The 72,089-nt window shown below is 38.6% G+C and overlaps 1 long non-coding RNA gene and 1 pseudogene across 1 annotated transcript; both read left to right on the top strand.

Moving 5' to 3' along the window:
* The first annotated feature begins 30,335 nt into the window (after positions 1–30,335).
* On the top strand, positions 30,336–33,102 carry LOC125414082 (uncharacterized). The gene is made up of 2 exons (XR_014997218.2): positions 30,336–30,761; positions 31,260–33,102. It is a non-coding gene; the product is annotated as an uncharacterized LOC125414082 (long non-coding RNA).
* An 11,395-nt stretch (positions 33,103–44,497) lies between these two features.
* Positions 44,498–45,854, top strand: LOC125414047 (tubulin alpha-1B chain-like; annotated as a pseudogene).
* Positions 45,855–72,089: the final 26,235 nt, after the last annotated feature.

The following is a 72,089-nucleotide window of genomic DNA, read 5'->3' on the forward strand; positions in this document are numbered from 1 at the left end:
AAACTTGATGGCTAGGACTTTTTCTTAGGTTGCCAGAGACCTAAGTATTGAACTTCTCTAAGATCTAAGTATCAGGTCTATGAGCTAAGTATTTGACCTTTCTAAGATCTAAGTATTGGGTAGTTGAACTAGGCTTCCCTGAGTTCTCATTGATTCTACCTTTATGTGATTCTTGCTGATGATTTACACCTGTGAAGGTGCTAGGAATACCTGTGCTCCTCATGACTATCACTGCTTCCCACTGCATCAGCCTGAGGGCTCTGTCTCTGCACTGCTTCTGGGACCCTCAGGTCGAGCACAGGTGTGGCTGCAATAGAAGTTGAGAGAGCGGTCTCTGTCTTTTCACTCTCTGGCTCAAGGTGGATGGGTTTTTCCATGCTACATTTTCTTTTGACTAATTGCACTAATGGAAACAGTAAATACACGTAGTAGTAATCTATAACATACTGATGGCAAACACTGGCCAAAGCAAATACTTATTTTCTGAAAGGTAAAACCCAAACACATATTGAGAAAGATGACATCTCTTTAACAAGCAAATCCCATTCCCTTCCTATAGAATCAGCTTTTCTTTGATCATAAATTATATCAAACATAGGGAATTGAAATAGACTATGATGCCTTTTGTTGGTAATTTGGGCTGAGAATATCTGGTAATTTTTTTCTAGGCCTCACCCCATTTCTACTGTCATCTGGTACTTTAAGAGAGGTAGAGGTCAAATTGGTTTTACTCACATGTCTTCAGGTTAACTTATTGTTATCTAGGGGATAGGACTGGGCTACATGCCTTTCTTCACCGAGAACACCTATCTCTATCATCCAGAACATGTGTTTGCATGGCTGTACACATTTCTCAGCAAGCTAGCACTTTTTTGCAGTTTATCTACTTGGCAGCTAACAGTCCCCAGAACATAAAGAAGGCAAGAAAGGCTCTAAGCACAAAACATTTTCAGGTCTATTGTGGTGTCCCATTAACTAAAATACCACTCAGTAGTGAGAAGGACATCACCAACTCAGTTTTAAGGGGTAGGTTCTTCTATGGATTAAAGGATCTAAATCAGAAATTCTCCACTTGTGGGTTGTGACTCCTTTGGAGAGGTCAAATGACCCTTTCACAAAGGTCAAATATCATATATTTACATTATGATTCATAACAGTTGCAAAAATACAGTTATGAAATAACAATGAAAATAGTGTTATGGTTGGGAGTCACCACAACATGAGGAACTGTATAAAAGTCACAGCGTTAGGAAGGGTGAGAACCACTGTTGAAAGAGGTTTCTGTCCCACCAGCTCCCACAGTTGCTCAGTTCCAAAGAAATACACAGAGCTCTACATTAATTACAAACTGATTGACCTAGTAGCTCAGGCTTCTTATTAACTTTTATCATTTATATTAGCCCATAATTCTTTTCTATGTTAGCTAAGTGACTTAGTACCTTTTTCGGTGGGGCAGTCACATCTTGCTTGCTCTGTGTCTGGGTGATGACTGCAGACTGACTTTTTTTCTCATTTCCAGAATTCTCCTGTTCTCCTTGCCCTGCCTCTCTTCATGACTGGTCACCCCATCTATACTTCCTGCCTGACTACTGGCCAATCAGCATTTATTTAAAATACAAGTGACGGGGTACAGACCATTGTCCCACGGCAAACCCCTGCTCTAAATGATCTACAAAATTATTGACAAAGCTGTGGGTGTAGGGAGGGGATGAGTTTGTGACCATTAAAAATTCAGGAAGACCCAGTGCTGCACAGAGTAGAAACTGTTTTGTTTTGCTTTTTTTCTGCTTAGAGATTACCAGAATAAGAAAACAAATGCATTATAATTTAATGGCTAGCCCTTTTTCTAGTTCTGGAAAAAGCCCCAATAGATAGTTTGTTACTTCTCCAAAATTTTCCTTTCAATGAAGGACAGGGAATGAAATTAGGGACAGAAGGGTGACAAACTTGTTTCCAGCCACTTATGCTGACAGAACCAAAGCGGTAGAAATGTTAAGACCAGACAGTGGGAGTGTGTCAGGCTGCACATGGGATGGTTATGTTCATAATCACCTGAGTTAACACTGCAGAGTTGAAGTCATTCAGTAGAAAAGAGTAACTCAGTCTGATAGTGACTCTCTTCTGTCATTTAAAAAATATTTAGGTAAACTACAGACTACATATGTAGAACCCAAACCATCAGTTAACACAGAAAGTTTACACAATTTGAGAGTCTCGGAATGCTTGCATAAGAACTTCCCGCCTAAAACATTTTTTAAAAAGGTAAATGCATGCCTAGAGGGTGAGGATTCAAGAAAAAAAAACCACATAGATTAAAATGCAAACTTGAAAGCATAGAATCCAGTTCTTTGAGGTGTTTATGAAGGATGTAGAGGAAACTAGAGTCCTGGAAGTTGTGAGGTCATAGGAGCTACGGGGGAGTTCTGAGAAAGGAGACAGTAAGCTTCTCACTTCTGCCTGTGGACTCTCATGTCTCTACATTTGCCATTTAGCTTTTATCTTTTAAGAAGAGTTTGTGACAAATACAGGAGTTAAAAATATGTTGCCAAATTGTGCCAGAACATGTAAGCTTCACTAATGAAGCCACACTTTTTTTTAAAAAAAAAATTAAGGTTTTATTTAGAGGAAATTAGGATTTACTGCTTTGAGTTATTTATTTTGAAAATGAAAAATCTATAAGACATACAATAATGATAGACATATAAATATGTCAAACCAAAAGTGCGCTATTAGATAACCCCCCCTTTTTTTTGTCAAAGTCAAAAGATACTATTAGGATATGTGTGTGTGTGTGTTTGTGTGAATGAGCAAAATGAGACTGTGTCCAATACTTTTGTAGTTTATAATTTGCTGATGTCCACATAAATAGAGTTGGTTCAAAGGTGAAGTAGGAAGCAATAAATGGACAGGAACTAACATGTTTTATGGAGCTTTTAGTTGGAAGGTTCAATCCTATAGGCACATCTGGACCACCTGTGTGCAGAACAAACAGCCAGCTTTCTGAAGGAAAGGTTCGTAGAGGAGATGGAATTTCACGATTTCTTTCTGTGAAAGACAGAGCAAGGTTTGGTTCTGACAGAAACTCTGGGGTCTTCTTTCTTCTGATATTGTGGAGAGCAGACTCATCTACGCTCAGGCTTTCTAGTGTCTACACATTGGCATTAAGTTGAAAATGAGTAAGTAGTAGTGCAGTTGGAAAACACAGAGTCACGGCTAAAACCGAGACTGCCGTGCTGTTTCTTTCTTCTGCAGTTGCCTTCCACACAGCTGCAGGACACAGATATGTGCCTTTCCAACTGTGTGAGTATCAGAGGGTCCTTTACAGAAAACTGGCCAGACCACCCTGCTGCTCAGGGAGTCTGTCTTTGAGGATTTGGTTTCCCTACACATCTGTAGGCAGTTCTTGCTTTTTATCTTCTCAGCTAAATTAGTTCCTACATGTTAAAAAAGGCGGGGGGGGGGGAGGAGGAAGTGGTGAACCACCCCCACGGAAGACTTTATTTGGCTTTTAAATATGGGTTTGTTACGATCCTGTTGTGGTTATTATCGGAGACAATCTTAGCACATTGAGCTATGTGTTTTTCAGAGGAAGTGCTTAAAGGCGAATTCTGCAAGACTTGAAGGTTGTACTTAAGCCCTATGCATTGTTGTTAAAGGTCAGGGTACGTTTTTTTTTTTGTGATGAACTGTGAGAGAATTCTTGGGGAATCCAAGTGTCAGGGAATAATAATATAATCAGTGCATGTATGCCCACACTTCCTTGTTCCTACAACTTAACTATCCAATCATCACTGAATGTTTTCTATGCTTCATTTCTTCAACGGAATTCTTGTTAGAAACTACTGAAGGGCTTTCGCAGTTATCAGTGGGTACAAACAATAGCACAGTGTTGTCATAGTGCAAGGGGACTGATAAGTGTCTTCCTACTCCTCCCTAAGTGACAGATTCTGGGGCTTATATTTCCAACACACCAAATTCTTCAGTAAAATAAATATTAGTTTGTCCAGGCCATGCATTATTGGAGTAAACTTATCTCTTAATGTTATATTTTAATTTGAGATCCCATACTGTTTTGAAAAGTCTAAATAGGTCTATTGGTGTTTTGACCATGAGAATGATTTTAGTTGATTGAATTGAAAATTTCCATAATTTGGCTGCAATGATTATTTTTCATTTTAGATTGTTTTTGTTTGTTAGTTTCTAACCCTTACTTTTCATTTTAAATTGTTTTGGTTAGTTTCTCTTCAAAGGACCAGATTTTTTTTTTTAACCAAGTAAAAAAAATCAAGTCATTTAACAACATGACTTCTTTAGCTCCCAGAACTGAGGTAATGTTCTGCTAGGTTGTGGAGAATATTGTAGCCACAAAGCTTATTGTTTTAAAAAAAAAACTACTGATATTAATATTTCCTAAAATGTCAAATTCAAGAGAGTGAAAGAAAGTTGACAACCTGAAATCTCCAGTAACTAACCAGCCTTTACAAAAGCCAGCATCATAGGACTAAACACACAGACCACCAGCAATGCTCTTCAGTGTAGGAAGAAGGCCATTTGTTCTTGCGTAAGCAGGCAGGAAGAACCTCTCCCAATACTGAAACTATATTACACTTAATAAGCTCTTTATTGCCCAGTCAATGTGCTAAGTGACTTACAACTAGAGTCTTAATCAATGGGTCACTGTGGTGGATAATGACATGATCTACACTTCACAAATTAGGCCATTTGGACACAGTGCAATTGACTTTCTTGTCTTTGAAACAATGATTAAACACAGTGCCTACTACCCTGTATATTTGATCTGCCGTATGGTAGTAAAAGTTAATGTGCATACTGTCAACTTTTGTGTAGTTGTACTGCAGTTTCACGGATGTTCTGCAGACCTCTGCTGCACAGCCTAAGCATATAAGCATATGCTTATTCCTCCTACATTCTATGAAGTCACTGTGCTGTTTATAGAGTGGCTTCAAGTTGTTTTACTATCGACGCCTCCTGGTCCGCCCTTCCCAAGCTGCAAAACTGCGAAAGTAGATTTGTGTCTGTTTCAGATTTTTCAAAAAATTTCCCTGTTGTAAAATGTTCTTTAACAACTCAAACACGGGGTATTTTCAAGAATCATTAACTACGATAATTATTATTATCATTCTTAATTTTAAAAAAAAAAAAAAAAAAGAGAACAGAAAGTGCTGATGAGGTCTCTGTCCCTTGGAAGGCAGGAAGGCACTTGGAAAAACAGAGTAATGGTTATGGTAGGGAACCGGGAAGGCTGCCTCTGCTTCCTTACAAGCCTCTGGGTTTGAAAGCTCCACACCTTCCTTAAAGGCAGGCTTCCTCCTGCTGCTTGTGTAGATCTGTGCCCCACACTGCCTCTTCAGCAGCTCAGCGCTCTGGCTATAGCTGACTACATGCTCCCCCCCCCCACATACCATAATTAAAAATTCAGCATCCTGCTTTCTCTTTGTGACATTTTACACCACCACTCCCACTTCCTGTCTTATTTCTTCATTTTCAATCTGTCAGTGATAAAAATAGCATTTAACTTATTTCCTTATTTTATTAATATTTAATTTTATTTATGTTTGTATTTGATTTTGGTTAAATTACCTAAAAAACCCCTTAGGACAAAAATAACATTTCTTATTTGATGGCTATAAAGGACAGATCTGAGTGCCATTAATCAATTACTCCGGATTATAGCAAATAATAGAAGTCCTTTCAGCCTTTCCGTTCTAGGTGGTTTCCCCGCTGTGTTGTCTAGGCCTCCCTATGGAAAAGATTGCTGGGGTTTTGTTTGATATTTTCTTATTGAGATGTCGCATCTTCTTATCTCTGGTTCTTATCTTGACCCCCTTCCAAGAAATGAGTGGGCAGACAGTGAAAAGCAAATCGTGAGAAGTTACTTTCATTGGCAAAACAGGGCAGGACAAAACGGGAAGTAGAAACTCAGAAGACCACCAGTGGAAGCGGAGCGGCCACCAAGAGAAGTGGCGACAGTTGCAGCTCAGGGTCAGCTTGAAGGTGCCAGCTGAGAGACTGCCAGCAAGTGTCACAGCTCTCAAAGCGTCTAGAGAAGCTGACAAGCATCAAAAGTCACCCAAGACAGAACAGATGCGGCAGGTCTCAAAGCGAATGCCCCTGCCTGCAGCTAAAAACCCAAGGCAGGAAAAGCGAGTCTTGAGTCAGGAGCAGTGCCTCCTGGAATAGGAACAGATGGGACTGGAGTGAGCTCCCTTACACGTGGTGTCTTTGCTGCCGGTCTCCAGGGGGTCTCAGTAATATCTACCTTTGAGAGTGTTTGGGAGCCAGTCTCCTTCCCCAGTCAAAGCCAGGAGTTGGCAGAGATGCCTCAGGACCAGATCAGCCCTAATTCTGTGGGTCTGAATGCTTTCAAATGAGATGTGAAATATTATAAATCAGACATCAAACCAGGAAGGGAAAGAGAAAACGCGTCAAAACCTGAGCTGTTCTCAGTCAGGGCCTCTGCTCTGTCCCCTTTCTCCATCCCTAGACAACACAGCTGGAGAGGGAAAGCAGGAGGAGAAAGGGGACAGACTCTGCTGGATTTCCATCAAACAGCCTGTGGAGCCTGGAGGTTCGGGCTGTGTTGTTCTTCCTGGAGCGGGATGCCTTGCCTAAAGGCGGCTAGGATGAAAGCTCTTATCTTGCCCCTCCCAAAGTCCAATCGAAGAATGGGAGGAGTGAGGAAAGTCGTCAAGACCATGATGGGGCCATCCACTGAAACAGTTTACCTGAGCTAATGGGAGCTCACCAACACCAGCCAAACTGGGAAGGAACAAACATAGGATGAAACTAGTCCGTCTGAATGTGGTTGACAGTTGCATGACTGGGGCAGACTGAGGGACCACTGGCAGTGACTCCAGGATTTATCCCCACTGCTTGTACTGGCTTTTTAGGAACCTATTCTCTTTGGATGGATACCTTGCTTAGCCTAGATATAGTAGGGAGGGCCCTTGGACCTTCCACAAAACAGTGTGCCTCACCCTCTCTGAGGAGTAGATGGGATGGAGTGGGAGGGTAAATGGAAGGAATGGGAGGAGGGGAAGGAGTGGGAACTTGGATTGGGTATGTATAATGAAAAAAAGTTTGTTTTCCTTTTATAAAAACAAAAAACAAAAAAGAAAGCTTGAATGCCACAGCAGCCTACGAGGGGATGCCTATGTCGGATCTGAAGATGGGGTTTCTCTCATCGTTGCTGTGAGGGTTGAAGGTCCAGTTACTTTTGCCTCCATGTTTCTGGAGCTTCTGCTCTTCAAATCTTAGATCATTGTTGGAAAGGCTTTGCTGTTGCCCAGGCTAGGATAGTCCTAGGGCCCCTCTAGCCCCTGTCATTCACGGCTGGTTGTCAGGGTCTTTGCGCCCCCTTTATCCATGTCTTATAAATTCGTTCTTGCTTTTCCTTTTCTAGCTTCCATTATTGGTCAGATCCTTATTACAGCCAACCTTAGTCAAGAATTTACACTTCTATTTAATACGTGTGGGTTACGCCATTCTTCCTTCAATCTGACAGGCATAGTTTCGTCAACCCTCCTACCCTGGTGTCACAAAAACTACAAAGTCCCTTCAGCCTACCAAGTCCAAACTGTTTGGACATGTAACACACCTGGGACTACCTGACTCATACACAAAATTTTCATAGCTCTCTCCCAATGCAGTTTACACTTCATTTTATGTATTTCCCTTCATTTTACTCTCTGCCTATTCCAAACTCACCTCTCTCATTTCCTTGACTTGAACTAATTTGGGGATCTGAGACTGTCTTGGTTGCCAGCTTTTCCTGTACTTTAACTACACCTCCCCGTTCCCTTCCTGAATCATCTGGACAGTAAGTGACAATTGATTATCTTTCACAAGTGTGTATAGGATAACTATGCATTCTCTAACTTAACTCTTAATTATTTTAAATTATTGCATTCCTTTGTCCCCTTCAGCATGTAGAGGACAATTACCTAAGTGTTCAGATGGGATGTAATTTATTATGTAGCTCTTATTTGGTGTTCTAGAAGTATGCTGTTTCTCATTTATAGTCTTCCTTCCTATCAAAGTCTTCTGCATTTTGATAGTAGAAAAAAAATGTTTAGTCTCTCAATGCTTCGTTTGACTTTTGATAAGTGAAGAGGAAATTCTGGGCAGAATGCTAAGTCTTTAATTCCCCCTCCTGTTAATTCCTTTCCCCTCAGTTCCTGTCATAAATAAAATTGCTAAGAGTGACTCATAGAATTCTTTGTACATACGGAAATACCTCTCCTCTGGTCAGATAATGCTACTTTATAGAAGAGTACCAGCTAAGTCAAATGCAAAGTTTGCTAGGAGTGTAGAATTCCAGAAACCTGTCCCTAGATTTCTGGAGCACAACTCTGGACAATTAAAATACACCAAAGTGGGTTAAAGGGGCAGAACTCTACTTGAGTTTCCTTCTGATCACCTGCATAGGATATTGTCACCATTGTGGGGTCATTGGCTTGTGGCTTTGTTCTCTGTTTAGTGGAATGACTCTGGGATGGGTTTGGTGTGACTTTGCTCATTTCCCTTTGTCACCTCCAGAAGCCCTGATGTGTTTGTTTTATCTGAAACCGTCTGCTACCTTGCTAAGCCTAGCTTCCTGTTCGCAGTCGACCTCTTGTCTCCTGGACTGAACTCAACTGGAGGAAAGTCAGCTGAGAGCCTAAAAGTCTGCTGAGGTTTTAATGACTTCCTCCAGCATCTCCACTTACTGTTCGATGCTGACATCAGCTGGACCACAGAAGAATGGATGACGAATGTAGGTATGATTAAAATGGTTAGTGTTCTGCGCATGTAAACAAAACTTCAGCTGTTCAGTCTTCAGAGTGACTTTCACGGTCACTCCTGAGGGAATAACTCTTCCTTATTCTCATGAGAATTTTGAAGAGTTTTCTTTCCTACCCATGCCTAAACTTTGTTACAGGTGAGCCTTAAAAATATGTTTTAATTATTTGTCTGAATGTGTGTATACATGTGGGTATGCACACTTAAGTGTGGGTGCTCACAGAAGGCGGAGGCGCAGGATTCCCTGAAGCGAGTTATGGCTATGGCTGCTGGGAGCTGGACTCGGGTTCTCTGTGAGGACTGTACAAGCTCTTAACCTCTGAACCATCTCTTCAGCCCCAAGAGATTGCTTTAGGATGAGTGGTATCTGTTGGAGCATCATGGTGCTTGAAGTACTTTTTGAGGTTTCTCCCACACACTTACATCTCTGAGACATCACAGGCAAACTCAGACACAATGGGCCAGGCTACAGGGATTGGAGGGCGAACCAGTCCCCCAGGAAAACAGTGTGTGCAATGCAAAAGCAAGAAGCACCTTACATACACAGATGCTGCCACACCCCCATCAACCTGAGAATTGCGTCTGAAGTTTGGGTTCATGAAAATTTCAAAACTACCGCTACTGTTGCTGTGACGCTACAGCACACTGACAGTTGAATGTCAAGTTGGTCTACTCATTGTGTGAGGCATTCTTTCCCTATGGGTCAAAACACCTTTGCATCATTCATATGCTTAGTCTAATTTCCTGGTTTCTTTCCAACAGAACTTCACATCAGAGCTCTGGAAATCTGGTTTTTCCCCCGAAAACTAAAGTTCTCTCTCTCTCTCTCTCTCTCTCTCTCTCTCTCTCTCTCTCTCTCTCTCCCTCCCTCCCTCCCTCTCTCTCTCTGTCTGTCTCTCTTTCTCTCTCTCTCATTGCAGAGTCCTTATACTGCTTTTATGGCAAAGCAAAGAACGTACACTTACCTTCCGTATCACTAATGGCTACTTAGCTGTAAGAAATAATGCTGCCTAAATTTATGGCATAAACAACTCTAGCTCTGAAGGTTATTATAGGTGTGTCTGTCCACCCAAGGGGTAAGCCTATGATAACAGCGACTCTTTTTCTATTTTACAGCATTTAAGGCAGAAAATAAATGATGGGGAAATGTTCAGTATAACCTTAGGTAAATACATTGATATAATATGTGGATATTTTAATATGGAGTATATATGCATTAAGAGCTGATGGTCAAAATATGAAAGCATATGCACTTTCTAAAGTGTTGTTTTGCCCTTAGTGACTATTTAATACTAAGCCTAAGTATGCTGAAATAACTTCTTGAGGTCAGGTGCCTTAGAAATAGTGGTGATCCAAGAATTTCTCAAAGAGAAAAGAAAAAGAGCGACTAGAAAGACGTTTACATGCAACGTATAAGCAGCTACAGTGCTAGCAGAGGCCAATTCAGTGCCACGGTTAGTGAAACCATGAAGATTTTAGTGTAGAGGTAAAACAGAAACTTCCGAGCTCAAGGCCCACTTTTTGAAAAGGTGATAAAAAGGTCTTACTTCGAAAGATTAAGGGGGATGAAATGAGGTTGTATATGCAAAGTATATCAAGCAATCCTTGACCTTGAGGGGGTCCTCAAGTAGCAGTTATTACCTGTAAAGTACGTACATTGCAAATTAATTTCCTGTAGTCTGTTTACACTCTCATTCAAACCTTCTAGCATAGAGGGCATTGTTCTTAGCTTCATTTCACACATCCTGTTATAAGGCTCAGTAGGTGAAGGCTTTCTCTGCAAGCCCAGCAACCTGTGTTTAACCCCTGGTCCACAGAAAGGAGGAAGAGAGAATGAGCTCCACACAGTTATCCTCCGAGCTCCACAGACATGCCGTGGCACACTTCCCTCAGTGATAAATAAAATACAGACAAGTAAAATTGCAAAAATATATAGTAATGTCAAAAGAAAAGGTAATAAAAACTAAATATGTGAATTGTATCCAAACGCCTTGGGAATAGGGTCTGTGCTTTTGTTCCCTTTCTTATGTGTCCTTGTAGCTCCTTGAGATCCAACTGTGCCCACAGCCATTTGATTCTGCACATCATCTGAGTGTTCTTGTGAGAACACTCAACAATCCTGACAGATTTTACAACTTTCATCACGAAAGAATGTTCTGGGGAGTCATGGCCCTCTCTCATCTCTCCATCTTCTTACCTTTCCTGCGTTTAAAGCGAGAATTCTTTTCAACTTTTTTTTTTCCTTCTGTAAATAAGGTTCATAAAGCAACAAGTAAAACAGAAACAGAGTCACTGCAGAAGTCCTTTTAGGCTACCAAATTTCCTCACTAAAGAGATATTTTCATTTTCACACCATCACAGATGTTGTTCTAGTCCTCAGTGTCCTGACTCTCTACTGATAAGCTCGTCAGTCTTTGATCTGACATCACTTAATTTGCATGAATGAATAAAACAGATTTCAGGACCCTTTCTTGTCATCTGACACAATAAAAAAAAGGTTCAAAAGTTTGCAGTTACATATGCAGTTACATATGCAACACCTTGATATTAACGTGGTAACAAAATTCTCAAATTGATATAAGTGTACAGTGTGTGTTCTTTATTATATATATTATGAAGTCTTAGGAGAAACAGTATTTTTCTTTAAATTAGTGACAAAATGCCGATCAGCCTTACATGGTTTGTGAGCTTAAGGCTTAGTTCAGAAATGTGTCCCAGTGTCATGCATTACATTATAGATCTGGAAGGCATTCTTTATGGGTCTTCTGAACCATAAGAAATAAATGTGCTAATGAAACTTTGTGGATTCTGGAATGTTCTGCTTCAAGTTGTGTATTGATCATCTAATGCTAAGGAGATCCATGTTTTATGAGATCTTCCAACTGACTTAGAGGTTGACATTGCTGTCTTGCATGGGATATTTTACTGCTTCAGTACCCTGTGAACTTTTTCACTCCTCAGTCTCCTTTGAAGTTTTTTTTTTTAATTTCAAAGTTCTGTTCTGAAATATTTCAGGAACCATACTCCATTTAGACATTTAAAAATGGCATCACACTAGAGCCTCAGTCAGAAGGTCGTATCCCAGGACATCTGCAGAGTGTGGCCTTTAGATAAGACTGATTGGAAAACAGCTGAAAATCCCGAATATTGCTTGTATTAAAAAATAATTAATATGCATTTCAGTTTTTTTTTTAATAAATTGAGTTTTCTGGTATAGGGAAATGATTTCCCAGCCAGTAAGGTACTTACTTTGAAAACACAAAGACCCAAATTCCATTCCCAGCAACCTTGTGGAACGCAGGGTGTGAGAACAGTGCGCTGTCGTCCCTGCTCCAGACAGATAAGTGAAGAGGACCCTCAAGGCTCTCCTCCTCTGCCCTAACTAGAGATAGGGCCCAGCGAGAGGCCCTCCAGGACAGCTCCTGAAGAAGGATACCAATGGACGATATCTAGTTTCCACATGCATGCACACGTTTGTGTAGCTTTGTGTGTGTGTGTGTGTGTGTGTGTGTGTGTGCATGTGCGCATGTGCACACAACAAAATTTTGGTTGTTTCCACATCTTCGTTATTGTGAATAATTATACATCATAGAAAATAGCACTAAAACCACTGTATTGTACACTTGAGGTTTATAAAGAGAGAAAATATTCACTGATCTTACAATACACGATAACTTATGCATATACAGGCATAGGTAGTCATATGAAACTATGGACACATTAGACAGCTTAACCCTAGTAATCAGCTCACTGTGCATACATGTCAAAATTTTATGCTGTTTACTTTAGAAACATATGATTTCTATTAAAGTATATTCCTGCAGAACAATGATATATCTTGCTGCTATTTTTAGTATTTGTGAAACCTTCTACTTTTTAGCCGGGCTATGGTGGCATATGCCTTTAATCCCAACACTCGAGAGGCAGAGGCAGATGGAACTCTGGGAGTTTGAGGCCAGCCTGGTCTACAAGAGCTAGTTCCAGGACAGGCTCCAAAGCTGCAGAGAAACCCTGTCTTGATAAACCAAACCAAACCAAAACAAGACAAAACCCTTCTATTTTTAATGACTGTATAGTATTCCACTGCATAGAAGTAGTAGACTTTTCTCACCCTGTTGATAGTTTAGAAAATTCTAGTATTTTGAGCTTACAGTGCGTCTGAGAATAAACACAGTTTATAACACACAAATGAGCATAAGTTCAGTTTATCACACACAAATTAGCATAAATCCTCAGAAGTAGAATTTCTGAGCAAAAATTACCTAAAAAACAAACAAACAAACAAAAATTCCCAGTTGTATTTTTCAGCCTGACGTCTTGTTATCATACAGACTCAACACCAGTGAGCAGTATTTTCTTATCTTTCACACAGACTATTTTCTGAGGCTTAGTGGTTTTCTTAATTTACTAGGTGAGAAGCTGATTTTCCTTGTTTTAAGTTGCTCTTCCTGTCATACATTTAAGGGTCTTTTGCATTTATTTTAGATTACCATTTATTAGTATATCCTGGTAACTGTCTATGAGGTCACTGTATTTTATTTTAGATCACCATTTTTTAGTATATCCTGGTAACTGTCTATCAGACACTGTATTTTATTTAGATCATCATTTATTAGTTTATCCTGGTAACTGTGTCAGGTCACCATATCTTCTGACTGTCTTTTAGAATGTTCATGCTATGGATATTGATCTTTGATATATGTTGCAAAGTATTATTTTGTCATTTGTTTTGTTTTATTTATAGAATTAAATATTTTTCTTCCTTGTGCACATACTTACCAGTGTTCTCTCTTCCTCTTTTCTTGCATTATTTGCCATTATGTCTTCTTCATAATAAGATAAAGGAAAACGTTTTCCTTACCTAAGATTAGGAAATCTTGCTCAAAAAGAACCAAAATAGAGACCCCCAAAGAAGTGAAGAATGAATTGAATGTCACAATTTAGAGCAGGCACTATGACAAGTTATTCATATATAATCATATGTATATTATACATATATAATAAACATATATATTCCATGCAAGTCTTAAAACTGTGCATAGTTTGGATATTTCATGTAACATTAAAAGATAAAAAGTGGTATAGAAAAAAACTTGCCTCACATGAAGTGAATAATATACTTGTTTGTTAGAAGCTTAAATGAATTTTAAAATAATAAAATATGAACAAGACCACCAAGTTTTGACAAAAGTGCACAAAGATTTGAATAGGGAAGTTCACAAAAGAGGAAATTCAAATGGACAGTTAGAGTAAACATGGGTGAGCCACACTGACCTATAAATGCAAACTTGAGCACATGGGTCAAATTTCCACTCAGTTTGCAAAAATTGAAAGTTTGAAAACATCACACACAGGATGTCTGATATTCTTGTGAACGCCCCCGACAGCAGTGTAAGATTTGCTTCCCTTACCAGCACGTGGGGAAGCGTAAGCCTTTCAATGCATTCCAGGTAGATATTTGCGAGCTATGCGGTTGTGAGTTTCACTGTTTCTATCTGAGGAGCGCTCAGCTGCTCTAACACATTGATTAAGCGATGTTTTTCCACGGAGACATGAGAGGTTATCGTTGGGTATATTTAGCTCTGGTCATGTAATGCAAGCCATACAGTTTTAGATTGTGTGTTAATATTCTGTGTGTTTAGGATAGCTACTGTTGTTGGGTCACGGGGCATTCCTAGGCAGCAGCTGGTTTCTGCTGGTCACGTTCTGGCTAAGCAGAGTGAGTGGCCACCACACAGGATATTCTGGGCTGCTGCAGAGGCAGACTGTCCCTACAAATGTTTCTTCTAGTACCATTCTTCTGTGAGCCCCCTCTCCCATCACCCACCGCTGACGTGACTGTGCCTTGAACTGCAGTTGGCTTGCTGAGCACCGTTCCTCGGCTCCTGTGCACTGTGATTAGGGTTTCTCGGGTTCACGGGGAGTCTCCTCTTCTCTTCAGAAAGCTGTGTCTGGGCTAATGTACTTTGTGAAATGCTCAGCAACCCCTGCTTCTGTGTCTCCTCATTTACTCCTTCAGAATTCTTACCTCGTCTTCTTTTTTTCTCATAATTTAAGATTGTACTTACATGTTTTATTGTTTTTGAAATATAAAAGTGGTACTTGGAAGCTCTGGGTTGGTGAACACTTTGGAAGAGCAGGTGGAGGTGATGAGAGAGCGCTCATTGGGAACATTCTCTGCGCATGTACTTGTTCCAGGTGTCAGGGATTTCAGGTTGGACTGTGGAATGCTTCATTGCGCTGAATGCTGCTTGAGGACTTGCCATGTCTGGTCTCTTTCTGAAAATCTTGTCCTGAGACTTTCTCCCTCTCAAACACGTGTTTAGAGATCTCTGTGAACAGTACTTTTTTTTTTTTTTTTTTTTTTTTTTTTTTTTTTTTTTTTTGTCGATGCTTCTCTGACTCTGCAGCGCCTGACGTTTCCTGTGCCAGCGCTACCCCCGCGGTTCTACTTGAGCTCTCATTGTCTTAGACCACAGCCTGTCTCTAGAGTACAGCAGCGCGCGGAAAAGACCTTTGTGAATAGCGTTGTGCTTGAATGTTTCCCAACGAGCCAAATGGTGAAGGTTTGCTCACCAGGCTGAGGTGCCACTGGGAGGCAGAAGATTTTTTAGAGTTGGTACATGCCTTTATTCCCAGCACTCAGCTTGCAGAGGCAGGTAGATTTCTGGGTTCCAGGACAACCTGGTCTACAGAGTGAGTTCTAGGCTACGCAGAGAAACCCTGCCTCAATAAACAAAACAAAACAAAACAAAACAAAACAAAACAAAACAGAATAGAACAGAAGAAGACTTTGAACCTATTGGGTAGAAGTTAGGTCACTGGCGCTGTATCCTCCAGGGAGAAATTGTGGTCCTGGACATTTGCTTGTCCGTTGTTTCCTGAATGAGATGAGGTGAGCAGGTGGTGTAGAGAGAGGTGGACAAAACCTTATCAGCCGAGCGTTTTCAGCGCCTCCCTTCCCCCCTGAAGTTGATCTCAGGCGTTTTGTCACACTGATAGGAAATGATCATCTTATTCTCCTAAGATGCATACGGCAACTGTGTGATCGACCAAAGTAAGTAGCTGTCACTGAGAGTGCATTTGTCGTTGTCCATCAGAAGGCACAGACGCTCTTGAGAAGAACAGTTCTGCTAACACTGATAGAATCCAGAGTGTGATTTGTGGTAATGTTTGCTTGGAGGTGAGAAGGGAAATGGGGCCCTGCGGTGCTCATGGCAGAGTCTCCAGTCCTTAGCACAGCACCAGGCAGAGCAGCTGCTCCTGTGTGCTGTCAGATGGCTTAGCCGCTCTCCTCACAGCTGTGATGCTCAGTTACTGGGGGACAGGCTATAAAGAAGGTGGATTGGAAGGATTATGATTTTATAGAACGAAAGGCTCTGAAGATCAGCTTCTCATAAACTGGATTCCAAAATCTTCTGTTATTTTCAGGGAAGGGAAACACTTACCAAGCAAACAGCATCTAGAGAGGAGTGACAGGATGTCTAAGAATAGTGGTTCTCAAATTTCCTAATGCTGAGATCTTTTAATACAGTCGCTCATGCTGTGGTGACCCCCCAACAGGATTTTTTTTTCTTATTTCATAACTAACTGTGAATTTTCTACTGTTATGAATTGAAACAGAAATATCCATATTTTCCAATGATCTTAGGCAACCTCTATGAATGGGTTGTTCTACCCACAAAAGGGTTGCAACCCACAGGTTGAGAACCACCACTTTAGAGGACTTGGGGACTTATACAAGAAAGTTGTGGTGAAATATTTCAAATATTTAGTTTAGAGACTAAAATTCTAATTGCAAATAAGAATGAATAACCAAGTGTCTTATTAGTTCCAAGTTCTTCAGTATGGGAAAAGAAATAGATTCTAGAATAATAAGGTCAGCGCCCTACTGAAGTCCTTGGAGTTAGTGTGAAGGATGTGACTGCTTTGGGGTAGGAGTGGGTGTGTGTTGCATGTTGTGTGGTGAGGGACTCTCTCTGGGAGGCAGCATTGGAGCACACAAAGGGATGAGCATGTGCAAAGTGTAGGATTCATATTCCAAAACATTCTGCCTTTGAAGAAAGACTAGGTAAAAGCTAGGAATGGTTCTCTTTGACCACATGCACAGGTACTACACACACACACACACACACACACACACACACACACTATATGTACATGTATACTGTATACACACCCATATATACATAGGTGGTGTGGGAAGTCCTCCTGTATATGTGCTGCTTTTATTGGTCAATGAATTGGTCTTGGCCTGTGATAGGGTAGAGTGGAGCTAGGCAGGGAAAATAAACTAAATTGCTGAGAGAAAGATGGCAGAGTTGGAGCGATGCCATGTAGCCACTGTCAGGGCCAGATGAGGTGGAACCTTGCAGGTAGGCCATTAACCTTGTGGTAAAATATAAAATAATAGTAGTGTGTTAAATTAAGATATAAAAGCTAGCCAATAAGAAGTTAGAGCTAATAGGTCAAGCAGTGATTTAATTAATACAGTTTCTGTATGGCTATTTTGGGGCTGAGCAGCTGGGAACAAATAAGCGATCTCCAACAACAAATTGGCACTCTAATGTGTGCTAGCTAACTCCACATAAAACCTGAGAGGGCTTGGAAAGGAATTCTAGACACTAAGAAACAAAGTTTAGCTGCATTTTTGGGGGGGGGCAGTGGACTCTGCTTGCTGGCCATGTGCCACAGCTCCTTTAAGAGAGGTCTTCCTGATTCAGTGGTAGTAGCAAAAGAAAAAAAAAGTGTGGTTTTTAAAATGGCTTCTTGGGTCATGCTGCCAGCATGAACTCTGGCTCTTTCAGGAGGCCAAGCACTTGAGTGGGGTTTGTGAGTAGCTTATTACAAACTGCTTAAAGGTGTGGCATAGACCTGCTGCATACCTGGAACTGGGGAAGTGTACATGGCTCTCAGAAATGGTGAACATCCCTCTGCCATGTTGAATTGGGCAGAGCCGAAAGGCAAAGCAACATTATTCCTAGTAAGGCTGTTTAACATTTTAAGATGTGTTCCTGGACAAAAAAGAATTTCAGATATACAATAGGACAGATTAAGACATAAAAGTCCTCTAAATGAGACACAATGTGTTTAAAAAATGTATGGAGGATTGGGAGACAGAAAAAAAAGAGTAAAGAGAGAGACAGTAAATGTGATATAAAAGAGTACAGTCATGGACTAAAGGACTAAAGATAATAAAATAAATATTTAGCTTGTGGAAAAAGTAATATAGTAAGAAAAATAAGCCATGTAAAGATAGAATATACACAGAGAGTCTGGATTACGTATATTATTGTGTGTTTTTTTAAATTTTTTTGTCTGTGAAGGAACTAAGTACAGAGAGACATTTCATTGTATGGGCTGTTAAGCTAAACCAACCTATATATTTTAAAGATATTTTGATTCCAAAATTTGTGTCTAAGGATTTGTTGCTTTGGAAAAGAGGTTCTGCTTTTGTTTCCATGAAAGATGAGATCTTGTGGAAATCTCCCAGACTAATGTGGTTTGATGGACCAAGACCCCTGAAAAGGTCACCATGAACATCCCCCAAAATTACTTTGCCCAATAAAAAACAAGAAGCAGTTTGGAGAGAACTATGCCCAAATGCCCAAATATTGTTTATAAATGCTTGTTTACATTTAAAGGGGGATATGCTATAGAGATTTGCATTGGTATGGATCTTGGTCTATTGATACAAATTTAAGATTAATTTATTATATGTATATTTTTGCTCTTAAGGTATTGTGTATGTTCAGCTCATTTAAAAATGTAATGTATAATTAAGAAATACAGGTTAATAGATAATCATTTCTATTAGTCAAGCTTGTAGTTATGTTATGCTTTCTAGATATATAGATGTATGTATATATATGTATACATATATATATATCAGTTAGATAGGTATTCTTCAAATCTTTCAGAGACCTTCAGAGTATGACTTTTAAAATGTTTTAAGAAGTTAGGACTTTTTGTGACAGTGAGACACATCTGCTCCTGGAATCACCAATTACTTCAAGAGGAAGATGGGCATTGAAAAGGCTCCTCATGGAGTTTGTTAGCCATTTGGGCAAGAACCTGCTTTTGCCTGGACTTCTTGATGAACTGGACATGCAGGACCCACAGAGAAATGACTGCTGAAATTGCCTAAAAGTGGGATCATCCTTTGGAGTTCCTGCTTCATGAAAAAGTCTGCCAGACATTCTGCAGGATACAGAAGAAAGTGACTGACAAACTGACAATAGGGGCAGAACTGTCTTTGAAATTTCCTGCTTCATGGGAAAGTCTGACAGATACTGTGGAGCATTAGGCTGAATATGATGCTACAACGATACAGAATAACTTTGGGTGACTATCCAGGCAACAAGATGTCTCTGTCAATTCTAGAGGTTTGGAAGTTTCTTACAATGTCCTTCCTTTTAACTTAGGTAATATTATATCCTTCTGGAGTCTTTGATAGAGTTTAAGAGTAGATAGCTATAGTTATAGTTTTTCTTAGTTATGTTGAATGATAAAATAGATATAAATATTATAACTGTAATTCTTGCTTGACACATGTTTCATGTAATTTTTCTGTGTTAAAGTTAAAACCTTCCTATTTATTTAAACAGAAAAGGGGAGGTAATATGGGATTGCTCTCTGTATGCTGTGAATACCATTGGTTAATAAAGAAATTATCTTGGGCCTGCACAGAGCAGAGTAGAGGTAGGTGGAGAAAACTTACCTGAATGCTGGGAGAAAGTAGGCGGAGTCAGGGAGATACTATGTAGCTGCCAGAGGGAAAAGAAGTGAGCTGCCATCTGGAACCTTGCCAGTAGGCCACAAACCTCATGGTGAAATATAAAATAATGGAAATGGGTTAAGTCTAGATGTAAGAGCTAACTAACAATATGCTTAAGTGATTGGCCAAGCAGTGATTTAAATAATATAGTTTCTGTGTAATTATTTCAGTTCTGGGCAACCGGGAACAAACAAGCAGCCTCCTACTACATATGGGTATATACATATTATAATATATATATTACATAGTATACATCTCACACATATGCATGATACATATGATACATACATACACACAAATATATATATATATATATATATATGTATATATGAAAATAAAGGTAGACTAGCGTTTGCTAAGATGCATTGTGGAAACAGAGTGGGATGACCAAGCAAGTTGAGAAATGCTGTGTATCAAATGCTGTCTTGGAGTGTTGTTGATACACTCAGTAACACACCATTAGAGTAAACTGATTCTCTCTTTGCCAGTGGCATCTTTGCAAATTAGTTAGGGTAAAACTTTGTGGACTCTTTCCTTTCTCAACGCTGCAGTGCTGGGCTTTTATCTTTTGAATCTATGCAGGTCTTGCATGTAAATTCAAACGTGCATCAGTTCTGTTGTATGTGCAAGACTATTTCCTTGTAGTCATCTACCATCTCTGGCTCTTACAATCTTTCTACCTCCTCTTTTGTAGCCTTCAGTGTGTGGGGGGTAGGTGAGTGATGAAGACATCCAATTTGGGATTGAGTGCTCCAAATATTCTCTGTATATTCCAGGTTATCCAGTTGTGGGCTTCTGTGTTAGTTCCCATCTACTACAAGAAGCAACTTCTCTGATGAGGGCTGAGTGATGCTCTGGTCCATGAAATAGCAATATATCATTAGGAGTAATTTTATTGCTGTGTTTATTTAACAGAACAATTGTAGTAGGGTTTCCATAGGCCTCTAACCTAATATCAGGTTCTTGGCTACTTTAGCAGTAGAAACTATTGATTCCATCTCATGGAGTAGGCCTTGAAGTCAATCAAAACTGGCTGATGACTCCCACATTTCTGCCACTATTGTACCAGTGTATCTTACAGAGATCTTGCTGCTGTAGGCTGCAGGGTTCATAGCTGGGTGATACCGACAATTACTTTTCTACTTCAGTAGCATGAAGAATAACTTTCAGCATAATGAATGTTAGTCAGTAGGTATGTTGGCTAATTTTCATGTTAACTTGATACAAATCAAAGTAGTCATAAAGGCACAAACTTCAACTGAGAAGATGTCTGCAAAGGATCTGGTTATAGGCAAGCCTGTAGAACATTTTCTTAAATAGTGATTGGTGTGGGAGGGGCCATTCCATTGTGGGTGGTGCTGCTCCTGGCCTTATCATTGCAGTTGCAATAAGAAACCAGGCTGAGCAAGCAAAGAGGAGCAAGCCAGTAAGGAGCACTCCTCCATGTTTTCTGCATCAGCTTCTGCCTCTAGGTTCTTGCCCTGTTTAAATTCCTGTCCTGACTTCCTTCATTGAAAAACAGTGATGTGGAAGTATAAACAAAATAAACTCTTTCTTTCCAGAATTCCTTTGGTTACAGTGCTTCATCACAAAAATGGCAACCCTAATGAAGACAGTAGGGTTAAAGCTTCTAGTTGGCTACCAGCTTGATTTCTCCACGCTCAGTGGCGTAAGGAAGTGTTGTACTCATTAAGTGTTGTAATTTGGGCCTTCCTTCAGGATGCAAAGAGTGAACAACAGCTTTGGAAATAGCCTATTGTTGTTGTTGGCTTTTTGTTTCATTTTTTTGGTATTTTAAAAATTCTTTTGCTTGTTTGATTCTCAACTTTTGTTTTATTTTTTAAACATGTAGTTATCCTCCTGGATATTGGAAGTAGACAAGATTGCTAGTCAAAAATTGAGAGCCTTGGGGGTGGAGGTGGGGTGGGGGTAAGGGGAGATGGGTAGAGAGAAATGAGAAGAGGAGGATGGGGAGAGCTTGGGGAAATGGAATGATTGGGATGGAGGAAGAGTGGATATGGGAGCAGGGAAGTATGGATCTTAATTAAGGGAGCCATTTTAGGGTTAGCAAGAGACTGGTTTCTAGAGGGGTTCCCAGGTGTCCAAGGAGATGTCCCCAGCTTGTTCCTTGAGCAACTGAGGAGAGGGCACCTGAACTGGCCCTATCCTATAGCCACACTGATCAATATCTTGCATATCACTATAGAACCCTCATTTGGCGATGGATCTCCAATCCATAGATCTCTATCCAATTGATAGAGACAGAGACCCACATTGGAGCACTGGACTGAGCGCCTAAGGTCCTTATGAGGAGCAGAAGGAGACAGAACATGAGCAAGGAAGTCAGGACCGCGAGGGGTGCGCCCACCCACTGTGATGGTGGGGCTGATCTAATGGGAGCTCACTAAGGCCAGCAGGACTGGGACTGATGGAGCATGTGATCAAACCGGTTTCTCTGAACGTGGCTGACAAGGAGGGCTGACAGAGAAGTCAAGGACAATGGCACTGGGTTTTGATTCTAATGCATGGACTGACTTTGTGAGAACCCAGTCTGTTTGGATGCTCACCTTCCTAGACCTGGATGCGGGGGGGGGGGGGGGGGGGGGGGAGGGGGGAGAGGCACCTTGGACTTCCCACAGGGCAGGGAACCTGACTGCTCTCTGGACTGGAGAGGAAGGGGGAGGGGGATTGGAGGGAAGGGGAGGGAAATGGGAGGAGGTAGAAAAATTTTTATTAATAATAATAATAAAAACCTGAAAAAAAGATAAAATAGATATAAATACTGTAAAAAAATTCACTGAGCTGTACAGTTAAAATAGATATATATTATTTTAAATTAAAAAAAGAATTTTAACCGGTAACTTTATTTTATTAATGAATGCAGACTATTTGGATTATTGTTTCATCTTGAATGAATTTATATAATTTGTATATTTAAGGACTTGGTTCATTTATCAAAGCTTCCATTTTTATATGTAGAGAACTCTTGTATATTTCCCATTTAAATATTCTGAGATCAGTTAAAAAAAAAAACGGTGGGGAAAGTATAAGAAAGTGAGGAGGACCCAGGAGGAATTGGGGGAGAGGAAAAAAATCATGACCAAAATATATTGTACAAAAAGTTTTAAATTAAAGGAAAATTTAAAAAGGAAGTCAAAGAATACAATCAAGGCTTGTATGTATGCAATAAAAAATCTCCATACAGACTGGTGGAACATAACCACATTATGTAGTTATCCAAGGTAAGCAGCAAGTTATTAATAGATAAAGAAAATGTGGTAAATCTTCACAAAGGACTGCTACTAATCACAAAATAAATCACAACACTGCAGGACAATAGATAGAAGAAGGAGTCCCAGGTTAAATGAAATAAACTAGCCCACAAATGCAAATGGCATATGTTTTTTCTTGTATATGCAATATATTCACATACATTTATCTGATCTATACTTTATTATTTTAATTTGTTTTTCAATTTCATACATGATATAAATGCATTCTAATTTCTCTCTCCTTCCCTTTCCCTCTCCCTCCCCCCCTTCCGTTGTGAGAGTATTTGAGAAGAAATGCTGTGTGGGGAGAATGGAAGGGACAGGCAATGGTGGATTGGGTGAATGTAATAAATGTGATAACAGCACATTGTATACATGTGTGGACAGGACAAAATGAAACCAACTATGTTGTATGATTAATAAATGATATTAAAAACTTTTATTGAAAAGATGGTTATCTTTCATGTTCAACTATCATGTATAGAGGGAGTTGTTTTTATTACTTATATATTGACAGCCTTTGAGCTGTGGCAGAATGTAGGTTACAATGGCTCAAATGGAGGGTGTTTTTTAAAAACTGTTTTCCTAGATACTTTACTCTTCTATTGCTATGAGGTGACATCTTGTCTAAGGTAAAGAAAGCACTTAATTGGGGGCTTGCTTACAGTTTTAAATGGTTAGTACATGACCATCATTGGGAAGCAAACAAGAATGGCACAGGTACAGGGCCTGAGATCTTTATATCGGTCCTCAGACTGCATACAGAGTGAAACTGGGCCTGGTGTGGACTTTTGGAACCTCAGAATTCACTCCATTGACATACCTTCTCCAGCAAGGCCATAACTTCACCACAAGGCTGTACTTCCCAAAAAGATCCAATTTCTGGGTCCACATGTTCAAATACATGAACCTATGGGTTCCATTCTCCTTCACACCACCACAGTAACACATCACCGAACAATGAACCTATGGGAGCCCGTCTCATTCACACCACCGCAACAATGCATCACTGAACAATGAGCCTATGGGAACCCGTCTCATTCACATCACCAGAAAAATGCATCATTTAACAATGCTTTTTGTTGTTTAGGTTCAGCAGTGACTTACATGGTTCTGTTCGTGATGATCTGTCCTTCCGTGGTGATTTTTTTGAATTTATTTTTATTGAAAATAGATTTTCATGTAATATATTCTTATGATTTCTCTTCCTCCAACTCCCATCCCTCAGATCCTTGTACCTTCTTACCCACCCAAATCTCTCTACTCATTAGGAGATGAAGAGATATCTAAAACAATAATAAAATAAAGTTAATTGAAAACAAGTCAACCTTCATAGGACAAAACAAGCAAATGAATGTAAAAACAAAGAGCCAAAGACAAAGTATAAGAAACACATACAGGCACAGAGACACACATATTGGCAAATGCAGAAAGTTCACTAAAACACAAAATTGTTAACCATAATATATAATCAAAAGACTTGTAGAGTAAGAAAAAGAAACCTCCAAAAATATCATTAAGTTTGTTTTGTGCTGACTTTCTACTGCTTGGCATTGGGTTTGGTCTTAAGAGTGGTTTGTATACCCAAAGAGACTCTTAGAGAAATTTTCATCTGCAGGTGTTTATCAACTGGGGGTGACTTATGGGTTACAGGGGGGTGGGCCTCTTCACTTCACCTCGAAGCACTGAGACCTCATCTGGCTTAGAGCAGTGCAGGCCCTGTGCATGCTGCTACAGACTCTATGACATCATATGTGCATCAGTTCTGCTTTGCTCAGAATTCCCTGTGTCCTTGGTCTTCTACATTTTCTCTGGCTCTCATGATCTTTCTGCCTCCTCTTCTGCAAGGTTCCCTGAGCCGTGAGGAGAAGGACTTTATGAAAATGCTCATTTAGGACAGAATGTTCCAAGGTCTTTCACACTCTGAACAATGTCCTGCTGTGGGTTTCTGTACATATTCCCGTCTACTATAGAAGGAAACTCCTCTGATTCATGTTTGAAGAACACTGATCTATGAGTACAGCAAAATGTCACTAGGAGTCATTTTGTTGCTGTAGTCCTTTAACAGAACAGTAGCATCTGGTTTTCTCCTAGCTCTCTGGCATATACAGTTTCAGGCTCTGTGTCACCTGAGCAGAGTTGAGAATGGATTCCATCTTATGGAGTGGGACTTAACCCAATCATATATTTGGGTTTCTATTGTTGTGAAGAGACACCATGACCATGGCAACTCTTATAAAGGAAAACATTTAACTGGTGACCTCTTACAGTTCAGAGGTTAAGTCCATTGTCATCAAAGTGGGACATAGTGGTGCACAGGCAGAAATGTTGCTGGTGAAGGAGTTGAGAGTTCTACATCTTACAGACAACAAGAAGTATTGTGAGACTCTGGGAAGTATTTTGAGCATATATGAGACCTCAAAGCCCACCTCTACGGTGAAACACTTTCTCTAACAAGACCACATCTACTCCACAAGGCCACACCTCCTAATAGTGCCACTCCCTTTGGGGGCCATTATTTTCCAAACTATCATGGTTGGTTACTCTCGCAAGCCTTGCCCCACTATTGCACCAGCAAATCTTGCATGCAGATCACCAATGCAGTTTGAAGGGTCTGTAGCTGCATTGGTGATTACCTTTCTCCTTTGGTAGGCTGTGGAGCAGCTTCCAGTAACCTGAGATGGGTTTCTGTTTCAAAAGAAGTTGAGAAAAAGTAACAGACACACATACATATGCTTTCTCTATTTAAGGAACTAAATATGATTCTCACATGAACGTTTCCACGAAACACTTCTTGTTCTGTGTGAGGCATCTGTTTTTGTTTTTTTTTTCATTCTGCTTAAGAATCATGCTTACCCTTCAGAGACTTCAGCAAAATGAAATATGAGTGTTTCTGGCTTGTTTTTTTCTCTCTTTATTTTTAAGTATTTTTTTGTTTTTTGAAATTATAATATAATTACATCATGTATGCTTTTCCTTTCCTCTCTCCCATATATTATTTCTTTCAAATTCATGGCCTCCTTAATTGTTATTTGTTGTAACATACAAATATGTATTTGTATATATATTCCTAAATGCATAAAAACAATCTCCTCAGTCTGTAAAATTTTGCTTGTACACGTATGATTTCAAGACTGACCATTTGATACTATAAAATCAATTGATGGTAGAAGAGTTCTCCCATTCTCAGCATTCCTTAGTTTCCTGTTGCTCTTAGTACAGTGTTGTGTATTGATGTTGTCTTTGTTCAGGTTAGGTTTAGGCTGTCATGTTGGTGAGACTTTATGTACTTTTGACAATCTCAGTAGACACAATCACACCCCTCCTCCACACCATCCCTAAGACTCTTTGTTCACCTCAGCAAAGCAAAAAAATGCTACCAGAAATATTTTCTCCATAGTCAAAAAATAAAATCTTGTTTTTTTTAATGTTTTTCTTGCTGTTTTATTTTGTTTAGATTTATTTTTTAAGACAGATTTCTCTGTGTATCCCTGGATATCATGGAACTTGCTCTGGAGACCAGGGAGGCTGGCATCAAACTTGGAGATACACCTACTTTTGCCTCCCAACTGCTAGGATTAAAGGTGTACACCACCACCACCTGGAGATGTAAAATCTTTTTAAGGAATGAAAAGTTCTAACTTTTTGTTACATTATGTGATGTTATTTAAGGCGATGGCTTAGAGGTAAATCCAAGGTGTGTTCTCCATTATGAATGGTTAGAAAGACAGGAAATGTACTTGAGTCATAATAGTATGGACTCCATTTTATTTATTATAATACATCACTTTTTTTCTAGTGTTAGAAACCAGTGAATAAATGCTCAGAAATTGCTTTTTTAAATGATGAGAAATCCTGCCAACTTCAGAAAGGTGCTAGTTCTCATCACAGCATCTTGACTTAAATATAAAGGCACTAAAAATGCATCTTCCTATTCAATTATAGATTTCCAATATATAATATAATTCATAGGGCTAAAATGTATCTACAGCATGCTTCCTTTTATGAGTGGTAATGATTATATTAATGAAAATACAAATTATTTAAATGAGATTTATTAGAAAAAGAAATATTTGATTTTTTGAGTGTGTATGTGTGTGTGTATGTGTGTGTGTGTGTGTGTGTGTGTGAACACATTTGGTGGTCCTTGTTTGTGTATGTGTATGTGTGTACATGTAAGAGGCCAGAGGTCAGCCTTAGGTGTCGTTTCTTAGGATCTATTCATCAGCCTTTGTGAGATAAGGTATTTCATTTGATTGAAGCTTTCTGAGTAGGCAAGGGTAGCCAGCCATCAGGACTGAGTGTTTCTACTGTGCCCATTTCTTCAGCACTGAGAGATACCACCATGCTCAGCTTAAAGAGATATTTCTTTGAGCTCTTGGGATTCAACTCAGGACTGATGTAGGAGGGTCATCTGCCTATTTGTTACTTTCATTGGTTAATAAAGAAACTGCCTTGGCTTTTTTTTTTCTGCCCTGGCTTTTGATAGGACAGCAGCTTAGATAGGTGGAGTAGACAGAACAGAATGCTGGGAATATGGGAAGTGAGGCAGACACCATGGCTCTCCTCTCCGAGATGGATGTGGATTAGAATCTTCCCGGTAAGTCATGACCTCGTGGTGACACACAGATTATTAGAAGTGGGTTGAATCAATATGAGAGAGTTAGCCAATAAGATGCTACAGATAATGGGCCAGGCAGTGTTTAAATGAATACAGTTTTCGTGTAATTATTTCAGGGGTAAGCTAGCCAGGATCTGGGCGAGAACGCAGCCCGCCGTTCCTTTTACACAGGACTTCATGCTTGGAAGCAAACATATTACTGACTGAGTCATCTTCTTGTCCAAATTTCCTATCTTAAGGAAATAGTTTCATGTGTCCAATTATTTATGCTTGCTTTTTATTTTTTGTCTGTAAGATTTTTTTGTTGTCATTGTTTTCAAGACAGGGTTTCTCTATAGCTTTGGAGCCTGTTTTGGAACTAGCTCTTGAGCTCAAGGTTGGCCTTGAACTCACAGAGATCCACCAGCCTCTGCCTCCTGAGTGCTGGGATTAAAGGCGTGCACAACCACTGCCCAGCTAGGATTTTTTTAAAAATAGTTTTTATGTTTGATTTCACATTGAACTGACAGGTATCATTTGTTATTTTGTAATTTTATTCTGTAAGGTATTAATGTTAGTAACATTTTTAGTATTGTAATAATAATTGAGAATCCAAATAATCTGGTTCCCAAATTAAGATGTCAATTATATTTCATTGAAGATGTTTAAAAAATGGTTGATTACAAAATGAAAATATTTCATGTGGAAAAACTGTTTCTTAAATGTATACATATTTATTTACATTATTTACATTATTAATTTTAATTAATTATTTATTTTAATAATTATTTATATTTAATTTGAGTGATGGTCTGATTGGGGAGATGAATCAGCTGACCACTCGTTTGTTTATTCCAGAAATAGACTTTGAGTGACAATTGGTTATGGTATACCTGAAACTTTATGCATAAGTGCTGTGAATATGTGTGAAAAACAAAATCTACTTTTTTCAACATATCTTGAACAAATAATCTTAAAAAAACAACACAATTTAAGGCAGGGCAGTGAGTTTACAGACAGACTGCTCTGTGTTTAAATTTGTTTCTGGTACAAAACAGTTGTGTCAAATGCCCCAAAGACACCAAGGAGGACAGTGACAGGTTCCTCCACTGATGCCTGAAGTAGGTAGGCCTGCATTGTGTGGTCATTATCACAGTCTTGTGGGTACACATAGTTAATTGAGAAGTGTTATTTTATATTCCCTTATTCTGATTATTGCTTGATAAGTCCCTCTTGTTATAGTCAAGATTAATTTGACTAAATTATTGAATATTGAACAAACAATAAAGTACTACCTTACTGATTTATGATTATTAATATTTAAATCACTTAAGAAAATGACAATCGCATTTGTACCTCAAAAAGCATCTCTGGCTGTGAGAATAAAAAAAGATTACTTTTATAGTTAGAGGCAAGAGCTGCTAATGCTTTATCAAATTTAAAATTGTAAGTTTTAATATATAAGTATTTAATATATAAGTATATATTATATGTAATATAAATTTTAAATACCTGTATTTATATAGAGCATATATTATACATCTATATATATAAAACCATACTTTTTTTATTTATGTAAGGAAAATTATAAATTTATCAGACATTTCCTTCTCTCTCTGTCTCTCTGTCTCTCGTGTGTGTATGTATCTGTGTGTGTATGAAGGAGGTCAGAAGAAAGCCTATAACTTATATGAAGACAGTAAATATTTCCTTATTAGTTACAAACTATGAAAGTGGAAAATCACAATGTAGATCTTTTTATTCTCAGTTTTATTATCCTTCAGCTAATTTGTAGTTTAAATGTGTTCAAAACTTCTAAAAGTTAGACCTACATAAGATCTATTGAATTGAGTTTTCATAATTCGTGTTAGGATGCTTCTCTCAGTAGTCTTGGAGTTCTTATTCACTGATAACAACTGTGTCTCATTTTTTTTCACCTATTTTAAAGAAATTACCTCCAAAATTTGGAAAATTTCAGGATCAGAATTATAATTTTTTTTCATTTTTGAATGTCATTTTGAAAGACATTAACCACACACAATATTCCTAAAAAAGAGATTGTTGAAATTTAATTTTGAGGAACAGAATTTACATGATGATAATTCAATATTGGATTGATTTTTAGCTTCTATTACCATGTATGCAATTACTCTAATCTACATGAAATTAATTTTTATATGTAATAGTTCAACTGTATTGTCTTAACAATTACACTTCTGGTTAGAAAGCTAGCTGAGTCTTAAACATGCCATCACTCAAGCTATTAATAACATTAATTTATCTGGAACATCATATACAAATGATTTACTTTGAAATTGTTTGCTTTAATACTTTTATTAATTTAGCCTCAAGTGTTTATTGAAGTTTTAAATAATTATTATCATTTCAATCCATACTAGTAATCTGTTTAAAAACTTTCTATACGCCAAATAATGGTAATTTGGAATAATACATGAAACGTCTTCTGGAACACAGGTCCTTTGCAAGTGTGCTTAACAGCTGAGTTATTTCTCCAGACCTCACAATCTCTTTAATAAGAACGTAGTGTTTTTAAAGGCTTGAAATCAGAAACTAAACTTTTAAGAAAGATCGAGAACAAGTGAGGAGAATGGGCAGGGTAAATAGGCCTAAAATACATTATTTTTATTGTATTAAGTGCAGTAATTAGAAGTAAAATATACATTATAGTAACCTATGTAATAGACAGGAGGAATACTTCCTATTAAGTGATAATCAAATTTTGTCTGGTGTACTGTGTCTAAGGTCTAAGAAGAACAAACATATATAGTAAAGCTTCAGAACTGATCCAGTTGGAGTGGTCAGGGTAGAGAAATGACAAAGCCATTTAAACCAGAACAGTTTAAAATAAGAGTGACTCACTCGAACAGCAGAGTCACGAGGGATTAGTTAACAATAAAGATGGCGCTGTAAAACCCAGGGGCAAAAACAGCAGTATAAGGAGCAGCTAGCTGTCCTATGGAAGGCTGAGACTGCTGAGCATGGCTAAGCAAGACCTTTGGTGCTGAGATCCAGAGCCTCCTGGAGAAGGCACACCAGCGGCATCCCTGTGGTGCCTTGTAGATGGGCCTTGTTTTGGAAGTAACCTGAAGTCGGCCCTCTGTGGCTCTCGGGACAGTTGATCCACAGAAGCACTCTTACACAAAACTGGGCAGCTCCACGGAAAGCCTGCAGGGCACTGCCAAAAGCAAGCAGTGAGACAGAATGTAACTCAGGAGTTAGGTACTGGGAAATCCTCTTCGACTTCGGGACCTCGTCCCTGAAAAAGCTGAGCACATTCAAGACAACTGTGGTAAGTCATTAAAGCGACAAAAAAATTTATTCTCCATTCGTGAAAGTCTGTTCTAACACCTTGGACCGAAAACAACTTAGCGTCTTGTGGCACTGCAAATGACACCATCTGTAATCACAGAGCAGGAAGTCGGGGGAGAGTTGGCCCAAGCAGCTTATGCAGAAATGTTTGCTTTAGAAGTCCAATTTTCTTGAGATATAGATAATCAGGGCGGGATTTGCAAGGAAAGTCTGGATGAACTTTCCACTCTGCATATTCCTAGCGTGGCAGTGCACGCCTCCTCGAACGCCCCGTAGCTGAGCTAGCCTTCTGCCTGCTCATTCATGCAAGGCACGATATTCCTGGTTTTTAACACCTAGCCTGTGGCATGCGTCTAGCTCCCTGTATTTTCACCTCTTCTCTTCTAATTTCCTCTTTAACCTGCTCCATTTTTAGTTTCAGCGTCTGCTCCCGCAGCCTCCAGGAGAGGGAGCTCATGTTTCTCTTACTCCCTCACAGGCACCGAGGAACACTTGCGGTCAAGTGACTGTCAACCCTCTGAAAAGTGGAAAATCACTGAGGACTCCTGAAATAATACAATGTCCAGTCTGGAGTGTGGCGATAGCGGTGTGACAGCAGATACAGCCCGGAGATTGTGATTTCGCTCTGCTAGGGGAAAAAGAGGGGCACCACTATTTTCTAACAGACATATACTTTATCGATAAGAAAATTTAGATGTATCTTTAGAATTATTCCTCCCTCTGCTTTACCTTGATTTAATAATTTTTTATTATTAAATCACTTTTCTAGGCATGTGCTGTACCAATGTGCAAAAGCCCTAATTTGGATTTATTGGTTGTTATGAGTTACAAATATAATGCATAGTTGATGCTGATAAGAGAAAAAAATAAGTGAATAAGCAAGTAATACATTTTCACCATCATTTAAGTTAACCAATCATTTTAGCTTGATGTAAATCATTTTATATGTTTTAATTCTTGTGTTTTATTGTACTTGTTTTCTAGGCATGGAACTCGTGTTATAGCCACTACTGCCACAAGAGAAAGAAAAATAAAACTCAAAAGAATTTGTGTTTTCAGAGCTGAAACCAGAATTCAGCATACTAGTCACATTAGCAGTGCTTAGTCTCCAATTTCCAAACTTTAGTAGCTTCTCATATTTAATTTCACTACTTGATACACATTCAATGTAGATAAATGGGACATTTGCTTCATTTACTCTTACTGGGAAATTACCCAGGAACAATTTTGAATGTAGCAGACTTCATTACATCAGTAATTTCTCATGATTCCTGTGAATCAGCTGATGTGTCTCTTTCTGAGCAGCATGGTGTTTTGTATGGCTGGGGCTCAGCCTCTAACTGATCTTTGCTCTTAATTGAACTAATAAAGACCGAAGGTATTAGTTTGCTTTCCCATGAACTATGTCAGTGGCTGTAATTAGTGCTGTGTTTTCTTTCTTCATTTAATATTGTTTCACTGAGGTTCAGTCAAAGTAAGGGAGACACACTTAGACTGATATAAAGGGCCTAGACATTTCTATGTGCAAATTGGCGAACTACACTTTTAATATCATCGTTTCCTGTGTTTGGCCTAGATTTTAAAGACAGATGTATCAATAATTGCTGTGGGACAATGGTTTTACCCTGTAAAGATTTGTTTCTTGTACTTGTTTAATAAAATGCTGATTGGCCAGTAGCCAGGCAGGATGTATAGGTGGGGTGACCAGGCAGGAAGTAGAGGCGAGGCAATGAGAACAAGAGAATGCTGGGAAGAGGAAATGTCAGTCTGCAGTCATCACCCAGGCACAGAAGAAGCAAGATGAAAATGCCTCACTGATAAAAGGTACCAAGCCACTAAGTTAACACAGACTAGAATTATGGGTTAATATGTAAGATATTAGAGTTAATAAGAAGCCTGAGCTAATAGGCCAACCTGTTTATAATTAATGTAGACCTCTGTGTGCTTTTTTTGGCCTGAAAGGCTGTGGAACAGAAACCTATGCCAACAAATAATTATCCCAAATGTTTTTAAGAGTTGGATTATATTAACAGAAGTGTTTGGCAAAGCTTAAGGAAATAATGAAATTGGCATTGATTGACATTTTCTCTGCTTTGAAGAATATCAGCTGATCTACTTAATAAAAATCAAAAAGTAAATATTATGTTAGCCTGTGATTTTAAAAGGATACCCAATTTTAATATTGCAAATTTCCAAAAGAAGTATTCTCTTGAAAAATCAAAACAAGCATAATATAACAATGCAATTTTACTGAGGTTAAAATAATTGAAGAATTTGGATATGCACTAAAGGCTTATTCTAATAAAACTTTTTTGAACAAATGAATGTCTCCTAATTTGACATAGGGTAGTTAGTTAGGATTTTTATTGCTATGATAAAGCATGAGGACTAAAAAGAAACTTGGGAGAGAAAGAGTTTATTTCATTTTATAGCTCTCTGGTCACAATTCATCAGTGAGGCAAACCAGTGTAGGAACTCAAGGAAGGACCCTGGAAGGAAGAGCTGAAGCAGAAACATGGGGGAAGGCTGCTTACTGTCTTGCTCCCTGCTAGCTTCCCAGCCCATTTCCTTACAGCACATAGTATGCCAGTACTCCCTGCCTAGAAATGGTACCACCCATAGTAGGCTGGACGGTTGGGCCCCATGAGACCCTGACTTGAGGCCCAGTGTAACTTCTTGAGCCTAACTTGAGTATGCCATGGGCCTTCAGCAGGCAGCCATACTTGCTCAGTATCAGGATCAGGTTAGGGCACTAGGGTTAGCGGCTTGGAAGAAGCTCAAGTAGGGTCCTACTGAAGTCCCGGTGACAGGGATACCCCAGAAGCCAGATGAGAACCTTATATCCTTTAGAGAAAGGGTTAGCAAAAGCCTTCAGAGAAAGATCCCCAGGGGGAATTTAGGGACCGGTTAGTTCGAATGCTGGTGTGGGGCAGAATGAATGCCAACTGTAAACGAGCATGTGCAGGATTTAGGAATCGCAGCTGGAGGAAGTGGATCATTGTCTCCCGGGATGTGGGCTTTATGTCTCACCAAGCAAGGACTATGGCCTCCGCCATGCAGGGCTTTCATAAGGAAGAGATGGAAACTTTGATTAACACACTACAAAAAGTAATTATAGGGGGAAAGTGGACCTATTTTCATGTGGAAAGGAAGGCCATTTCCTAATATCCTAATAAGGATAGAGTCAGTCTGTCAGTTCCAGCCAAGTCTGGTGTGCTAGGCACTTCATGCCCTGAGTGCCAAAAGGGATTCCATTGGGCCAAGGATCGTGTAGGTCTAAGTTCAATCTTCAGGGGAAGCCTTTAAACTCCCACAGAGGTCATCCCTAGCCCACTGAATAAGGGTAAAAGCGCAGTCAAAGCGCACTGGACTTTGATACCTGGATTGAGACCAAAAATGGCCCTAACAATAGGAGATAGAACCTTTAGGTTCCTTATAGACACTGTGGCAGATCGCCCAGTCATCAGAAAAGAGGAGCCTCCCCTCATGGCACCTAGTCCCAGGGCTACCTCTACATGGTGTGGGTGGGCAATCTACATCATGGGAGATAACCAACTGGCTGACTTGGACTGTTTCCAATGGTAATTGTGGGGAGGTGTGCCCTCGGGTGGTCTCTGACCTAACTGCCAACCTCCTTGAGCAAGACATCCCTGGGGGGACTGAGGTGTATATTATCACTGACCATACTGGATATGAGTTACAATTTTAACATGAATGAGCTACTCACCCTAACTCTTGGGTTTACCCAAAATCCTAAGGGCCACTGCTCACTCCCCAGTGCCAAAAGTTCAATGGGCATCTGTTGATCCCATATGGGTTGAGCAGTGGCCTCTACCTTCTTTTAACTTAAAACAACTTGATGCCCTCGTTAAACAACCACTGTTATTAGGGCATGTCTGGCCTATCCATGAGCCCTTGGAATTCCCCTGTTTTGTTATAAGAAAGGCTAATGGCTCATGGAGATTTTTACATGACTTAAGAAAAATCAATGAGAGGATGATACCATTTGGGACCCCCCCCAGAGGGGACTCCCCTGAATACTTGCCATTCCTAACACTTAATACCCAACAATTGATATTAAATTGATATTGATATGTTAAAGATTTCTTCTTCTCCATCCTATTCCATCCAGACGACATGGAGAAGTTTGCATTCTCACTGCCCTCAACTAACTTTTGGGACCCAGATCGGAAGTGTGAATGAACTATGTTACATCAGGTGATGGTTAACAGCCCGTCCATATGTCAGTATTGTATGTTACTTATCTTTGCCTCTCATAATATATATATATATATATATATATATATATATATATATATATATAATACATATATATTTGTATGGATGATAATTTGGGAAGTTCCACTTCATCATGCCTCCATGACCTCACAGCTAATTGTCTTACCATTCTAAAGGATAATAACTTCAAGATGGTTCCAGATAAAATTCAATCTATTCCTCCTTTTAAAATTTAGGATTCCATCTTGCCCATTGATTCTGTTTCTCCAGCCAAATCCCAATTACACATTCAGGATTCCTATACCCTACCTCAACTCCAAAAGGTACTAGGAGAAATAAATTGGATGTGGCTGTGGATATGTGTTTCCACAGAACAGTTGGTTCCATTGTTGAACTCCTCAATGGCCTCGATCTCTCATCCCACATTACTTTATCCTCTCACCATCAGCAGACCTTATGTCAGGTCCAACATAAGGAGTAAGTCACAAAACAATCCCACACCAGTTAGGAATTATGATTAATAAAAGGATTATTTATTTAAAGGAAAAACTTACAGATCACCATCCTAGACAACACCCCTCTGCACGAACAGGAAAAGAGTCTGGTAGCCGGAAGTGGAGTCTGAAGCAAGAAAGAGAGCTCACAGCTACTGCTGCTCTTTCAAACCAAAGAGACCATGCTCAAGTGGGCTGGTATCTTAAAGGCTATCGGCTGAAGGAGTGGAAGGAGCTCCCGCAGCACAAACAGGCCATTGATACAGTGGCTCTGAGAAGCTTTGTTCCTAATCTACTTGTCTTCCTATATATCTTTCTTGGGGAAACCTTGCACACCACATTATTAGCACAGGAGGGGGAGCCTATTCACTGGGTTCACCTCTCAGTCGGCAGAATTCCGAGGGTCTATTCCATGACCAATCAGAAAGCCTATTGCATCATTAAATTCAGGGATATTTTATTCAGGGTATTTGGCACAGAATCTCATTCCCTTATTGTTCCATTTAAAATCACTGATTTTAAATGATTGCACCTGTCTTCAGAGAAATAATAGTAGAATTGTCATATCCCTTGATGGATTCTCAGGAAAATTGATTGCCATTATGGCCCTCACAAATGGTTGAGCTCCTTATCTTGACTAGAGTGGAGGTCCCCAAAACTTTTTCTGTCTCAACCCAACCCTGATTTTCTTACAGTGTTTATTGACAGGGGCATATGGGGGTCTTCCTTATTGTATTCCCACCTCTCCTACGGGGAGAGGAACCAATGCCTATAAAATCAAGTTCCCATGAGGTAGAGGGATCTGTACAGTTTAAAGAATTATTTGTCATCATTATGGCACTGGATTCCATACCAGAGCCATTCAATCTATTCTGTTATCCTCTATGTTGTAAGCCTTTTGCCCAACCTGGTTGAGGCCCATATTAAACTAGACTCCAGCCCTATATCACCTCTTATGATCCAAATTCACTTCTTACTTAAAGAAAGGATTAATCTCATCTTTCTACAATATCTTATAGGTCACCAAAACTTACCTGTATTTCTCTCCAGGGGAAATCATCTAGCTGATCACCTGTCATTTCATGTCTCATTGCAATACTGCTATGAAAGCCACACATTTCCACCTTTGGACCCACATTAACTGGAGGGGCCTAAAACATAGGTTCCCACAGGTACCAGTTAAAGACTTTAAAAAAAAATTGTTCAAACTTATAAGTCCTATCAGCCTTTCCTCCAGATTCCTTCCCTCCAAAATGTGGGGCAAAATCCCCAGGGGCTTCACCCCAACCATCTCCTGCAGATTGATGTCACACATTATTCTTCATTTAGATAACTTAAATATATTTTTATTTCTGTGAATACCTTCTCCCGAGCCTGCTGAACTTTGGCACATGCCAGAGAGAAACCCAAACATGCTATTAACCTTATGCTACAATGCCTTGCCATCCTTGGATCACCTAGCCAATATAGAACAGATAATGGCCCACGATTTATTGGTAAGGCCTTTGTAGACTTTCTACAAATCTGGAAAATTTCTCATTCTGCTGGCATTCCATATAATCCAAGGGGACAGGCCATCATGGAAAGGGACAATCAAATACTGAAGTCTCAACTACAGAAGCAAAAAGGGGAGTCCTACCCTCACATGATCAATTGAGTAAGGCATTATTGACCTCAAATATTCTAAATTTCTCTAGAGAACATAAATATCTGTTTCCTTTCCAAAGACATTGGTCTTCATCTGTTATGTACAGTTCTATTTGGGTCAAAAGGAGGGACTCTTTGACTGGGCCTGGAGAGGACCTGACTTACTTCTCACTGCAGGAAGAGGGTTTGGATGTGTCTTCCCTCAAAATGAAAAGAGGCCCCTCTGGGTGCTGGATAGAGATCTTCAATATTTACCCCAACAAGGAGATAATGATAATGATGTTTCTAGGGAGTGTCCCACCCCTGAGAAGTGTCTTTCTGCTTCTTCCCCAGAAACAATCGAAGACATGGATGCTGTTGCTTATACTGATGAGAGACCTAAAGAGGAGATGGAGAGACCTTCAGGACAACCCTTCATGGACAGGCTTTCATGGATTCTTACCCTTCTTCCTTCCCCTGCTCTGACCCTTCCTTTTCCTTATTTTTCTCCTTACTATTGGGCCTTCTGTGTTTAATAAGATCACACAATTTATTTACCAAAGATCAGAGGCAATTAAATTACATCAGGTCGAGGCATACTATCATAGGCTGGCCACTGAAGAATCTGAGGCCCTTGTATGGCCATATGACTGGTAATCCTCGTATAAATACTCCTTCTCCATCCTCCACTTAACCAGTGTTGGGTAAGATCTCAAACAGGCTGGGATAACCCTCCAAGGGTCGTGGAGCGATTCCTTCATAAATGAGGTCCATGGTACTCAGTGATTCCTTCATAAATAAGGTCCATGGTACTCAGTGATTCCTTCATAAATGAGATACATGGTACTCAGTGATTCCTTCATAAGTGAGATACATGGTATTCAGTAATGGGTAAGATCTCCATGTGGGAGATGACCTGAGACTGGGACCATGTCTTCCACTGTCATGATAAAAGCAAAAGGGGGGAGATGTTGAGTCTTATGAGGCCTGGGCATCAGGCCCAGTGTAACTTCCTGAGCCTGGCTTGAGTTTAGAGGCCTATCTCTGGCTACCTGACTTAGACCCACTTCTGCTCAGTCACCTCTAGTATGGCAGAATATTATTGGCCCTTATTCCTTATTCTGCCTTAACTCATCCCAAGCTTCTCCACCTCCATCACAGCCCTATATAAGTTCCTTCCTGATACCATTAAATGAGAACCTGCTTCAACAGACTCCTGACCCAGTGGGTGTGTTTCTCACCAGTGGCCAGTGGGGGGAAGGCTGAGTTGTTCAATACTCACCATCCAGCTCAGCTCCAGGGAAAAGTCCAGCAGGTCTGACTCTGCCCCTGCCCTTTCTGCCAGAGAACCCAGCACTGGGCCCTCCCACATCAATCAGTAATTAGGAAAATGAAGACTTTAATTAAGAAAATTAAGACTTACCTACAGGAAGATCTTATGAAGAATTTTTGCTTTTTAAATTGAATAGTAAATTTATAAAGTTTGAGCAATAGAGTTACTAAAAGACACATTATATTTCTAGTTCCATGTCCAGAAAATTCTTGATACTTTCATTTCTCAATCTTCGATTTTTACCTCACTAATCCTTTAAGAGCACAAGGCTATGTGTTTGTGTTTGCATTTTTTTGTACTTTTGCTGTAATCTTGAAATCTGCTAATATTTTTCATGCTCCCCTTATATTAAGGAATCAGGATTATGTTATCTTTGAACCAATATCTGAAACCAGTTTTAAGAGTTATTTTCCTATTGTGTATTTTTTAGTATTTTGTGAAAGTCTCTGTGGTAGGTGACCTGATCATCCTGTGCAGAGATGAGGCATTTCCTGAAGGACAGAGTCATTGGTAAAGAGAAAATTTTATATTAGATTTGATGTCTGGATTAAATATTCTACAAGGATTATAATAAAGTATTCAAAGCTAGAAGTATTTTCATCCATGGAGCAGGAATAATCTACATAAATTGTTCCTAGTGAGTCAAATGTTTGATTTTTTTATGCAGGAATCTGGCATAAGCCCCTTATATATATGGCCTGAAACATTTGGCTCCTCTTTTGTTTTTACTTAAGGTGCAGGCTCAGAGCTCTGGCCCCATGGACCATAAAACTCCAATCCCTGCTCCTCCATGCCTGTTCCGCTTGGTTCTCAACACCTGGACTCTAGAGTCTTTTGGAAGCCAACTTTGAAAATTTTTCATTGCTGTGAAATTTGATAGTTTTTTTTTCCTGTAAAGTTGTGTATTTTTAAGGAAAGAGTATGTTTTCTAATATTAGGGTATTCTTCCATTTCAGTCCTAAATGTTCCAAAATTTTTACACAATGAAATATGCAAGTTAAAAAGACTTTATGTCTTCCATTAGAGGATATTGTTACACATAGATAATATTCCAGAAAACTGTGTAGGGTCTTCCCCATAAGTCTTTGGCGGAACATAAATCTGTACATGTAAAGTTAAAAAATCTATTCAGCTAAGTAAATAAAAACTAGAGATAGAAGAAATTAAATATGAGATGAATACTTCCAGACTTAAAAAGGGTAAGGAGTTATTTTGAGTTTATACTAAAAATGAGACCCTAAAAGGGTCATGCTTTAGTAGTGAATATTTGTTTGCTTAAAATAAACTCTAAAAGAGCTTATAAACAGACCTGAATATATCATGCTAATTTACAAGTTGCATTAATGCCGATTAGAAAAAAAATACAGTATTCCCTACGTGCATTCAACAACATCATTTAGTTTTCAGTAATGTAAACTCATGGCGTCTGGTATGTAAAAAAAATGACTAGCATATTAAAAAAGAAGAAAGTGTAATTACTAACCAGGAAGCAAGTATGTCAGTGAAAAAAGACATCGAAAAGAAATATGATAGGGTCAGAGACACAATTTTAATAATCTTACATCCATGAATAACCTACATATGATATGCAGAGAAAAAGATTAATGATTTTTGAAGATAAGGTAGCATAAATATTAAAAATTACATAGAAATTAGCAAAACACCAACAACTAGAAACGTGCATCAGTGTGAGAGTTTTTCACTAGCATACACATGTTCTGGAGTGTCACCACTAGTGTAGCAAAGAAGCAAAGCAACGAAAAACAAGAATGGATATGTGGTGAATATTTGTGCTCATGCACATGTATATGTGTGTGTGTGTGTGTGCACCTGCTCATGAGTGTGGGTGTACCTGCCTGCCTGCCTCTGCCTGTCTTTCTGTCTGTTTCCTGTAGGTTTTTGTGTATGTACTTCCTTCTACTATCTATCAATCTACCTATTATCTATCTATAAAGACAGGGTCTCACTATGTAGCTCTGACTGTCCTGAAACTCACGATTTAGACTAGGCTGTTCTTCATCTCACAAATATCCATCTGCCTCTGCCTCAGGTTGTGCTTCTAAAGGTGTTCATCCCCACACTTGGCCAAGCTTTTTATTTTTAGTTATTAAAAAATATCCCACTGTTCAAGTATAACAGCAATATGTTATGGGTTTTACAACATTCTGAGGAACAAAATGTATGTATCAGTCATAGAAAAAATGATAGCAGTCACACAAACGATAGAAAAGACAAACAAAAGTGTATTGTAGTTTCTTGCTTATGAATCATATAACTGACTAAACTGACAAATTGAAGAAACATATTGATAACATCAGAAATATTCTAAGAAATCATGAAGATAGGCCTAATAATAATGCAATTTTGAAAATAAAATGAGTACCAAGAAAACATTTTATAAAATATGTAAATAAATAGAACAAATGGAAAATATAAGATGCTTCATTTAAATAATTTTATAGTTATATTAAATATATTAATTTCTAAATATACACAAGGTAAAGAAAACATCATAAGGGGACTTTAAGAAAAAATTTTAAACCATATAAAAGTTTAAGCTGGGTGTGGTGGTTCACAGCTTCAATTATAAGCACTCTGGAGGCAGAGGTAGTTGTATTTCTGTGAGGTTGAGGTTAGCCTGGTCCACACAGCAAGTTCCAGTCTGTAGTCCTACACAATGAAACCCTGTCTCATTAAAAACAAGCAAGCGAAAAAATGTGTGCAAGAATGGGAAAAAAAACAAAATGGCGACTGATTTTGCAGAGATTGTTTTCCCAGAGACATGGTAATAGATATTAGTATGTCGTATGCAAACTTCCTTTGCAAGAGCTAAAGAAGTCAAGTGAGACAATGTAGCACTTTGGCTTAATGTAATGAGGAAAGACACACTGAAAAGGCAGGAAGGAAAGTTGTATGTGTCCCAACCTCCTGCAACAGTCATGAGACAGAGACCTTCCACTTAGGAAGCCTTGGAGAGAAAAGCCCAGTACTGCCCAGAGCCACATAAACTTTAACCCCAGCCAGTCTTCAACTGAGATGCTGAATTACATTAGCTACAAAGTTGAATAGTTCTACCACACTTCTTCTAATTTGGACAGTATTTCTAGTGCAAGGTCCCACTCACTGGGTAAACAGAGCCCAAAACTAACAAAAGGTTCTGCCTTGTTGCTGAGTGCTGGGGCTGTTGAAGTAAAACCCAACATAGACAGAAAATGAAGGTCCTTATACACAGACTGGAGTTCACAGAACTTGCAGAATTATGTGGATCTCAGACAAATATCCCTTATGCTGGTGGGACAGGCCTCTGTTGAGGTCTTACTTCTTGTTTGTACAGAACCCAGCAGTTATGCCAGTGGTTATGATTCTGCCTAGCACCATCCTGGTGGGTAAGGCAATGTTTACCCTCTAACCCCCCCAGCATTACAGCTGTATCACCTAGGCTATCGTTCACAGAGGCTCTAGACTTGTGTTGGTTCCAGACAGAGACCTCCACCCAGTGGTCCAGACAGGGGTTTTGAGTTGCATTCTTCATTGTATATGATATGACCCTGGGCACACCTCACAAGTCTTTAGATTCTTGAGGAAGGTGAGACCCAGGTATGACCTAGCACAGTGTCAGATTTAATGGCCAGGAGACTACTTTCACCAATTCTGCCCCTAAGACTTGAGCAGCATAGAACAGAGTAAAAATTAGTCTGATGGGGTAAGACAGATGCAAGCACTAGTAGAGTAGCAGGATAAGTAGCGGCAGAGAGAAGCTGGTCCTCTTCTATCAGACTTCTACTCCAGGCAGCTTCACCTGTAGCAAGTCAATGTGGTCTTGGCTCACGTTGACTTCATCAGTAATTCGTAACAGCACGAAGTGGCCTTTCCCATTGCTGTGTCTGTCTTGGTAGGTTTTAGGCTCAGGTTCTGATGAGCTCGGTGAGTTGTTGGCTGTAAATGTGGTCTAAAGATCTGGAGCCTGTTGATTCATAGTTTGCTTGCTTTTTGTAAGATTCACACAGTGTTTCATCACATGCTGACTGTTGTGGGAAAGGCATCTGAACCTTCTTCAGTTCCAGGAATGGCTCCTGGATATGCCTCCTGGCTCACCATTAACATTACTGTCCATTTGAGACAAACCTGGGCTTGCACTGTCTTCTTACAGTGCAACAAATTTCCTGACTCATGGACCTGGGTGCCACCCACTGGTGAAATAGTTGATGTGGCTATTAGTAAAAAGAAGAAGAAGAAGAAGAAGAAGAAGAAGAAGAAGAAGAAGAAGAAGAAGAAGAAGAAGAAGAAGAAGAAGAAGAAGAAGAAGAAGCAGCAGCAGCTGCTTACAAGGTCTGCAAAGACAAACACAAAATCAGAATAAAAAAGACTGGAATAGGGACTTTTAATTCTTGGTCACCTTCATCTGATGTTCATGGACATGCCATCTAATATTTGTACTATGAGGAGTGCTTACACTTTGGAGACACCAAGGAAAGACCAGATTTGCCTCATCCTCCTCATAGCCTCAAGGTACAACACAAGGTCTTCAAACCTTCAAGAAAACCAGAAACAAAAAACATGTGTGGTCTTCCAGGTAGCCTGGCTTCAGGATTTCACTCAAAACCTTATGGACTAGGAGGGCGTGTTAAAGTTTCCTTGAAGAATAGTTCTCAGTGAAGGTTATCTTTTAGAAGTTAAAGAGACAAGCAATTCTCAGACAAAAAAAAGCTGAGCAAATATACACCAGATGTACACTAGAGAAGTGTAAAGGAAAGTCTTAGGAAGAAGACAGGTGTGAATGAGTAGGAAGAAACAAGAAAGTGCCAAATCCCACTTTATAAAAATCAGGAGAAAAAAATCATCCTGGTTACTTCTATCTAGTGTAAGTATGTACACAGACAAATTCAGAATGATCTAATATTTAAGTAAAGAGCTGAAAGCTTTCATGTATTTACTATAAAGATTGTGAAGCAAAACCATTAAAATTAACAACTACATAGTCTAGGATTATGTTTAAGATTCAATGTATTAAGGAGTAGACAACATATTACTTCAGGAACCAAAATTTCAAAGTGTGGCAAGGGAATGATCACAAGTATAGAGTTTTAATTAATTTAATAAAAACCCACAAAGAAATAGCAGAACAGTTTGTATTCTTAAACAAAAGAAGCCAGCCTTTATTTGTAGAAATTTTACCCAGTAATTGAAGAATACATGCTCTTTCAGCACACAAAACATGTTCAGAATAGGCAATGTAGTATGTCATAAGCAGGTCTCAAAAACCTTGGAGAAATTAAAGTCATATTTTTATTAATCACAATACAATAAAGCTAGAAATGAAAAACTTTGGAAACTAATAAAATATTTGGAAATTAAGCAACTTACTTTCTAACAATCAGTTAATCAAGGGATAAATCAAAAGTGAATTTAAAAGATTTCACAAACAGCAATGGTGATACAACCGAATAATGACCAAAGCACTACCAAGAGGGAGGTTTACCATAAACAGTGCCTGCCTTAAAGAGGAAGAAAAAATCTCACACAAACTATCTATTACTTGGTCTTCAGAAGGTAGGCAAATAAACACAAAGAAAATACACAGTCATCAGAATGACAGACGTTATAAAAATTAGGGAACGAACAAATAAATTGGAAACAAAACAGTAAGACTTTAAAACAACACGAATGATTATTAAAAGTGCCAGTCTTTAGTAAGAAAACATAGACAAACCCCTTAGCTAGGCTAAGAGAGACGACTCAGAAAACATCACCAGGGTCAAAGGAGAAACATTAGATGAGGTGCCACAGAAATACAAAGAATCATTAGACAGTGCTGCAGTCAGCTACATGCAGAGAACATTGATAACATAGAAAGGGGGAGAAATTCCTGAATATATACAGCTTGCCAAGATTAAATTATGAGGAAACAGAAAATATGAACAGAAAATACTGAGTAACAAGAATGAATCAATAATTGAAATCTTCCAACAAAGATCAACTCATAATAATACAAGATCATTTCATAGAAATTCTTCATTATTCCACTACCATGCATGAGTGCATCTCCATCCACATCAGCCAGGCTGGTGTCCAGATCGGCAATGCCTGCTGGGAACTCTACTGCCTGGAACATGGCATCCGGCCTGACGGCCAGATGCCAAGTGACAAGACCACTGGGAGAGGAGATGACTCCTTCAACACCTTCTTCAGTGAGACAGGTGCTGGCAAGCACGTGCCCCGGGCATTGTTCATAGACCTGGAACCCACAGTTATTGATAAGTTCGCACTGGTACCCACCGCCAGCTCTTCCACCCTGAGCAGCTCATCACAGGCAAGGAAGATGCTGCTAATAACTAAGCCTGTGGCCACTACACCATTCACAAGGAGATCATTGACCTTGTCTTGGACAGAATTTGCAAACTGTCTGACCAGTGCACAGGTCTTCAGGGATTCTTGGTTTTCCACAGCTTTGGTGGGGGTACTGGCTCTGGGTTCACCTCCCCGCTGATGGAGAGGCTCTCTGTTGATTACGGAAAGAAGTCCAAGCTGGAGTTCTCCATCTACCCAGCCCCTCAGGTTTCCACCGCTCTGGTTGAGCCCTACAACTCCATCCTCACCACCCACACCACCCTGGAGCTTTGATTGTGCCTTCATGGTAGACAACAAGGCCATCTAAGACATCTGTCGTAGAAAACTTGACATTGAGCGCCCCACCTACACTAAACTTAACCGCCTCATTAGCCAGATCGTGTCCTCCATCACTGCTTCCCTCAGATTTGATGGAGCCCTGAATGTTGACCTGACAGAATTCCAGACCAACCTGGTGCCCTACTCTTGCATCCACTTCCCTCTGGCCACATATGCCCCTGTCATCTCTGCTGAGAAAGCCTACCATGAGCAGCTTTCTGTAGCAGAAATCATGAATACCTGCTTTGAGTCAGCCAACCAGATGGTGAAATGCGACCCTCGCCATGGTAAATACATGGCTTGTGACCTGCTGTACCGTGGTGATGTGGTTCCCAAAGATGTCAATGCTGCCATTGCCACCATCAAGACCAAGCGCAGAATCCAGTTTGTGGACTGGTGCCCCATTGGCTTCAAGGTTGACATTAATTACCAGCCTCCCACTGTGCTACCTGGTGGAGACCTGGCCAAGGTCCAGAGAGCTGTGTGCATGCTGAGCAACACCACAGCTATCGCTGAGGCCTGGGTTCGCCTAAATCACAAGTTTGATCTGATGTATATCAAGTGTGCCTTTGTGCACTGGTATGTGGATGTGGACATGGAGGAGGGAGAGTTATCTGAGGCCCATGAAGACATGGCTGCGCTAGAGAAGTATTATGAGGAGTTTGGTGTGGATTCAGTGGAAGGAGAGGGTGAGGAAGAAGGAGAGGAATACTAATTTGTTCTTTCAGTCTCTGGATCATGTCAAACTTCCAGAATTTCAGCTTCAACGTTAGCTGACAGTCATTGATGCTTTCATGTTAACATTGTTCTGTGATCATGTCTTTTCCATGTGTCCCTGTATGGTTTATTTCCATAATGTCTCAAAGTAAAAGCTTTAAGAAAAAAAATCCCCACTAAAAACTAGCAAACTGACTCCAACAACACATACATGATTATTCACTGACTCAAGAAAGATTCATCTCAGGTATGCAAGGATGCCTCCATGCGAAATAAAGGAAAGTGAAGTGCACTAATATAGAAGATGAGAACCCCATGATTATCTCAGTAGGTATACAAGTTATTACTTTCTCCTACAATATCGGTGATTACAAAAAGACTAAAATTCTCTACCATTACAAAGACAGAGAAAACAAACCTGCATGCTCTTCTTGAACTATAAATTAATCCAATCATTGTGAAAAGTAGCAAGGCTGCTATAAAAAGAAAGAAAGAATAAATCTAGTTGTCATATGGTTCAGCAATGCCACTGTAGAACTAGGAAATAAAGTTGACATTTTGAAGAGACCATGGAAGCATTACTGCTAAGTTTTCACTTTGAGTGAAGGAGAGGTTTTCTGTGTTAGATTTTTATCTGGAATGTGCATGAGCTGATCCTACAAAGTCAGTTAGGGTTCCTGAATAGTGGATCCTTGAGGCCAAAGAAAAGTCAGAAGAAACAGAAGATGGGATAGAATTGGGAGGTCTGTCTGGTCATGGCCAAACAGTAAAACACCCCAGAGTTTATTTCAGAATTTGCTTATATACAAAAACAGAACAAAGCACAGCACAGATGGTCAGTCAGTATCTAACCACAAGACCATTCCTGTCCTTGAGTGAGTAGCCTCCTCTCCAACTTGTGCTTGCAGCTCAGAAACAGCCTTACTTTCTATCTTGCTGTTCCTGATATTGTTGTCAGCAGTATACTTTCTACTAGATAGAGTGTTCTTTTCTCATGGGCTAAATCAGAAGTCTCTCATAGCCCTCAAGGTATAAGAAAAAGTAGAGCAGGCAAGCTTGAACTCAAATGACTTTTTAAAGTCAGAAATGACTCCAGATGGAAACTGAGTCAGACGTGGGCTCCCATAATTCCCTCCTTTTAAAATTATATTTTACAGATCTCTCAGAGTTTCTCAGAAGACTGTGTCTGCCTTGGGGGTTCCTTACTGCACTCAAGTCTTACCCGTCATAGGAAAATGAATTTTAATGATCCATCTCCTGTCTTAGGTTGAAAAGAGACAAAGAAAACTAACCTATCTCTGACTGCAAGTCTTTGGTGTCAAGCTTTTAGGGAAGTGTGCGGAGTTTTACTCTGTGAAGTTCTGAGCCCTCTTTCCACAGTGAGTTCATAATTAGCTTGAAAATTGCAAAATTTAGGGAAAATTATGCTCTAAAGAACACAAGCTTCAACAACTGCAATACTACTAAGAAGTGAAGTAAATGCTGACCATGATGGAACAGTCATTTTAAATTGTTCCAGAGTATCTTCAACTGCTTTTGATGCATCAAAATCTATTTTAGCATTTTTCAATTCCTCAAACCTCTTGATGTAATTTAGCCAAATTTAAGGACTCATTACAATCATGCCAAATTCCCTCAAGAGGTGCTTTAACTCTTTCCCAACCAATAACACTTTCATTATACACAAAAAATGTAACATAAATTCACTCATAGTTAGCATGACAATTCAGCTGGGCTCTGGTTTTTAAGCTCTGTAGTTCAGCTCCCCAAAATTGTACCAAATCATATAAAGTATTTACTTACAGTTCATTTTTACATCTATATCTTCTTGTGTCCCCAATGTCATAGAAATATTCTTAGATAATTGATTAATAAATCCTGCACTTTGAATAAATGGAGACAAATTCACTGAATTTGTAGCAAACATAACAACAAAAGCCGAAGTCCCTGCTACAGCTAATCCAACAGCACATTTCTGACCTCCTAAAGCTTTCTTAATTTCTTCAATTACTTGGAACCCATTGTCATCAAACCATGGATCGTTTACATGCACAGACAACTTTATACCAGAAGGTTATTTTAACTCCAATTCATGGGTATGATCATTTACGTGAGAAATACGGTTAGTCAAAATAAAATCAGGGCATGATACATTAAACACAATACCATTCTTGGAGATTTTTATTTCTCCCATAAAAAGAACATAAGGCATTCTGACACAAGCCAAAACTGTTCCTCTCAGGGGCTAAACAGGTTTTGAAGAACTGGATTGTCTGCCACTGTTCCCCTGGCAGCAGTGAGTTTCCAAATACAAGTTTGTAGAAATTTAGTACTGGAACACCACGTTCCAGCTGGTAGTCCTTGGTCCCTAGATTCTGCTGTAGACAAAGAAAGGGTCTTCTTGATTTCCAGACCAATCAAGAAGGTACTGTGATGTAGTGTGATGTACTTTAATGGAATAATGCCAGTACACTGTCTCCACTACAAAGTTCTATTAGACTCACACAGTTCCTTCATGCATGGAGGAAATCTTTGAAGGGGTGAAGTATCATTTACCCAATTACCATGAGGAAACAATCACTTTGTAGAATAAGTATATTGTTTATCACGTCTCATTACTAATTTCAGAAACATTCCAAGACATCCTTTCACAGCAATATTCTTTGCTAAACATACAAGAATTGCTTTACTATACCCAACATGAGAAAATTTTCAAGTAATCAGGAACTCTTATACAGAAGGTTGAACTAAAAGATGTATATTGTTGACTGTGACTACAATCTCCTTTCCTTCCCAAACAGCAGGATGTAAAATAGGTGGATCAGGAACACAGGCCCAATTGATCTCACTCTGGTTTTTCTTGATTATCATTCAGCAACATTCAGGATCAGTATCTCTCTGCTCCACACATGATGCCAATTGAGCTTCAATTTCATCCTGTGAAAAAAATACAAACATGCCCCTTCCCCATAACAAAACATTATCGGGACCCTTGATAAACAAGTAGCTGGATCGTTCCATTAAACTTTAGCAGATTATTTGGGGGTGTTTTCATGCTGGTAGTGTGCTCCTGCCAAAATCTATTCATGGCAGATTGCTCACAGACATCCACATTTAAAATTTTTAAATTTTATAGTAAAACGAATATATAGTGACTGTGGGTATAACCCTAACTCCCTCTTTATTTTATTATATTTTTAGTTAAGATTCCCATGTGCCTTTTCAAAATTCCTTGCCCCTGCATAGTGCATTATCTCAAATCCTTGAGATGAGTTTGTTCCAGAGGCAGACATTGAGGTTTTAGCATCATTAGTTTAATGACACCCACATAGGAATTATTATTTATTCAAGGTACCAATGACCAAAATTCCTGTGATGACTGGCAGAGAAATTTCCTTTTTATCTAACATTCCAGGGGGGAACAGGGACAATGTACTTATTTCTGTAATTATTTCCTGCTGACCTTAGGATATTGTTCTCAGGGCACTGGAAGGCTAGAATGTTAGTCAACAGCAATGAGGGAACTTAGAAGGATCTGGTTCATTGACTGAAAAGACCACAATCACATGGTCTGGATTGGTCCACATCAGGTTTCAGCAAGTTCAGGACTCAGTCATTTGGAGCAGGTTGTTATCAGCAACTGATGCTTAGATGTGTTTGTCAGCCAAGTGGAAACCTGGTGAAACAGATACAAACTGGGAACAGAAGTTAAATTTATGGACTCATTTGAAACTTGTATACTCATATTCTCACTAATTAAGGAAGGGGATAAGTTTCAAGACCAGGAGAGAGAGGAAAAAAAATTGACTAGTGAGAAGTGGATCCAAAGTATATAACTCTCTAAATTTTCCAAAGTTTGTGTGAATTTCCATTTTATAAAAGGACATAAAACTTTCAGATATACTAGCATTATTAGTCTTTACTGAAATTTATATTGTAAAAAAAGGAGGTAACAGGTATCTGTACAACAACGGGAGTGACTCACATCCTTGAGTCCTAATAAAACTATCGATTTGGGTTAAACAGTATATAAGCCTATATTCAGAAGACAACCAAAAGAAATTTAAAATCTTGAGCTTGTGACCCAAACAGTAAGCAATCATTGCTCTAATAGCTTGCCAGAACTCTCTTAATGTTAAACTCTTAACTTTTGAAATCCTAGTATAATAATATTATGAAAGGGGAAAGAAATCTTTCTATATACATCTTAAACCATCACTTTTTATAAATTTTATCTATATTTCTCAGAATATCCTCTCAGACTCATATAATCTTCAAGATTTTATTCCTTCAGATCCTTGCAACTCATATTGATGTCCTCAGTTCTTTATGTTTTGACCCTCAGAATTAATATAGACTTATAATATAAGCATTTTGTCTGATGACTAACCTTCATAGGAGCAGTTAGACTGCAGTTTTCATTTACTGACCATAGATGTGATGTTAAAATTTTTTTAAGAAACATGTTTGGACTTCTCTATGGAAATCTGAATAGCTAAGAGCGTTATTCTTGTTAATATATAGGACGCCAGTCATCTAGAGAACCCTATAACTCAGAGGTTTGCACTATGATGACTAGTTATTAACTTGTATTTAGGACCTCAGTCTTCCTTTCAGCTTTAAAGACCATGTTCCCATAATTAACATAACTATTCATCAGTGAAGAATCACCCACCTTATTAGTGTAGAAAATCAATCAGAATTAGCACATGGTTAAATATTCAACATTTTTATAGTTTCCCTATAAACTCAGCATTGTACATAGACGAATTCTTTTTCCTGTATCATTTCAGTCTCTTGTTTGCCCCTTGTCCTTCAGACAAAACGCAAATCTCCATCAATGTCTCCTCTCGTGAGTTCTTCTAGCAGTCCAGAACATTGCATAGATACATTTCAAACAAGAGCCAAATATAATATACATAGTATATTATATGTATGTATCACAATAATAATTTAAATTTGCATTAACGTATAAAAACCTGTACCAGTGTGTAACTTTTGAAACTAGCAGCAGTTTTCTTTATCTTAATCAATAATAATTTGTACCCAATTTCCTCTAAAGATGATAAGTATTTCTAACCCATTGGATCTGAATGATTAAAACCCATATATTTTTCTTTTCCTGTGAAAACAAAAGCATAATTTTCCCCAAACATAATGCATCTTTAACTTTTACTTTAAAATCAACACTTCCCAAAGTACACAGGTTGGTATAATTTAATATTTTTTTTCAAGCAGTATCAAGACAGAGAAGGGTTAAAATGAGAAATTACTGGCCAGCAGAAGAGACCTTGAGCGTTATCATAGTGAAGAAAAACTTGGCTTAGGAAAGAAATATGGGGAGTAGTGCTGGTGGGCACAGTGTCCTTGACTATTAGTATTCCTGAAAAAAAAATTGTTAATTTCTCCAGCCACAATCAAAGATTCTGTTTCATATCTGTGCAGTTTTTCATCTGCGAGCATTCAATTCGCTGACCCCCGGTCCACATGAGCATGCCTCTCTGTTGTATCTCTATTCACCTGAGCATGTGCACGCACCCTCCCCCCCACCCACAGGAGCTACTGGCTGGCTGTGGGTCAGAGGACAACGAAGGGAGGTGGCCCATGCCATGCCTCTCCTTAGAGAAGTTTTTCTTTAGGGACCCAAAGTCCTGGAACTGATCCAATAAAAATGCACAGGAGGCTAGAGGCAGAGGCTCCTGCCTCATCTCTTCCAGGATAACAAAGAAGGTCAACAGACAACAACAGACAGTAATGACAAACAAACAGGTACTGGTACCATGTAAAGTTTTCAGAGACAAGATCACATAAATCAGCAGTATAGTAACAGTCAAAACACAGACCAAGACAAAGCGTGTTCTTTCATTCACACACCTTTTTAAATCTCTAGATTTGTACTCCCTTCTTCAGTGAACCAGGGTCGCACATCCTTTACGCATTTCAAAAACTGAAGCAATTGTTGTTGTTTTTCCTCAGTACCCCTAACCTTTAAAGTATCTATAAGTAAATGCACAAACAGCTATTTGCTGTTTTCTTGACCCATGTTTACTTTTTTACACTTATATACAAGTTACTTCTTATTTTACAATTACTTACTTTATAATTTTACTCGAGTTACTTCTTGTTTTCCACACTGCACAGCTAACCTCTTTTTTGTATTTATACCTTGCGACTGCTTAGTTTTTTGAATTTACACATACAACTGCTGAGTTTTTTGTATTTACACTGTGTTACTTCTTAGCTATTCATATTTATACCGTGCAGCTATTGATACTCCCAGGATATACTTACCGCACCTCCGAGCACCCTGGAAGTCTGTGGTGTCCTCAAGAAGACACCCTTCCCCAGAAGGCTGCACAACTGATCACCACTTGTATGAGCTGCTCCTACAAACTCAGCTAGGGTTTCTGGATAGGGGATCCTTGAGACCAAACAAAAGTCAGAAAAAACAGAAGACAGGATAGAATCAGGAGGTCTGTCGTCTGGTCATGCCAAAACAGCAAAACAGCCCAGAGTTTATTTCAGAACTTGCTTATATCCAAAAGCAGAACAAAGTACAACACAGATGGTCAGTCAGCATATGACCACAAGACCATTCCTGTCCTTGAGTGAGCAGTCTCCTCTCTGTAGCAAGGAGCTGCTTGTTCATCCTGGCCACCCAGAACTGAAATACTCACACAGGAACTGTATTAATTAAATCACAGCTTGGCCCATTAACTCTGACTTCTTATTGGCTAACTCTTACATTTTAATTTAAACCATTTCTAGTAATCAGTGTATCACCATGAGGTTGTGACCTGCCAGCAAAGCTACAGCATGTCTGTCTCTTGTGGTTGATCCATAGTGTCTCCTCTACTCTTCTTCCTCCCAGCATACAGTCTAGCTTTCTCCACCTAGTTCTGTTCTTCCCCACCATAGGCTCAAAGCATTTCTTTATTCATTAACCAATAGAAGCAACACATAGACAGAAGGACCTCCTACACCATTTCCCCTTTTCTGTTTAAACAAAAAGGAAGTCTTTAACATAACTAAGGAAAACTATAACTATAACTATAAATTCTTCAACTTCATCAAAGACTCCAGAAGAATATAATATTACCTAAGGAAACAGGAAATACATTGTAAACACTTTCAAAACTCTAGAATTGACAGAGACACCTTCTGCCTGTACAGTCACTTAAAGTGTCTGTACCATTGGGGCATCCATCTTCAGGCTACAGGCCCATAGTATCCAGAAGACTTTTCCATGAAGAAAGAAATTTCAAAGACAGGTCAGTCACTTTCTTCTGTATCCTGCAGAATGTCTGGCAGACTCTTTCATGAAGCAAGAACCCCGACGGACCATCTCACCTTTAGGCAAGATTAGCAGTCATTTATCTGTGGGTTCTGTATGTTCAATTTTTATAGCATAACATGAAGCAATCCAGAGAAGAGCAGTTTCTAGCTCAAATGACTAACAAACTCCATAAGGAGCCCCTTCAATGCCTATTATCCTTTTGAAGTAATTGGTATTGCCAAAAGGAGATGTGTCTCATTGTCATTGTCATGAAAAGTTCTGAGTTATTAAAACATTTTAAATGCCATATTCTGAAGGTCTCTGAAAAATTTGAAGAGTATCTTTCTAACTGAAATATATCTCTATATATCCAGAAAACCTATCTAACATGACTACAATCTTGACTATTATATATGACTATCTATTAACCTGTATTTAATTATACATTACATTTTTAAATGAACTACACAAACACAATACTTTAATCAAGAGAAGAAATATACATATAACAAGATTGACCTTAAATTTACATCAATAAACCAAAATCCCTACCAATGCAAATCTCTATAGCATATTCCTCTTTAAATGTAAAAAAACATTTATAAATAATATTTGGGAATATGGGTATAGTTTTGTCCATGCTTCTTTCTTCTGTTTGGGGGTGCTGTTAATCAGTTCTTTCATGGTGTCTCCTGTGTGCTAGGTTCATCTCAGTCAGCAGTTGGGTGAAGTAAGTTTTTGAAGGTGTTCACAGCAATCTTTCAGGGGGATGTGGTCTATCATACCACATTGGTCTGGAAGCAATCCACACATTCTCATTCTCTGTGGAAACAAAAGAAGAACCTCTTTTCCAAAGCAACTTATCTTTAGACCCAAATTCTTAAGTCAAGGTACCTTTATAAATATACGTGCTGGTTTAGCTTAGCAAGCCATACAATGAAATGTCTCTCCGTACTTGAGCTCCTTCCCAGTCATAAATTCAATGATAGCACAATAATATACATAATCCAGGCTCTGTGACTTTTAAAATTTTACATGGCTTAGTTTTCTTTACTTCTTTTAATCTATGACTATCTGTACTCTGTCTCTTTAAGGACTTTGCTCTTTTTTTAAAGCATTAACTTTATTTTATGACTCTCCATACTCTTTTTCTTGACTCTTCCAAGCCTACGTACATTTATTTATCCAACACTATGACTCATCTGGATTTGCCTTTATTGCATATCTATAATTATTTTCTGATCAGAAGTACTTCTTAAAATGCTAAGAGCTTAAGAATCTAAGCTGTGACATTAGTAGGTCAAATACAGTACTGCATGCTTGCCCCACCCAGTCCAGCATGACATAGCTGCTTGCACCTCTGAGAGTCACACACAGAGCCCCATTCTCAGTCACATAGCCAGTCCGTGTTACCATTAAGCAAGCTGCAGCAGTCTGCTCACAAACCCCAGTCAAATACTCTGTCTCCTGAAAGAGCCAGAGGTTGCACTGGCAGTATAGCCATAAAGTCAGCATTTTTAAATGGCTGAGGCTTTTTTCTGCTATGGCTGAATCAGGAAAATCTCTCTTAAAGGAGCTGCGGCAAGCTGCCAGCAAACAGCAAGAAGCTGTGTCAAACTCTGTATTTTTTTTTTGTCTAGAATTCATTTTCAAGTCCTCTCAGGTTTTATGTGGGTTTAATTGTCCATGTGGATGCCACTTTTTAGTAAGGAGCTGCTTTTTCATTCTGGCCACCCATAACCAAAATACTCACACAGAAACTGTATTAATTAAATCACTGCTTGTCTCATTAGCTCTGACTTCTTATTGGCTAACTCTTACATCTTAATTTAACCCATTTCTAGTAATTTGTGTATCACCATGAGGTGGTGGCCTACCAGCAAAGTTCCAGTACGTCTATCTCTGATGGTAGATCCATAGTGTCTCCTCTGACACAGCCCTTCTTCCTCGCAGCATACAGCCTAGCTTTCTCCACATAGTTCTGTTCTTCCATGCCTTAGGCTCAAAACATTTGTTTATTCATTAACCAACAGAAGCAACACATAGACAGAAGGACCTCCTATACCACCTCTCCAACATGAGCTTGTTGCTCAAAAGCTGACTTACTTTCCATCTCGATATTCCCGAGGTTTGTCATTAGCAGTATACTTTTACTAGACAGAGTGTTCTTTTCTCATGGGCTAAATCAAAAGTCTCTCATAGCTCTCAAGGTATAAGAAAAAGTAGAACAGGCAAGCTTGAACTCAAATGACTTTTTTAAGTCAGAAATGACTCCAGATGAAAACTGAGTCACACATGGGCTCCTACAGGAATGGGTGCACTAGTCTGTATAACTCTGGTAACATGCATGCGTGTTTTTTGATTTGATTGACAATTACTACTTAATACCAAAATTTTTATTGCAAAACTGAACATAGTCAGTTTGAAAGTTATTTAAGCTACAGTTATTGTTGAGTATTCAAGAGGATTATATTTTACATGTCCTTAATTTACTGACTTAATAAATAGCACTTGTAATAGAATAATGAATGAGTGGGCCATAACTAAAGCAGTAACATTAAAAAAAAGGGTTTTAGGCAATTGAGTTAATAAAAAAAGTCTAATTTATTAACTTAATTTTCATGTAGAATACATTAAAAGCTAGAACTAAACCCAAAAGAAGAATGAAATAAAAGCAGAAATGAATGTAATAGAAAAATATTAAATCTATGAGTTCTCAAACTGTTTAATTTTTAAAAGAATAATAAAATTGATGTCTTTTCTTGTAGTATAATGAAACAGAAAGGAAAACAAGTTGCCCATTCAGAATTAGAAAGTAAGATTTGGAGATTTCTCAGACTTTAATAATGATAAAAGATAATATTAACATTAATATGATAAGAAATTTGAGATTTTAGATAGTATGGGCAACTTTAATGAAGGGGAGAAATAATAAAAATTACATTGATGCACACACATCTATATATAATTAAAAATAAATCTCAAAAGTGCTATCATAATACTAATAATGGAAAGAAACTTTTCAGTATAATAAAAGTTGCTTTTGTGTATATGTGTGTGTATGTGTGTATGTGTGTGTGTATGTACACATGTACATAACACTTAGTAAAGTCAGAACCTCTATATGATCAGAACACACAGCCTTAGCAGTTTAAAAAGGATATGAACAGGAAGGAGGAAGTAAAATTGTATTTACTCACAGAAACATAACACTATATATCGAAAATCTTAAGCATTTAAAGAATATTTCAAATCATTAGATTAGTTTGTCAAGGTTGTAGGATGTAAATTTAATATAGAAGACTCAATTACATTTCTATGTAATGAACAGTCAGAATACATTAAGAATTGTATTAAAAATTTATATAACATATAGTAATCTTAAGATAATGAGTGATATAAGAATATGCAATAAATATTATAAGATAAAAGGTGAAATCAACTAAAGCTTCTAAATAATTAAGAGATATAAAATGTGATTAAGATCTGCTTATACCAATCAGTATATTATAAACAAACCTAATTAAAATTTTATTCAGTTTTATGCTAGAAATCATACTTTATAAAACATTTACATGGAAATGAAAGCACTTTTTGAAAGATGAACATATTTTAAAATTTCTATTACCTGTTTTGAGTCTCATGGTCAAACTGCAGTAATCAAACAATATATTTGCATAAAGATAGCTATATACGAAAAAGGAATAATACAGAAACAATTTAACAAATATCATGCTGTGTTAGTATTTCTATTAAAACTCTTAAATCAGTTTTTTGTAATATGATTGTTTTGCTTTCTATTTTAAGTGCAAAATTCATTTTCTGTGAAAATAATAAAATTTATTTCAGAATCAAGCACCACACGGGGGCACTGTCGACCCAGAAATTGCTAAACGTATGAGGCTGCTGAAGGGCTAAACTCTGTGTTTCCAAATAGGTCATCTATAGCAGAGGATAAATGCACACTATGTCTTAAATGCAGAAACAGAGAGTTTTCTTCGTTATATGCATTTATGTATAAAGAACATGCTGCAGCACCTCTCCAAGACATGAAAATACTTTAAGTAAGGTTGAATTTTATTTGTTGTTTGTTTCTATCTGCTTACAGATGGAAAACTCCAGACCAAAGCGTGAAATAAACTTTTGCTGAAGGCTAGACTTTGCCACCGACATTCATTTTTGAATACACACAACACTGTTTGGCGTGTGTGATGGCAGAACAAAGCTACAGTGCTTCCTGGTGAACAGCCAAAGTGCTTACACATGAAGACAGTTGAGCTGTCACCGCAGGCCGAGGCACCAAAACCAAGGTTCGGGAAATCATGCTCTAGTGATCTCATCACTCCCATCCCACCTTCCATGCTAAAAACTCTTCACCAAATATTTTCTATCGCGTGTAAATAAAATATTTACCTTCTGAGATTTAAATGTGTGTATACATGGTTGGGAAAGTTTCATTGTATACTTTCTTGCTCTCGAGTATCATCTACCCTGAGTGAGCATCTAAGTCATTATCAGCTTTGATACCTTGGAACCCATAAGATAATGATGTATCTGATGCTTTTCTTTATTTATATAATACATTCAATAAAATGAAAATGGCAGTTGTAGGCATCAGGGTGAATATTAATTCTATAATAGATGATGTTTTATACATAACTTGAGATGATTCCTGATGAAGACTTGAAGCTCAGTTCTTTGCAAGTCTACAAGTTGCAGCAGGGGAGGGTCTTCATCTCCTAGACTGACTCACATACTTAGTTACCACGGGGTGTCAGATATGACATGGGGACCCAAATATTTCTTTTTGGAAAAAGTCTCATGAAATCCTGGTTAATCTGGAACTCATTGTGTAATCCATGTTGATTGGAATTTCAACCTTCCTGTCTTGGCCTACTGAGTACTCAGTTTATTGGTATGTACCCCACATTCAGATCAAAAATATTTGGAACAAGTACATCTTTGAGTTTTTTCGACATAATCAAAAGTTCACTTGTTAAGGGTGCCAAAGGATCATGAGTAGAAAAAGTTGAAGAAGCCCTGCCCTAAATCATAGCTAATTTCCTCAGGACTAGTTAGATAGCTCATGGGGCCCTTGTTAAGACAAAACAAAACAAAACAAAATGAAACAAAACAAAACAACTCTTGAGTATTTCTATTAGGAAGAATCAGAACAATTAGCCTCAACACGGTCCAAACATCCTTAAAGCTGATTCCCATTCGTGTTCTTCATCCAGGTGGTGTAGAAGGTTCTCCTTAATCTTCAGAAACAAATGAAACTGTGAACTGTGTGTTTATCTTAAGTTCCAACTACCAATGTCTTGGTAAACAATCAGAATCTAGATTGTGTTTTTTCTGTGCTTCTAAAAATGTTCTAATTGCCAAGCAAATATATTTATATATTTTGGTAGCATTTAATAACACCCTTACGAAAATGTGCCTACCATTTAAAAAGGACTTTGCAAAACTGGGACATATTACTTTCTTAACTAAATCACTTACACTTTATTCACTGACGTGTCCTAGATTGCTTATTTTTTTATGGAAACTTAGGCTTATGACTGAAATTGCTAGCCATTAGGTTGACTTTCCTGATTGACACATCTTTGATCTGAGTTCTCCATGCTTTAGGCCTGGCTGTTAGCCACACATGGAAAAGCACATATAAAACTTCAAGTACAGTCTATTTTCGAATTCTCTTGGTGGTACCAAGTTCACTATAAAAACATATTTTAATGCTTCTCTGCAAAGCACAGAGTAAACTATGTCCTGTTCTTCTGACCATAGACTTATCTCTTCATGTGGTAACATAGAGAGCTAATGAGGCTAAGAATAGCTTCTTTAGTGCTGGTTGAGGGATAGCGGAACTAAAATGTACTAAAGGTGAGCAGTGTAGCATTGTGTTTTGAACATCATGAGCAAACTGCTTCTTTAGCTTCTCATTTGTATTTATTTCTCATTTTTAAGGGGATATTACTTGCAAAACGTGTAAATGTAATTATTTCCCACAGCATAAAATACAGTATACAGTATAAAAGTCGTTCTATGGTTCTAACATTGCAATTTTAGTGTATAAATAATTATCTCAGGAAAAGGGTACAGACCCACTTAAGGAGTGTGTATTCTGAATACAATGGCTGGATTGTGTCTGGTCCCATAGTTGCCCCGTGGGTGTGAACAAGTTACCCAAAGAACCAGCATGATGCTTAGAATTCTTGTAAACCACTAAATCTTAAAGGAACAGGACAAAAAAGACTAGAGCTCAGTAAACGTAAGTCCATAAGAGACAAAGGAGAGCTTTTACTCTAATAGCAGCCTTAGGGGATAAGGATGAAATAAATGACAGATGTTTATGTGTGCATCTTGAATGAGTTAGAATATTATTGATGATTTTATGTGGAACCAACATCAACTTTGTAACTAGTAACCTAGTAACCTGCACAACAGTTCTTACTACTTAAATGATCCCTTAACATCCATGTCCTCATTATAGACTAGAAGTTTAAATTAAACCCATACTTTGCTAATTCATGCATATGTAAAATATATTTGGAGTTGTGTTTGCTCGGCTCATTGAGAGTGAAGTGTGCACAACACAAATTGAGCTAACATGTGGCAAAGCAGCTAATAAAAAATATTTGTCTAAAAACTAATTAATGCACAGTTCAATAGGGACAAGAAAAATGACAGAATTGACTTTTTAAGGTAATACCCCATCGTACGTGACTCATGGTAACTTCTTAATAACTATTTATTTAATGTGGTGACTGATGGGGATTTGGGTTCACATTTTGAGACTTATCTATAAAATGTCACTTTTATCATGCTGCATATTAATGTCCCCTGCTTTGTCTTAAATGAAGTACACCAGCCTAAGCTAGCAACCTCCCCCACACAGGCCCAACTAGCGATATCCACAGGAGCAGGCCCAAGCAAGCGACCTCTGGGGGACCAGGCCCAAGCCAGCGACCTCCACAGGAATAGGTATGAGGGAGCAATCTCCCGCCAAGGGAGCAGGCCTGAGCCAGCAACTTCTGTGGGACCAGGCAAGAACCAAGGAACTTTTGGGATCAGGCCTACTAGCCTCCATGAGAGCAGGCCTGAGCCAGGGACATCTGTGAGAGCAGGTCCAAACAAGCTACCTCTTCTGGAGCAGACGTGAGCCAGCCACCTCTTCTAGACCAGGCTTGAGTCAGCAACCTCAATGATTGGAAGCCCAAGCTAGTGGCTTCTATGGAAGCAGGCCCAAGTCGATAACCTTCTCTGGAGCAGGTGCAAGTATCAACCTCCACCGGAGTAGGCCAGAGCCACCCACCTCCGCAGGACAAGGCCTAAGCCAGCAACCTCCACAGGAGCAAGCCCAAGGAAGCAATCTTCATGGTAGCAGGCCCAAAAGACCTCGGGAATTGCAGAGTGACATCCAGGAGCACTGAGTAACCTCCAGGAACTCTGTCACCTCCAGGGGTGACTGGAACAGTGGACCTGACTCCACCACAAGAATCAACCATATTTGGATCCACTGGCACCTGGAAGATTGATCACCAGAGTGACAGACAGCCCCAACTACACCAATCAGAGGAAAAGGAGGTAGACAAGGTAAGAACACACTCAACACCACAAAGAGCAGCAGAACACCAGCAAAAACTAGTGGCCGTAAAATAGCAAGACTTGAACACCCCAACAGAGATAAAACCGAAGAAAATGACCTAAAATATAACTTTAGAAGAATGTTTGAGGCCTTTTAAGAGGAAATGAAAAATTCTCTCAAAGAAATGGAGGAAAATATAACTTTAGAAGAATGTTTGAGGCCTTTTAAGAGGAAATGAAAAATTCTCTCAAAGAAATGGAGGAAAAAATGAACAAAAATTGGAAGATATTCCTTAAAGAAAACCAAGAAAAAGCAATCAAACAGATGAAAGAAATGACTCAAGATTTAAAAACTGAAAAAGAGATAAAGAAAACACAAACCAAGGAAATTCTGGAAATGGAAAATATGAGAAAATGATCAGTAACCACAAATACAAGCATAAGCAGCTGACTACAAGAGATGGAAGACAGAATCTCAAGTATTGAAGATATGATAGAGGAAATAGACTCATCAGTCAAGGAAAATGTTAAATAAAACAAACACTTAACACAAAATATCCAGGAAATATAGGACACTTTAAAAAGACCAAAATTAATAGGGATAGACAAAGGAAAAGAAGTCTAACTCAAAAGCACAGAAAATATATTCAACAAAATCACAGAAGAAAACTCTCAACCTAAAGAAAACTATGAATATGAAGATACAAGAAGCTTACAGAATGCAAAATAGACTGGACAAAAATGTCTCCTTGCCACATAACAATCAAAACACTACACATACAGAATAAAGAAAGAACATTTGCAGCTGCAAAGGAAAAAGTCCAAGTAATATATAAAGGCAGACCTATCAGAATTATACCTGATTTCCCAATGGAAACAATGAAAGTCAGAAGGTTCTGGTCAAGCGTTATGTAGACATTAAGAGACCATAGATGCCAGTCTATGCTACTATACTCAGTAAAACTTTCAATCACCATTGATTGACAAAACAAGATATTTCATGACAGCATCAAATTTAACCAAAAACTATCCACAAACCTAGCCCCACACAAAGTGCCAGAAGGAAAATTTCAACCAAGGGATATTAGCTACATCCACAGAAACACAGACAATCGATGATCTCACAGCAATAAATCCCAAAGTAGGGAACACACACACACACAATAATGTCACCAACAATGATAAAATAACAGGAACTAGCAATCAGTAATCATTAATATCTCTTAATTTAAATGGATTCAACTCAATATAAAAAATAGAGGCTAACATATTGGATATGAAAACAGAATTCATCTTTCTGCTGCATACAAGAAATACACCTTAACCTCAATGACAGATATTGCTTCAGAGTAAAGGGTTGGGAAAATTTCTCCAGTCAAATAGACATAAGAAACAAGCTGGTATAACTTCCCAATATCCAACAAAATAGACTTCAAACTAAAATTAATAAAAAGAGACAAAGATTGGAATTTTATATGTGTCACAGGAAAAATCCATGAAGAGGAAATTTCAATACTGAACATCTATGCACCAAATACAAGGGCATCCTCATGTGTAAAAGAAACATCAGTAAAGCTTAAATCACACATTAAACTCTACACACTAGTAGTGGGAGACTTCAACACTCTACTCCCACCATGGGAGAGGTCTGTCAGACAGAAAATTAACAAAGAAATAAGGGAACCAATAGATGTTATGACTCAAATGGACTTAACAGACATATACAGAACATTCCATCCAAACATAAAAGAATATACCCTCTACTCAACAGTTCATGGAATCCTCTCAAAAATTGACTACATGCTAGGTAACAAAGCAAACATCAACAGATAAAAAAATTGGAATATCCCATGTATCTTATCGGATCACCATGGCTTAAAATTAGAATTCAACAGCAACCATAATTTCAGAAAGCCAACAAACACATGGAAAACAAACAATGCTTACCAATGGGTCAAGGAAGGAACAAGGGAAGAAATTAAAGACTTACTAAAAATTCAGTGAAAATGACCATACAATATACCCAGGTTTATGGGATACAATGGAAGCAATGTTAGGAGAAAAGTTCATAGCACTAAACTACATATCTAAATGTCTACATAAAAATCTGGAAAAATCCCATAGTAGTAAGTTAGCAGAACACCTGAAAACTCTAGAACAAAGAGAAACAAACTCACCCATGAGGACTAGATGGCAGGAAATTATCAAATTGAGAGCTGAAATCAACAGAATAGAAACAAAGAAAACAATACAAAAGAAGCAATGAGACAAAGAGTTGGTTCTTTAGAGAAAATCAAGAAAATAGATAAACATTTATTCAAACTAACCAAAAAGCAGAGAAAGAATATCCAAATTAACAAAATTAGAAACAAAAAGAGGAACATAACAATAGGTACTGAGGAAATTCAGAGAATCATACGGTCATACTTTGAAAACTTGTATTTCACAAAATTGGAAAACTTAAAGGAAATGGACAATTTTTTGGATATATTTACCAAAATTAAATCAAGAACAGATCAGCAAATCAAATAGACCTATAACTGCTAAAGAAATAGAAACACTCATCAAAAGTCTCCCAACCTAAAAAAGTCCAGAACTGGATTGTTTCTGTGCAAAATTCTATAAGATTTTCGAAGAAGAATTAATATTAATACTCCTTAAATTGTTTCACACAATTGAAACAGAAGGAACATTGCCAAACTCTTTTTACAAACTACAATTACCCTGTTATCCAAACCACACAGACACATTACTGAGAAAGAGAATTATAAACCAATCTTACTTATGAACATTGATGCAAAAATACTCAATGAAATATTTGCAAACAGAATCCAAGAACACATCATAAAAATTATCCACCATGAACAATTAGGCTTCATCCCAGAGATGAAGGAATGGTTCAACACACAAAAATCTGTCAATGTAACTTACAATATAAATATACTGAAAAAAAACCAAACCACACAATCATTTCATTAGATGCTGAAAGAGACTTCAACAAAATGCAACATCCCTTCATGATAAAGGTCTTGGAAAGAGCAAGACTATAAGGAACACACCAAAATATAAGAAAGGAAATATATAGCAAGTCAAAAGCCAATATCAAACTAAATGGAGAGAAACTCAAAGTGATCCTGCTGAAATCAGGAACAAGACAAGGTTGTACATTCTCTTCATATCTATTCAATATAGGATTTGAGGTTCTAGCTAAAGCAATAAGAATACAAAAGAGATCAAGGGTATACAAATTGAAAAAAAGAAGTCAAACACTCACTATTTGCCGAAGACATAGTTTACATAAGTGACCCCAAAAATTCTACCAAGGAACTTCTACAACTCATAAACACTTTCAGTAATGTAGCAGATACAAGATAAACTGAAAAAATCAGTAACCCTCCATTATATAAATGATAAGTTGGCTGAGAAAGAAATCAGAGAAACATCACCCTTCACAATAGCCACAAATAACATAAAATATCTTGTATCGACTCTAACCAAAGAAGTGGAAGACCTTTGTGACAAGAACTTTAAATTGTTGAAGAAAGAAATGGAAAGATATCAATGTTCTTGGGTAGGTAGAATTAACATAGTAAAAATGGCAGTTTTATTAAAAGCAATCTACAGTTACAATGAAATGCCCATCAAAATCCCAGCAAAATTCTTCACAGATCTCAAAGAAAAAACAATACTCAACTTCTTATGAAAAGCAAAACAAAACAAAAACAAAAACAAAACAAAACAAAACCCTAAGATAGCCAAAAACAATCCTGTATAATAAAAGAACTTCTGGAGCCATCACAATCCCTGATTTCAAACTCTACTACAGAGCTATAGTACTTAAGACAACCTGGTATTTGCATAAAAACAGACAAGAAGACAAATGGAACTAATCGAAGATCTAGATATCAATCCACACACCTACAAACACCTGCTATTTGACCAAGACACAAAAAATATAAAATGGAAAAAAGAAAGCATATTCAACAAATGGTGCTGCCATAACTGGATATTGATATGTAAAAGAATGAAAATAGATCCATATCTATGGCCATGCACAAATTTCAAGTCCAAGTGGATCAAAGACCTCAACATAAAACCAACCACACTGAACCTTATAGAAGAGAAAGTAGGAAGTACACTTGAACACATAGGCACAGAAGATCACTTCCTAAATATAACCCCAGTAGCGCACTAATGACAGCTTATGCTGGAGAGGATGTGGGTTAAAAGGAACAATCCTCCATCACTGGTGGGGGTGCAAACTGGCACAGCTGATTTGGAAATCAATATGGTGATTTCTTAGGAAATTATTGAACAACCTACCTAAAGACCCAGCAATACCACTTTTGATATATATCCAAGGATGCTCAATCATACGAGAAGAACATGTGCTCAACTATGTTCATAGCAGCATTATTGGTTGTAGCCAGAACCTGGAAACAACCTAAATGCCCCATGGATAAAGAAGATGTGGTACTTTTACAGAATGGGGTACTACAGAGCAGAAAAGAAAATAATGGCACCTTGAAATTTGTGGGCAAATGGATGGAGCTAGCAAACATTATACTGAGTGAGGTAACCCAGACCCAGAAAGGCAAATATCAGATGTAGTCATTCTTAGGTGGCTTTTAGACACAAAGCAAAGAGATCTAGCCTACAATTCACAATTCCAGAGAACCTAGACAACAAAGAGGACCCTAAGAAAGACATACATAAATCTAACCTACATGGGAAGTAGAAAAACACAAGATCTCCTGAGTAAATTGGGAGTGTGGAGATCACGGGAGAGAGTATAAGACCAAGGGAGAGAAAGGGAGGAGAGTGGAGAAAAATATATAGCTCAATAAAAGCAATAAAAAAGAAAAAAGTTATATTTAACTTTAAAAATAAAATATTTAAAAAAGATGAAGTACATCTAAAATCAGTAATCCTGCAATTTAATGTTTCTATATCTGCTGCTGGCATTGAATTATAGTTGAATTGTAGTCTTAACAGTGGTTCAGAAAATGACTATAGAGCTCCACCCCTTTTGGAGCTTAGCCCTCAGTAGAGAATGTATTATTCACCACGTTTTAATGTACTACTCAACAGGAACACAGTGAGTATGAATCATGGAAAACAAGTATCTGAATGTTCATAAAATTTTGATACTAACATCTTATCATGAACTTTGCTCTTTCCCGTTCGTAGTAAACAACACAAACAACTCATTTTACTGTGCCTAATTCCCTCCAATCCCTGGAGACTAACAATTTATATTCAGTTCTCTTGAGAGATAAAGATATGATTTATTACTTATGGATGTTAGAGAAGAAAATTAAACATTATAAAGTACTTTTTATTATTAGAATTTTAGAATTATTTTACATTAGAGGTCACTTCTTTCTGTTGAAACCTTTCTGCCTGAATACTATTATGAATGGTGGGATGCCTTTATTTAGAACACAGGCAACAGAAAATTCTGTTGTGAGGACACAGAAAGTCTTACAAAATTCAAGTATGGCGTCTGTTAGAGGTTGCCCGCTTTTCTGGCCCCATCATTCTTGGCTCTGAGCTCGTCCATTCAGATGAGCTCAGTCCTCTGTTCCTCTCCAGTGTTCTCTTCAGTCGGGAAGTGGAAAAATCCCCACTTGCAAGCTCCACTCTTTCTCTTTTGCTTAAAGCCCCTTTCTCTTATCAGAAATTCCTGCAGCCATATTTGCTTGATCTTTTCCTCTTCCATCCACAAACACCCACCATGATTCTTGGCCCCTCTCAGTAAATTTGAGAAATCCTAGGAGACAAATAGTGCTAGACATCCTTTGATCAGGTCTCAATTTTCTGACCTCTAAGGCATCAAGAGTTAATGGCATTGGAGAGGCTGTCAGCTCAAATCTCCTGATTACTGGTGCGAACTCAGTCAATTCCTATTCAACAGGTCCAGGACTATCAAACCAATTACTAACATCCCAACCTTGTCACACTACCAGTTTGGCTGCTGGTAATTCGCAGAGTACACAAGCAAATACGATTCTTTTTTTTTTTTTTTTGTAAATTTTATTAAATTATAAAAGTTTCCATTTCCGCCCCCCCTCCCAACACCCTCCCACTCCCCCCACTCCCCCCCTCCTTCCCCTCCGTCCCCCAGGGCAGTCAGGGTTTCCTGCCCTGTGGGAAGCTCCAGCTCCCTCCCCCTCCCTCCAGGTCCAGGAAGGCGAGCGTCCAAACAGACTGGATCCCCAAAATCCAGCATATGCAGAGGAAACAGGTCCCAGTGTCATAGTCAATGGCTTTTCAGAAAGACCCCGGGCCAGCCACAGTCAGAGAATCCGGCCAAATTCCGAGAATCTGGCTAGATCACGTCCTCGTTCAGTCCCAGTCCGGCTGGCCCTGGTAAACTCTCATCAGATCCGTTCCCTTGTATCAGTGGGTGATAGCATCCCTCGCAGTATTGATTTCGTCTTTCATGTTCCTCCTCCTTCCGCTCCCCCTCCGGACCTCGGGGGGCTCAATCCGGTGCTCCAATGTGGGCCTCCGACTGCATAGCCGTCCTTCGCCAGACGAAGGATCTATGGTGATAAGCAAAATATACATCAGTATGGTCATGGGCCACGGCCGATTCAGGCACCCTCTCCTCTGTCCAGAGAGCAATCTGGGGGATTTCTCCTTGGACCTGGGATCCCATATATAATCAAGTCTCCTGTAAACCCTAAAATGGCTCCCTTAGTTGAAATATATTGTTTCCTGATCCCATATTCATCCTACCTCCCTCCCCCCCCATCCCCGGCCACCAAGCTTTCCCCGTTCCTCCCCTACTCCCTTCTCTCTAGTCCTCTCCCCCTCCATCGACCCTCCCACCCCCCCATGCACCCGAGGTTACCTGGGACTCATGTATATTTCCTACCTCCTGGTGGATAGCTAAATAATCTTCATCAGGTTCATCTTCTTATTTCTCAGGAAACTGGGAGTCAACCTCCCTCAGGACCCAGCAATACCACTCTTGGGAATATACCCTAAAGATTCCCTAACATACTACAAAAGCATTTGTTCAACTATGTTCATAGCTGCACTATTTGTAATAGCCAGATCATGGAAACAACCTAGGTGCCCCTCAATAGAAGAATGGTTAAAAAAGGTGTGGAACATATATACATTAGAGTTTTACTCGGCGGTAAAAAACAATGACATCTTGAATTTTGCATGCAAATGGATGGAAATTGAAAACGCTTTACTGAGTGAGGTAAGCCAGACCCAAAAAGAGGAACACGGTATGTATTCACTCATAAGTGGATTCTAACCATAATTAAAGGTCTTTGAGCCTATTATTCGTGATCCTAGAGAAGCTAAATAAGAAGATGAACCTGATGAAGATTATTTAGCAAATACGATTCTTAAGGCATTTGTTCCTTCTCTGATGCTTTCCTCCTCTCAAGCTCTTGGGATCTTAAGGATAGAATGGGTAATGTTGAGATATGCAGAAGAGAACAATCCTATTTGATAAATGTACTTTCCAATCTTTTTCAGGTTATAACTTGATTATCTTTTATCTTCAGAGATGTATATAAGCTGTTTTTAAATATTTCATGAATATGGCAAACTCTATCTTTTCCAATAAAAGGATAAACATTCTCTATATACAATCAAGTTTATGTTTTAAACTTCTTAAATTTACCTGATCAAAATTTTTATTAGATTTGTTTGTTTCTGAAAATACTTTATCAAAATTGATTACTATACATTCCTTCTTGAAGCTGTATATACTTATATACCATGTTTAATTGTCCACACATATTTATGAAACATTGCATTTGCTTTAATTACCCAGTATTTCTCTGATTCTTGATTACAGCTTTTAATATTTGTAAAGGAAAAGTATGTCAAACTGATCCCTGTAAGAATATTCAAAACAGCTTTTTGTAAAGAACTTTGAATTCCTGATGTAGGCGTAAACAATTTTCTGACAAAATAACAGGATTAAGATCTTCTTTTGAAAACCAAATATTCACTGACCCAGATGGCTGCCCATCTCAGCCTAATGATTGTCAAACAGATGTTCTATTTCTGTTTGTTTCATTTATAAAGTATTTATACATATAAATAAATGTTTTAACTGGCTTGTTTTATGTCTTCTTAGGAACAAGCTTGCAATAACACTTTGACACTGTGGAAAACTTGTGGCAGGAGTTTTAATGTTTAGGGCATCCGTATCTGATATTCATATAGTCATAGGCTAATGTTTAGGTTGAATACGAGTGCTCTTCACTGCTGATTGCGATTGAAGTTTGACCCACAGATTTCTGCTCTAGCCATGCGGTAGAGCCTTCGGGAGGTGGACCGAGTGGGAGGTCTTTGGCCAGAAGGAAAGGAACAAATGCCTTAGGAATCATATTTGTTTGTGTACTTGTGCTTGTGAGAGCATTCTCCTGGACTCCTTGGCAGTTCTTATAGTTATGACATTGATAGCACTTAATTCTGTCCTGGCTTCGTATTCCAGACATGGCCTCTGGGTGACCTCTTCTACATATGTTTCAGCTGTGTTGCAGCACCACTGGCCTCACCGAAAGTCTAACCAGTTACAACCAAGGGGTCTACACGGTTCTACATGTCTTTCAGCTCTGTTGCACCACCACTGGCCTCATCAAAGGTCTAACCAATTACAACCAATTCAATTTTAAACATCTAATTGTGGACCTGAGCTAGTCATTTAATTATAGTGATAAAAGTTGCCTCATACACACTGTTTACTCACTTTTTCTTTCTTTTTGTAATTTTTAAAATTCTAATAACAAAAAATCACTTTACTGCCTTCTATTGGTATAAGAGAGTGGAGTGGGCATTAGTTAGGTTTGTGACATTCTCCAAAAGTCTGGTCTTATCAACACATTTGATTTATTTGCGGTTGGTATAGTGAGTGAATATACATATATACATTCATACACACACATGTTTATATATGTATCATCCCATTATGAGCTGGTTTCTGTCAGATTGACTAATCAGCTCTTCATTAGAAAAGAGCAGCTAGATCTGAGCTCAGCGATGAAAGAGGGTGTGGACCACAAGGAAGGTGATGAGATTATCTCATCTTTTATGAAATTGATTTCTGTTGCTCTGACACTGCTTTGCATTATCAGTTCCTGACTGTGGCTGTATTGGGATGGAAAGGAGCTATGACTCATGGCAGAGAGGTGATAATTTATTTGTGATTCAACAAGTAAACCTTGCTGAAGATCAGAGTGCAGAGCTAAACTACTAGTTAGCTGTAGAGGTCAGGCAGTGGTGGCATATACCTTTAATCCAGCACAAGAGACAGACAGATCTCTGTGAGTTCAAAGTCACCCTGGGTTACAAGAGATTGATCTACTCTAAAAGAGAAACAGAGCAGGCTGTGATGGCTTACAACTTTAATAATCCCAGTACTAGGGAGTCACAGGCCTTTAATCCCAGCACTAGGGAGGTGGAGATAGAAAGGGTTATGGCTGGGCAGAGAGAGGAATATAAAGGGAGAGGAGACAGAATTTCAGCACATTCTGTCTGAGGATTTGTGGAGACAGGAAGTTGTCCACTTTGCTCTGAGGATGCTGTAGAAGTAAAAAGTCTCTCTAGTGGCTGGCTCCTTTACTTCTCTGATCTTTCAGCAAGATCAACACTCTAATATCTGACTCTGGGTTTTAATATTAAGACCAATTAGAATTTGTGCTACAGGGAAGTTGGAGTTTGCTCTTTAGGTTGACTGACTTTAAATGTGATGCTCACATCTACAATCATAATTGCAAGAGAAAGTTTCTCTGAGCAACAGTGAGGTGTGAAAAGACATTCCAATGTGCAAAACTAGATTGGGGTAAAACCCTCAAATCATAGGCAGTAGTGATGATTTGACTGGCTGGATATGGGCATTGAAGAAGAGAAATCAGATGCAATTCAAACTAGAAAAGTATCAATGAAAATCAGAGACTGTCAGTATAAATTAGGAAGATTTTTGTAACAAATGCTTGAATTCATCATGCATCATGGTTGATGAACTAAGAAGTTAAGCAGTTGAAGCAAATAGGTCCCCATTGGCCAGTAAAAGGTTAATAGAAGGTAGTTAATGAGCACTATGAACAGAACTTCAACACTGGGTGTGTTATATGTATATTTGGTAACACGACTTCCCAATGGCTAAGACAGTTTAGGTGTTGCTTTATATCCAATCTGCCAACAAATGCTAAGCCCTTGGTATGATATCTGTTGGTATTTTGATTTAAGTAAAAATCAAATAATTTAAATCATGACTGCAATATAATTGAGCACATGCCTCTCTATCCAAAAAGAAACCTCACATTCACTTATGGGCACTATGCATTTACCTTCCTGGAAATATTTTGCAAATGAATAGATGGTGTATCAGATTATAGTTAATAGTTTTCAATGATAAGATGTTATATTATTCAGTGCCCATGAAATTAGTGGGCATATGTATATACACTTTAAGTCAATGGTGTTTGTTCCTAGTGATTAGACTACACTGGAATTAGAGTTGACTCTCTTTGTTGTTTGACTGTGGTTTCTTTCACAGTGTTCATATACTCTATACTGGTCACTACTGGGATGTGGGGGATCTTAGAGGTAGTGTAATTGTTAAGACACTGAGTCTAGGAGAAGATCAGGGTACTCAAGGCAGCACAGTTAGAATAGATCCATAGTTCTTGCAGGGTCTCAAGAGCTCATGAAAGAGCTCATGTATTGATATCATTAGCTGCTAGGATTATAGAGTAGTGATGGGTTATATTTAAGCAGAAGGAGGTTGTCTGACCCTATAGTGTTGCTTTCACACTTGCTTTGCATTGTATAATATCCTGTAGTGATATTTTATTTGTGTTTAAATAAATAAAGCTTGCTTGAAGATCAGAGAGTAAAACAGCACCACTGGTCATCTTTACAGACAATTTAGTGGTGATACACACCTTTAATCCCAGTAGCCACACTAGTTTGCCATAGAAACTAGGCAGTAGTGTGCACGCCTTTAATCCCAGCACTAGAGAGGAATAGAAGACTGGAGGACACAGCTCTCAGATAGACTCATTCTGAGGATACCTGGAGGCAGAATCACCATCTCAGAACTGAGGTTGTGGTAAGAGTCACGGTTGGCTGTTTTGCTTTTCTGACTTTTAGGCTGAACCCCAATATTTGTCTCTGGGTTTTTATTAATCATGCTACAATATTCATCCACAAAGTCTGTACTAGAAACAAGATGAAGTCCTTGGTCTTCCTATCTATCTTGTTATCTAAACAAACCCCTTTCTTTAAAAAGTGGTCTAGCCTCAAAAACCTTGTTAAGTTAATGGAAAATGGACTGATACAAAAATTTTCCCATCATGTCAGTGGTCAGCTCAGGAAGTGTTTGCCCCT

Source organism: Myodes glareolus, chromosome 15, assembly GCF_982192425.1.
Source record: "Myodes glareolus chromosome 15, mMyoGla1.1, whole genome shotgun sequence".
NCBI classification, from domain to species: Eukaryota; Metazoa; Chordata; class Mammalia; order Rodentia; family Cricetidae; genus Myodes; species Myodes glareolus.